Source organism: Cucurbita moschata, unplaced genomic scaffold (assembly GCF_002738365.1).
Source record: "Cucurbita moschata cultivar Rifu unplaced genomic scaffold, Cmos_1.0 Cmo_Scf00038, whole genome shotgun sequence".
In the NCBI taxonomy this organism is placed as follows: domain Eukaryota; kingdom Viridiplantae; phylum Streptophyta; class Magnoliopsida; order Cucurbitales; family Cucurbitaceae; genus Cucurbita; species Cucurbita moschata.
Genome location: NW_019268554.1, coordinates 1,396,730 through 1,461,938, shown reverse-complemented (window position 1 = coordinate 1,461,938; position 65,209 = coordinate 1,396,730). Strand labels below are relative to the sequence as shown.

General features: G+C 36.0%; 5 protein-coding genes and 1 long non-coding RNA gene across 8 annotated transcripts in view; 5 read left to right on the top strand and 1 right to left on the bottom strand.

Moving 5' to 3' along the window:
- Nucleotides 1–5,223: 5,223 nt before the first annotated feature.
- On the top strand, nt 5,224–12,337 carry LOC111432407 (serine/threonine-protein kinase Nek6-like). 2 transcript variants are annotated; one of them, XM_023069274.1, is made up of 14 exons: nt 5,224–5,456; nt 5,791–5,915; nt 6,086–6,152; nt 7,305–7,370; nt 8,395–8,441; nt 8,681–8,726; nt 8,802–8,882; nt 8,980–9,022; nt 9,144–9,160; nt 10,501–10,582; nt 10,663–10,712; nt 10,786–10,859; nt 10,943–10,994; nt 11,071–12,337. In XM_023069274.1, exons 2-14 carry the CDS (start codon nt 5,797–5,799, stop codon nt 12,190–12,192), a joined length of 1,866 nt encoding a protein of 621 aa, XP_022925042.1. In that variant the 5' UTR covers nt 5,224–5,456; nt 5,791–5,796; the 3' UTR covers nt 12,193–12,337. The 2 variants fall into 2 exon arrangements, with proteins under 2 accessions (XP_022925042.1, XP_022925041.1); XM_023069273.1 differs by having other exon boundaries at nt 9,111–9,160.
- A 3,821-nt stretch (nt 12,338–16,158) lies between these two features.
- LOC111432408 (carboxyl-terminal-processing peptidase 3, chloroplastic) lies at nt 16,159–25,481 on the bottom strand. Of its 2 annotated transcripts, XM_023069275.1 has the most exons (12): nt 25,031–25,481; nt 24,781–24,862; nt 23,722–23,852; nt 23,544–23,630; nt 22,833–22,911; nt 22,083–22,171; nt 21,550–21,582; nt 21,345–21,464; nt 21,153–21,239; nt 20,913–21,062; nt 18,065–18,172; nt 16,159–16,656 (listed from the first exon to the last, which is right to left on the bottom strand). In XM_023069275.1, the coding sequence occupies exons 1-12, from the start codon at nt 25,349–25,351 to the stop codon at nt 16,408–16,410; spliced, it is 1,536 nt and encodes a 511-aa protein (XP_022925043.1). In that variant the 5' UTR covers nt 25,352–25,481; the 3' UTR covers nt 16,159–16,407. The 2 variants fall into 2 exon arrangements, with proteins under 2 accessions (XP_022925043.1, XP_022925044.1); XM_023069276.1 differs by lacking the exon at nt 24,781–24,862 and having other exon boundaries at nt 16,214–16,656; nt 25,031–25,282.
- Nucleotides 25,482–28,001: 2,520 nt separating this feature from the next.
- LOC111432409 (zinc finger protein WIP2-like) lies at nt 28,002–30,534 on the top strand. The gene is made up of 2 exons (XM_023069277.1): nt 28,002–28,627; nt 29,915–30,534. Exons 1-2 carry the CDS (start codon nt 28,010–28,012, stop codon nt 30,359–30,361), a joined length of 1,065 nt encoding a protein of 354 aa, XP_022925045.1. The 5' UTR covers nt 28,002–28,009; the 3' UTR covers nt 30,362–30,534.
- A 16,781-nt stretch (nt 30,535–47,315) lies between these two features.
- On the top strand, nt 47,316–47,899 carry LOC111432463. The gene is made up of 2 exons (XR_002708644.1): nt 47,316–47,503; nt 47,550–47,899. It is a non-coding gene; the product is annotated as an uncharacterized LOC111432463 (long non-coding RNA).
- Nucleotides 47,900–51,531: 3,632 nt separating this feature from the next.
- Nucleotides 51,532–54,967, top strand: LOC111432426 (FT-interacting protein 1-like). Its single transcript, XM_023069303.1, has 3 exons — nt 51,532–51,681; nt 51,926–51,977; nt 52,287–54,967. Exon 3 carries the CDS (start codon nt 52,318–52,320, stop codon nt 54,646–54,648), a length of 2,331 nt encoding a protein of 776 aa, XP_022925071.1. The 5' UTR covers nt 51,532–51,681; nt 51,926–51,977; nt 52,287–52,317; the 3' UTR covers nt 54,649–54,967.
- A 6,627-nt stretch (nt 54,968–61,594) lies between these two features.
- LOC111432432 overlaps nt 61,595–65,209 on the top strand; it is a 13,473-nt gene continuing 9,858 nt past the window's right edge. The window contains exons 1-4 of the mRNA XM_023069310.1: nt 61,595–61,850; nt 61,942–62,130; nt 62,568–62,936; nt 63,021–63,280. Of these exons, the coding sequence (XP_022925078.1) occupies nt 62,008–62,130; nt 62,568–62,936; nt 63,021–63,280 (752 nt within the window). The 5' untranslated portion in view covers nt 61,595–61,850; nt 61,942–62,007. The remainder of the gene's footprint in view (nt 61,851–61,941; nt 62,131–62,567; nt 62,937–63,020; nt 63,281–65,209) is intronic.

Below are 65,209 nucleotides of genomic sequence, written 5' to 3'. Positions count from 1 at the left end.
TTTTTTTTTTTTTTTTTTTTTTTTATAATTTATTTATTTATTTATTTATTTATTTATTATTTTCGGGTTATTACATATACATGATCATGAGAATTACATATATGGAAGCACGATGCGTTTATACAAATAGTGAGTCCACTTATAGTTTTAAGCTCAATTGAATGCTTCTAAGTTTGTATTGGCCGAACATTTATAGGTCCAACTTCACTCCCGATATTTCATCCATTTAGAAAACCGAGCTTAGAAACTATTCATAATAATATAATATAACAATCAAAACCTACCTCTAGTAGATATTTTTCGTTTTTGTCCGTTATGTTTCGTTCTCATTTCCAACTACTCTCGTGTATAATGATTTGAAACACTCGAACTCTCTCAATCTTGAAATTAATTCAACGGGTTTTTGAATTCAAATCTTTTTTTTTTCTTTAAAAAACGTGTTTGAAGGTTGAAAAAAAAATTAAAAAAAGAAGAAAAACAACAGTGAAGCTGACAGATCGGAGCCACCGACGGAGTTGATGGGTTTTGTTGAAGATGTTCAACTTTTCAAAATTTTATTCTCTGATCTCTGTCCACGTCCAAATTCATCCACGTTTTATCCTTTTCAATCTATATATATATATATATATATATATATATATATATAACTATTTCATTAAAAAAAAAAAAAAAGTTTTACACCAAAATTTTACGAGATACTTTTAGGGTTGTTAGTGGGTTTAATAGAATTCCAACATTTTTTTTAGATCCAATCTAATTATTAGAGCGGTAATTTTTTCAATCTAAATATATTTTTTTAAAGTAATGAACCAAATTCAATCCAATCATAAAAATAAAATATTAGTTTAAGAAATATTTATTTATTTATTTTTAAATATTTAATTAAAATTTTCAACAAAAAAAAATTAAATGTATATATTTAAAGAGTTATTGGATAATAAATAAAATAAAAGAATTATGAAATTAAATAGAGTTTTAAAAAATAATTTTTTTTTTTTTTTTTTTTGTAAAAATAAGTTTTTTTTATTGGCTCTTCTTGATTCATAATATATACTTTCGTCAATTAAATTATATTTTTAGTGACGAAAGTTTGATTATAATTTAAAGATATTTGATACATTTTGTATATAAGAAATAACATTAAATGTTTAATCAGAGTGTTAATTTTATTTCTATGGATTAAATATATTTTTGTAAGAATAATAAAAAAAAATAGTAAATATAAAATGAATAAATAAATAAATAAATAAAAGAGAGAGGTATGAGACTGTCAGGGAATGTGAAAAAAGGTTAAGCACAGTAAATAAAAGTGACGAAACAGTAAAAAGGAAAAGAAACGGCCGGCAGTTCAGCTTTTGGGAACGTTGACCTTTTTAACTGCTGCAGTGATTGTAATTTTACTGCTACCATTGAGGTTAAAAGTAAAAACCTGCAGTTACCGGCGAAGATCTTGGTAAAAAGCTGTCTGCGTCGAGATTCCTTCCCTATCTCCCCACGTTCATTTAATCCATTTATTGCTCACTTTCAATTATTTTAATTTTAAATTTTGTATTTAATATTTCTCCCTATAATTTAATATTTCTTCTAGTTACAGTGGCTCGTAGATAACCGCCGTAATTAAGTTTGCTATATATATATGTACGAAGCATGAACACATGGAACACATCATGAACTTCGGAGCGAGTTAAATCAACTTATTTGAAATCATTGATCAATCTCAAGAAGTTCTTAAACGTTATTAAACTAATTTAAAACTTCGTTAAATTTGATGTTAGTTGAATTTGAAAGTTGTTCGGATCTTTTATAAGTTCATTTCGGATCTTTATAACTTTGGGCCTTAATTAAAGCCCACAATATTTCTCCCTATTGTGGGCTTTAATTAAGGCCCAAAGTTGAGAAAATAGAGAGCCTACTCTTTCTTGGAACTATTTGTCATTATCAAATATTTATAAATATATATTATTCTATTATTTTAATTACTTTAATTTTTTTAAAATTTTATTATTATTATTATTTATTTATTTTTCTCGATGAAGAGATTATATGTCATAAATGAAATAAGAGGTGAAGACGAAGATGAGGAAATGTTCTATCTAAGGTAACGTATAATATATTTATTAACAATAACAAATTTATAAAAATTATTTTCATCTGCTTACGTCCTCCAATGACTAACTATTTAATATCAATACTATCTCGTCTAATAAACGAGGAGTTAGCAGATGACATAGCATAACCCGAGGTATGAAAGTGTGAGATGAATCTTTATGTGAAACTCGAGGAAGGCTTAAAAGAGCTGCTAAGAAAATATCTACACAAAAATTACTTCATTGTATTCGGATTGATACCATTTATAATGGGTTGAAGAGAATATCAATTGATAGACGTGAGAAGTTTTATCATCTTTAAGTACCCAGATAACTTCGATGTCAAACATGCTGAAAATTATATCAGTTCGAAATATGAATCAGAATGCTGCAGTAGTAAATCAGGTTATAGTCTTGGCTAGACAATCCGGCTTTTATTACACTATTTAAAAAATAGATTTATTAATTATAAATATAGGTTTTTATTATATATTTAAAAGATTCTCGATTTTAAAATAATTTTTTATAATAGTTTGTAAATTAATCTAATTATTAAGTATTTTTTTTGTTAATTAAGATTAAAAAAAAATTAATTTTATTAAAAAAGCATTTTTTTTTTCTAGAATTATTCAGATTTATGCATTCCCTTTCTGCGCCTAATTTTTGTTTGGACGTGCCGCACTCTAACTTCCATTTACCAAAGTGGGCCCGATCGTGGGCCCGATCATGGGCCATAATAGTCTTTTCAGTTACCCAAATCTCGGCCCATATCTTCAATGGGCCCTTACAACTTCTTTTTCTCTTTTTTTTCCCTTTTCTTTTGAATTATCTATGAAAAATTGGAAAATGACAATAAATCTTTTTTTTTTTAATTACGATAAATAAAATAAATATCGAATAAGTGACCTCACTACCAGAATTCGAAAATGCAAGCACGTGCAATTATGTTGGAGGTTGAGATCTTTCTTTTGATGGACGTATCACCAAATGTGATCATACCGTCACAAATGTATAAGGGGCCATATTGCCACTCTGCCTCGTGACCATATTGTCAAGTTTTCAAAAGTCTAGTCATGGCCATATCGCCACTCTCCCTCGGTTGGAGAGAGAAACGAAACATTTCTTATAAGAGTGTGGATGCCTCTCCTTACTAAACGTGCTCTAAAACCGTGAGGCTGGTGATAATACGTAACTGGCCAAAGCAGACAATATCTACTAACAATGAGCTTAAGTTGTTACAAATGGTATTAGAGTCAGACACTGAACGGTGTGCGATCGAGGACACTAGCCCTTAGGTAGATTGTGATATCCCACATTAGTTAGAGAGAGAAACGAAACATTTCTTGTAAGAGTGTGGATGTCTCTCCCTAGTAGACCTGCTTTAAAATCGTGAGACTGAGAGTGATACGAGTCAAAACGGATATCTTAATGGTGGGCTTGAGTTGTTATAGCCTAAAAAAAGGCCAAATCCCAAAAAATAAGATCAATTACCTCAACACCGCTCACACAAATTTTAAGATTGATAGAAAGTACCCGCTTTCTTTTTTAAATATTTGAAACTACACATCTTGGCATTGACTATGTATCCCGATAATATCAACAGACCACGAGTTGCGACATCCCAACAGAGATATCGATGTCTATTAGCAACAGTCACGGTTTTGATAGGTGACGCTAGTAACCTATGAACAACGAACAACATTCACCCTACGATCGACACAAAAACTAAAGAATTTGTTTGTATTTATAAGGAAATAAGAACCAAAATTATGCCGACAATTTAAATATTTAAAAAAGGGAGAAACTTTCTTATTTCTCCTTTATTTAGACAGAAAAACAAGACCAAAATAAAAGCAAAATTTCATTTTTTTTTTTTTGCACATTGGCCCCACCATTTCTCTATATTTAAAATTTTGCCGACAATTTTATACTAATTGCTCGCACGAATGAAAGGCAAGACCTTAATTTAATTATTTTTAGGAATCTCTTTATTTATTTATTTATTTATTATTTTTGTTAATGAAAGCAACAATAAGTTGGCCCTTTCTCTTGTACCATATCAACCATGGGGTTGGGTTTTTTAATGCAAAAATCATACCACTTTTAATTATTTAAACAAATTAAATTCACTTTATATAAATTTAACAATTTATTTGGTAGATATTAGAAGTGTTCGTATGATCTGGAAGGTTGAATTTTTGAAAAATCGAAGATCCAGTTGGTTCTCGGGTTGATGTTTTTTTTTGTTAGGTCAACCCGACTAACTAAAAAATAGGATTACAACCTAACCCTACTTTTAAAATTATTATAAAAATGAAGAAAAATTGATATTTGTAACTGATGTTAGTGATGTGTTGTGACTCGTGAATGTTTGATATTTGAGTTTTATGAGATTTTAATTATTAAGATACGTGTATGGTGCATAAATATTTTTTTTTTAAATATTAAACCCAACCTACTCGAAATTAGGGTTTACGGTTTCAGGTTGGTTCAAAAGTTTTCCTAACCCAACTCAACCGTGTACACAATAGACACTTTTGATTTTGTTTTTTTCTAGAATATTTATGTAAAAGTATATTTGAAAAATGAGTTTTTGTTTCATTATTAGTTTTATCCCGATTTTGAATTTTGAATTTTAAAATTTAAAATGTACTCTATTTCATCACATCTGGAATGTGATATGGTTCTTAAATTAATATATTTCATCCTATAAATATGATTTAAATTTAACTTAGATATTTAATTTTTCAATTACAATTAATTTTATGATTATAAATATATCATAAAACACATTTGGAAATATTATTCATATTGGTATCTAATTTTCAAATTAATTTACGAACACCAATAAAACTTTCGGATATATATATCAAGAAATATGAATATTTTAATATTTGATTTTTTTTAGTTTTGGAAACTAAAAAACACTTGAAAATGAAAGAAGTTGAATTCTAAAGCACTTTTTAAAAAAAATAAAAAAAACCCAAAACCAATCTAAAGGAATGATTCAATAAAAAACTGAAAGGAACTCTTAAATAAACAAATATTTAACAGCCCAGAAAAGCCTTCATCTGTGCAATAATTACATTAAAAAACTGCAAACTCGATTCTTTTTCCTAATAAATTCATCAATTTTGATAGATAAAGACTAAGAGAGAGAGACCAAAACCAAATTTATTTATTATTTGAGAATGCCTTAACGTTTTAAACAAAGAGGAGAGAGAAAAACGGCTTCTTCTTCCCAAAACCTTGCTGCTGCTGAGAAGGGCAAAAACAAAGGGTTCATAATAGTTGAACGAGGCGTTCTTGAAGTGGGAATTTTGCGCCATCGCCAATTTCTTCCAAAATCTTCCAAAATCTTCCAAAAGGGTGAGGGTTTTGGGGTTTTTTTGTTGTTCTTTCAAGTGGGGTTGTTGATATCTCAACTTCTTCGTTGTAAAACGTTTTATTCTCTGAATTTGATGCTCTTATGAATCTGTAAATGGAAGCAAAGCTCTTGGGTTTGCCTTTCTTTTTCATCTTCCTAACTCTTTTTTCTCTTTATTAAGAAGCTTTTGTTTCTGTAGATTCTGGAACTTCTGTTCATAATTGTAAAAGGGTTTATAGTTTTTGGGGAAATTTTTGTTACCCTGTGAGAGTTTTGGAAAATGGTTTCAATTTCAGTTGATTTCTGGGCTTACAGTGTTGTTCTTGGCGTTTGAAGGTTGAAATGGAGAGTGATAATGGAGATATGAAGACCAAGATGGAAGATTATGAAGTAATTGAGCAGATTGGGAGGGGGGCGTTTGGATCGGCCTTTCTTGTTTACCACAAGATTGAGAAGAAGAAGTAAGAATTGTTTACTAATTTTGGTTCTTGAAGCAACTGTTTCTGAGTTCTGCAAATGAAATCCTTGATGTTCATACTTCCATTGATGCTTAGTTGCCTGTGAAATTGTGAGATCAGGGCTAGTTTGTGTTGTTCTCTCTCATTAATGGGAATTACTCTCTCTAAATTAGGTATGTGCTCAAGAAAATTCGCTTGGCAAAGCAAACGGAGAAGTTCAAGCGCACCGCCCACCAGGAGGTTAGTTTAACTCTCCACAATGATATGATATTGTCCACTTTGAGCATAAGCTCTCGTGGCTCTGCTTTTGGTTTTCCCAAAAAGCCTCGTACCAATGACGATGTATTCCTTACTTATAAATCCATGATGAATCCCTTAATTAGCCGAGGTGGGAATCCTTTCCCAACAATCCTCCCCTCGAACAAAGTACATCATAGAGCTCCCCTGAGGCCTATGGAGCCCTCGAACAGCCTCCCCTTAATCAAGGCTCGACTCCTTCTTTGGAGCCCCCTTAATTAGCTGATGTGGGAATCCTTTTCCAACCATCCTCCCCTCGAACAAAGTACATCATAGAGCCCCCCTGAGGCCTATGGAGCCCTCGAACAGCCTCCCCTTAATCAAGGCTCGACTCCTTCTTTGGAGCCCTCAAACATAGTACACCCTCTGTTCGACACTTGAGTCACTCTTGATTACACTTTCAAGGCTCACAACTACTTTGTTGGACATTTGAGGATTACATTGACATGGTTAAGTTAAGGGCGTGGCTCTGAATACCATGTTAGAAACCACGACTCTCCACAATGGTATGATATTGTCCCCTTTGAGCATAAGCTCTCATGACTTTGTTCTTGGTTTCCCCAAAAGGCCTCATACCAATGGAGATGTATTCCTTGCTTATAAACCCATGATCAACGCCTTAATTAGCCAATGTGGGACTCCTTTCCCAACAATCCTATGTTCGTAAGTGCTTACAATGGCTGATAAAAGTGATACTCTTCTTCCTTCATTATTCACCAACTACAAGTGAATAGTTAATAAGTAGAGGGCTGTTAACAGCCTGCGTCGCACTCAAGGGCAGTGCTTGGTGTTGGCACGACAGATCGTGTAGAAGTTGGAGTAAAGAAAAAGGATATTTAAGTCGAGAAATGAGCGTACGATGTGTTATGAGAGGAAGAACTTGTAGGACTCGATGTGTTCATTATAAATTGAGTCATGGTGAGCTTTTAGCTGGTTCGAACACTCAAAAAAACAAAACAAAAGAAAAACAATGGTGTCTTGTTATATTCTCGGCATGAGCTTGAATGTTTTCTTGCCTGATTTAAACGCAAAATAGTCTATGCGCGTAAATATTCTTGTTAGTGACAGTTACTGATGTTCCTATATCGATTTCAGATGAACTTGATTGCAAAACTAAATAATCCATACATTGTGGAGTACAAAGATTCATGGGTGGATAAGGTAAATTGTTGTTTCTTTTACCATTCTTCTTCTTTTTCCTCTTCCTTTTTATTTACTTTTATCTTGTTTGGGAGAGGATCTTTGTTCATAGAAAATGAATAATGGGTGAGGTTGGAAGCTTTTATACTTTTTAGTTAATTTTCCATCGCCTATGTTTTTGTGGTTTGATCACGATTTGGTAACAAAGTTGCTATTAGAATTTGGAGATAGGGGTGGGTGGGTTTTGGTTTCCTCTGTTCTGGTGAGATCCCACATCGGTTGGAGAGGGAAACGGAACATTCCTTACAAGGGTGTGGAAACCTCTCCCTAGTAGACGTGTTTTAAAACCGTGAAGTTGACGGTGATACGTAACGGGCTGAAATGGACAATATCTGCCAGCGGGGGCTTGGGCTGTTACAAATGGTAACAAAGCCAGACACTGGGCGATGTGCCAGCGAGGATGCTGGCCCCAAGAGGGGTGGATTGTGAGATCCTACATCAGTTGGGGAGGGAAACAAAGCATTCCTTGTTAGGGTGTGGAAACCTCTCCCTAGTAGATGCGTTTTAAAACCGTCAAGTTGATGACGATACGTAATGGGTCAAAGTGGACAATATTTGCTAATAGGGACTTGGGCTTTTACAAATGGTATCAAAGCCAGACATCGGGAGATGTGTCAGCGAGAGCGCAGGGCCGTAAGGCGGTGGATTGTGAGATCCCACATCGGTTGGAGAGGGAAACGAAACATTTCTTATAAGTGTGTGAGAATCTCTCCCTAGTAGACGTGTTTTATAACCGTGAGGTTGACGGCGATACGTTACGGGACAAAGCATACAATATCTACTAGCAGTAGGCTTGGGCTATTAGAATGAGTTTATGTATACCGTCTTTCTTTAGAAGGAAATGAATTGGTAGTTTGTGAGTGATTAGTTGAGGAAAGTGGATTTTGTATTTGGAAGGGTGTTTATATTTAGCTTTAAATATAGGGTTATACCTCTTGTTTTCCACTAGCTCTAAGTTGCATGTTTTGGGCATTCTATTTTGTAGGGTGATTGTATATGCATTGTAACGGGCTACTGTGAAGGCGGAGACATGTAAGTGTCGTTTATTTAAATTTTACAACCTTTCGGAGTTTGCTTCATTTATGACCTTCAATGCGGAAAATATGTAACCTTTATAACAATGCCTATCAATTTCCCCTCCAAAGAAACATAACTAAGTGAAGAACAAAAGTTATCTTGAATCGATAAACGAGTTTTCTTGATGTAGTGAAAGGGAGAAAGAGAAGAAAACTCGAGCCTAATCCGATGCCCTGTTTTCTTTTGTTGAGCAGGTCCGATTTGATAAAAAAGGCTAGAGGAACATACTTTCCTGAGGACGTAAGTTGTAACCGTGCTGGTTATATTTTCCTTTCGAATCTACGTCTGATTGTCAATTTTTTTTGTTTGTCTCAGAAACTTTGCAAATGGTTGGCACAGTTGTTGCTTGCTATAGATTATCTGCACTCAAATCGAGTGCTACATAGAGATCTTAAGGTATCTATATTGAGTATTAACCTACACAATCTTGTGATTATAAATCTCATTAATGGTTCTGATTTTTTTTGTTTTCTTAAATTTTCTTCGATTCCAGTGTTCGAATATTTTTCTTACGAAGAACAATGATATCCGACTTGGTACGATGACTTACAGTTTTATTAGGACGGGATTTTCTTTACTAGTTATTTCTTCTTGTAAGTGCTAATATCTTGAATTCCTGCCCAGGTGACTTTGGACTTGCAAAACTACTTAATACAGAAGATCTTGCTTCATCTGTAAGGATGCAACGTTTTCTTGTCATAATTTTGCAGTAGAAAGCTGATATAACTGAAGACTTAGGACGTTTCACTTCCACTATCCACCTATGATCTTATCGTTTTTGGTAAACAGTCGCCCGGGCCTGGTCAGTGTCCTACTTCTGTATAGATTGATCCCATTGGGCCCATGATATTGGCCACATAACTACTAACTGCCTGTATTTTTCCTCTTCAAATGTTGCATTGTGGCTGTTATGTAGCTCTGAACCAACTCTTGTAGCCTGGTTATTTCTACCTCTAGTTAGTCAAAGGCTTTCCGGTTGAAAAGGCGTCTTGGGAGCCACTGGATTCAGTAGGGGTTACGGTTTCCTTTGTTTCACTTTGAGGACTAGGTGGCTTTTGGGGACGGGGACGGGGACGGAGCTGTTGGTAGGAGAGGGAAGCACTTGATCTGTTTGGCATTCGCTTGGAAGAAGCTTTAACACCCTCCCCCCGACCCCCCGCCCCCACAAAAAATGGTGCCTATGTGATGTGAGCTTTAGATGTATGGAGATATCTTTTAAGGTCTTCGATCAAGCTCATAAATTGAAAACTTATTCACTTGAAACCCTCGTCCCAAAGCTCGGCATTGGTGGGAGCGGGCTATGGAATGACATCCCTAAAACATGGTTACGTTAAGGGGTCCTCCAATTCACTAACTATTATCGATTTATTCCTAATGGTAGTATCAGCCGTACTCTAACTGTAACAGCCCGTGCCCACCGTTAACAGACATTGTTCTTTTTGAGCTTTCCCTTTCGAGCTTCCCCTCAAGGTTTTTTAAAACGCGTCTGTTAGGGAGAGCTTCCCCTCAAATGTCAGATCTTACAATCCACCCCCTTCGAGACCCAACGTCCTCACTAACTCTCGTTCCCCTCTCCAGTCGATGTGGTATCTCACAATCCACCCCCTTCAGGGTCCAGCGTCTCGCTGGCACTCGTTCCTCTCTCCAATCAATATGGGATCTCACAATCCACCCCGCCTTTGAGGGCCAACGTCCTCGGGCTTTCCCTTTTGGACTTCCCCTAAAATTTTTAAAACGTGTCTATTAGGGAGATGTTTCCACACCCATAAAAAATGCTTCGTTCCCCTCTCCAATCGATGTGGGATCTCACTATCCACTCCCCTTCGAGGCCCAGCGTCCTCACTGACACTCGTTTCTATCTCCAATCGATGTGAGATCTCACACAAACCATCCAACTGACTGTAACTAATAAACCCTATCCCAATAGTCTATCACAAGATCATAGAGTTGAAGTTATAATTTAATAGTTACTGTTCAAAGTAGCCAAGTGTGGACGCTAATATATGTTTTGTAGGTTGTTGGCACTCCGAATTATATGTGTCCCGAGCTCCTTGCAGATATACCGTATGGATACAAGTCTGATATATGGTCACTTGGTAAGAGTTTGTGTGGAGGCACGATCATATTTTCGTGGTCGATATTCATGGACATCAATAATAAATCTTGCTTTTTCCAGGTTGCTGTATGTTCGAAATTTCTGCTCATCAACCAGCATTTCGGGCTCCGGTATGTTTAAGCTTCACCTCTTGAATTTCATTGTTTTTCTCGATATCGGATTGATTTACGCGTAATTCAACAGGACATGGCTGGCCTTATCAATAAAATTAACAGATCCTGCATTTCTCCTCTCCCAATTGTCTATTCCTCTACATTGTAAGCCTTTCTTCCAGTTCGGTCGAGTTTTCCGCTAAAATCAGCTGTTCTTAGACTTGAGACTGTTCGGTTTCCACTTGCAGGAAACAAATCATCAAGAGCATGCTAAGGAAGAATCCCGAACACAGACCAACGGTGAGTGATGCAATCGGTACTATTTCAGTTCGGATATTAAGATCCCTTCTAATTTGTAGCTTGGATTAACTATTAGGCTGCTGAACTGTTGAGGCATCCACATTTGCAACCATATGTCCTTCAATGCCGCAATGCTTCGGCTAATATACTACCGATATATCCCTTACCTATAAACTCGAAGGATAGAACACCGAGGAAATCGCCTTCTAGCAAATTGAATAGTGGACACGAGAGCCGGGCCAAACTGAGCGTAGCTTTCAACCTGCTGGAAAATATCGATATGGTTGGAGTAAGTTGTGACGTACAAACTAGCAACTCATCGACCACCGATGAAAATATGTTATTGACAGCTATTTCAGAAGACATACTCGAGACGAAGATGGTGGATCCTACATCCTTTCCTGATGAAATATCGACATCTGATCGTGTTGATAGTCAGGCTGATGGGCTAATGACGTCTGCATCGGCGACATCCATTTGCAATGGCAATAAACAGAATGGAGGGGAAGAATCTTCCATCAATACCTCGGAAAATAGTGTGAATTCTCTGGAGACAGAATCTCATTCGAAAAACTTTCAACGATTATCCGAGCTTGACGTCAAGACGGTGAACCTGGATGACCCGAAAACAAGTTGTAGCGGACAGGCTTCGAATGGAAATGGTATGAAGGCTGAATCTAGTGAAGGGAGCTTCATGGAATTATTGATGTCCTCTGGTGCTGAAAAATCTGGATCATCTGATGATCAATGCTTACTGAATGCTGTCGATCCACTGGATGTCGAACCAAGAAGCTTCATAAACCAGGAAAGCGTTGAAGGACATACAGAAGTTGCTTGTAGTGCTCGTATTGACTGTTTGACATCCGAGAAAGAAACTCCCGAAACAGAGCACATATCATCTGAGAAAGAAAGTGCACAAACCGATGGCATGTCATCGGAGAAAGGAACGCCACAGATCATTGCAAACGAAGACATTCATCTGCACAATAGTACCGAATCAGATTATCCAAGCCAACAAAGAGCCGATGCGCTCGAGTCCCTACTCGAGCTATGTGCACGGTTACTCAAACAAGACAAACTCGAAGAACTTGCTGGTGTGCTGAGTCCATTTGGAGAAGACGCCGTATCGTCAAGAGAAACAGCGATCTGGTTGACAAAGAGTCTGGTATCGTCGCAGAAATCTAACGGAGGATCATAGTATCCTTAACATTTCCAAAAATGTGTTCATAATTTACACAATAAATCTGTTGGTTCATTCTGGGTGGTTTTGTTTGATTAAGTATTATTTGAGGATACGAGCATATCAACATTGTTTGATCTTTGAACATATCATTTTCATTTCATTCAAACTGGAAAGGGATCAAATTTATTACAACAATGAATCAAAAAAACAAAACAAAAGAACATAATAAAGAATCATCACCCCACATTGGTTTATTTATAAGCCCCTTCCTCATACTGATAATCTCAGTTTACTGAAGGCAGTATGCAATGAGAGAGGCAGCAGATGCACCTAGCAACGTCCCGACGACAGGGAAGGTAGCAGAAGCGGCGCTGGACGGGCCGGGGGCCGGGGATGTTGCTGCTTCATTAGTAGCCAAAACGATGTTCAGGGAGGCAGCAACGGCAACGAAGGTGGCAACGGCGAACGTCTTCATTTCCATGGCGGAAGGGGAGAGGGGCAAAGGAGAGTTTAGAGAAAGACCTGCTTGAGGATGGGGAAAATCTTCCCTTATTTGATCTTATTTGGGATTTTTTTTGTTGTTTTTTGTGTTGGAAAGTAAAGATGGAATGCAGGTCTGAGGAAGATGAGGGGTGAAGGGAGAGATTTATAGGTTGAAATTTGGTCTATTTTTGGAAATAAAATAGTTAATAATAGACTATTATTAAATCAGTGGTTGAGCATGGTTTTAGGAACTTAACTAATTTCAATTTATTTAGAAAAAAAATTTGTGGCTGAATTATTATTTTTTATTTTTTTAATTTTGTGGGAAAAAAAACCCAATAATGTTTGTTATTTTTTATTTTGTATTTTGTATTTTAATTTTTCTAGGAAAATAATCTAATGATCAATGATTTTTTTTTTTTTTTAAAAATATATAAGTAGTTAAATATTTGATTTGAGAGAAGAATTAATTTTGTGGTTACAGGTATATTCCCAACTAGAGATGTTAGGAGCGGTAGGGGTCGAGAGTTTTTCCATTAATTTACTTTTGTGGGAATACGGACGGGTTTTTATGAGGACATGCCCGTCGCTCGCTATAATTGCTTGCTTCTTAGGTGGTGCAGTTGAGCCAGAGTGACTCAGTAGTCGACTTATGTTTCTGGGTGCATGCGTAAAAGCATGATTAGTTCCACAAATCTCCTGCACTGACTATAGTAAACTCCTCATTGTACCAAAGTAGAGAGGATTTGGTTTTACAATGAGATTTTTTTAGTTATTTATTTATTTTTTAAAATAATAATTTTTTTTTCAGAGAAACGCACCATCTCCATGGTACAATATATATTTTTTTTTAATGAAAAAACGTAATACAATGTTTACAAACAAAAATAAAAAATAACATGGTAATTTAAATATTAAAATTATAGATATTGTAATACAAAAGTAATAATATTTATAATATATAATAGAAAATTCAGTACTTATTTAACAGAGAAATCTCTTTTTACTCCTTCCATTTCCATTTCTAGTAAAGTATTTTTTAATTTGTTTTTAAAAATAAAATTTTGAAATCTCAATATTTGGAAAATACTTTTTAAAACAAAGTATTAAAATATTTTAATTTTTTTTTAAAGATGAATGGTATTTTAAAACTTTTTAATTAAAAAATATGAATTAAAATTAGAATTTTGTATTAATTAAATCTAAAATCTAAAATAATAGTACACCTAGACAATATTATTGTTTTTAAGAGGACTAATTTAGAAAATAAATACATTTAAGGAGGGTAAAATAGACAAAATCATAAGAACGAAAATAAGAAAAAAAAAAAAAAAAGTAAAAATATTTTTTAAAATATGAGAAAAAAAGATTTTGGGCACGTTGTCCGGTTCCATAATTCCGGCGGTACCGACAGACAAATCTGGATTGGTTGAACTAACCGAAAATGTGAACGCCGTCATCAACGTGACAAAATCTCCTACGCGCCGTCCGCACCCTGTTTCCCTACCACCGCCTTTCCACGTTCTACCTCTTTTCTTTATTGTTTTTAAACAAATTAAATTATTTAAATAATAATAATAATTCTTTACCATTTTTTAATATATTATAAAATATCTCTATTTTGCCTCTATTTTAAAATAAATAAAAATATATATATAAATAATGACGAGAGTTTTATGTTTAAGCGGGAAATGAGAAAAAGAGTGGAGAGAGATTTCTGTCCGTTAGATAAATAAGATCGAAAACGCCGCCTAATTTCTCGACACACTATATAAATATATTTTCAAAAGAATCCACTTAGATTAGATTAAATTTATATTTATTTATTATTATAGGAAAAATAATTTGATTAACAAATAATAATTAAAAAAAACTGATTCCACTCTAATTTCTAATTTATAATAATATGAATAAATTAACAATAATTAATAGTTTATATTATATATATATTTTAATCTTTGTTAGAATGACATAATTTTTTTTTTATAAAAATAATAAACAGGAAAAAGAAAAATCTTACCGTTATTATTATTCTTTTTTTTTTTAATAATGTTGAAAAACCACATTTAGCTGTAACGTAGCCGTTTCACCTTTTTGACTCGCTGTCGCCCCTTTTCTGTGGGGTCCACGCGCCGCTCCCTTCTCCTATATAACTCCCTTTCTCAGCCCCTCTCTCCGCCACTCCTGCATCTCCGATCAATCTCTCTCTCAATATCTCTCTGTCTTTTCTCTCAATTTTCTAATCCGTTCTTCTTCAATGGCCAGAGTTTTCATCTCCAACGCCTTCCTCGTCACCGTTTTGATCCTCGCGGTCTTCTCCGCCGGCAGCCTGGTTTCTGGGCTCGGAGAAGACTTCGCTCCGGCGCCTGCTCCGTCGCGTGAGGCTGGATCTGGGTTCTCTCTTCCCATCTCTGGCTCCGTCGTTGGTTTCTCTCTTCTCCTCTCTCTTTTTCACCTTCTCAGGCATTGATGAAGTTTCCGGCATCCGGCGGCCGGTCACCGGAATGTGGTTCTTGCGGCGATTTGTTCTAATTTGGGTTATTATATAAAAATTGATATACTTATAATGTGATGTAATTCTTGAGTGATTATTTGGGAGATTTTTTTTTTCTTATATGTGATGTGCCATTTTTTATATACCATCAAATAAAGATTTCCATCTTATTAAATTTATTAAATTTCTTTTTTTCCAACTAATAAAGTTAATATTCTTTTTTTTTTTTTTGGATTAAAACGTTTTTTTGGAATAATATGAAATTGAAAGATTAGTTTAAAATACATATCGAGTATTCGATCACAATTGATACGTGGATGGGCTCGAGTGACATTTCAACCCTAATCACGACACATTTGCTGATTCTTCAATGTCAATTAGTCCAGACCATTGCCTAGTTTCATCTTGGTCATGGATTGATCACGCAGGTTCCAATTCACTTTTGCTACGAGTGTTTGAGGGTTGAGTTGAGTCGGGTTGACAATTTTTAGACTCAAATCAATTTATTGGGTTGTAAATTTTTTCAACTCGAGTGGCATTTCAGCCCAAACCCACCTAACAGATATTGTTCTGTTTGAGATTTCTCTTCTCGACTTCCTCTCAAGATTTTTAGAACACTCCTACCGAAAAGTTTTCATACCTTTATAAAAAATAATTTGTTTCCCTCCTCAACTGACTGATGTATGATCTCACAATCCATTCCTTTCGAAGCCTAACGTTCTCGCTGGCACACGGCCCAGTGTCCACCCCCTTTAGGGCTCAGCGTGTTTGCTGGCACACTGTCTGGTGTCCGGCTCTGATACCATTTGTAATAGCCCAAACCCACCGCTAGTAGATATTGTCCTCTTTAGCCTTTCCCTTTCGGGCTTTCTCTCAATACTTTTAAAATACATTTACTAGGGAGAGTTTTTCCCACCATTATAAAGAATGATTTGTTCCCCTCTCCAACCGATTTGAGATCTCACACTTAAATTCAATGAACGAAACATTTTCAAAAGGAGTTGTGAGGAACACATTATTCATCTCACAATGTCGGAATAATGAGGGAGTACATGTCGATTACACCCACGAATCGACAAGCGATATAGGAATCGACAACTATATTGACCTGATATTTATAATCCGAGTAAATCCCAACGAACCTCGATCAAACGGTCGAGTTTCTATCATTCATCTATATACATATATGCCTTTCTAGTTACCATCCATATTTACATTCAAATTCTTATAAAAGTGAGACAATTCCTATCATTTCAGGAGGCAGTCCCTTTAGATTGTTGGATATCCAATTCATGCTCAGCTATCATGATACAAGAATCAGCTTCAAGGGGTGTGCGTGAGCTCCTGTCTTTACCTATAACTTCTCTTGGTGAGTTGAGCGCATCCGCTGTACATTGGATATCTGGCACGATGCCAACTTGATCGATCTCGTGACGTGCCGGGGATAAGTACTTTGCAACCGTGATGAATAAAGCTGAGCCATCATGAAGCTCTGTCACACTCTGCAACAAACAAGAGCATAGCTATTGGTGTTATGTATTGTACAGAATGGGGAGTTATGTATTGTACAGAATGGGGCATGATAGATGATGGTTTTAGGATTTAAAAGTATCCCTTTTAATGGGCATGACACTAAGAGCCCTCACATCGGTTGGGGAGGAGAACGAAACATTCTTTAAAGGGGTGCAGACGCATTTAAAAACCTTGATGGAAAGCCCGAAAGAGAGAGCTCAAAGAGGACAATATCTACTAGCGGCGAGTTTGAGCTGTTACAAATGGTATCAAAGCTAGATACTGGACTATGTGCTAGCGAGGAGGCTGAGCCCCAAAGGGGGTGGACATAAGGCGGTGTGCTAGCAAGGACGCGGGGTCCCGAAGATGGGTGGATTGGGGGGTCTTACATTGATTGGAGAAGGGAACGAGTGTCAGCGAGGACGTTGGGCCCCAAAGGGGATGGATTGTGAGATCCCACATCGGTTGGGAAGGAGAACGAAACCTCTTTATATTCTTTATAAAGGTGTGGAAACCTCTTTCTAGCCGACGCGTTTTAAAAACCTTGAAGGGAAGCCCGAAAGGAAAAGCCCAAAGAGGACAAGATCTACTAGTGGTGGGCTTGGGTTCTTACAAATGGTATCAGAGCCAGACACCGGACGATGTGCTAGCGAGGAGACTGAGCCCTGAAGGGGGTGGACACGAGGCGGTGTGCCAGCAAGGACGTTGGGCCCCGAAGGGGGTAGATTGATGGGTCCCACATCAATTGGAGAAGAGAACGAGTGCCAGCGAGACACTGGGCTCCGAAGGGGGTGGATTGTGAGATCCTACATCGGTTGGGTAGGAGAACTAAACATTCTTTATAAGAGTGTGGAAACCTCTCCCTAGCAAATGCATTTTAAAAACATTGAGAGGAAGCCTGAAAGGGAAAGCCCAAAAATGACAATATCTGCTAGCGGTGGGCTTGGACTGTTACAAATGGTATCAAAGCCAGACACCGGGCGATGTGCCAGAGAGGAGGCTGAGCCCCAAAGGGGGGTGGACACGAGGTGGTGTACCAGCAAGGACGCTGGGCCCTGAAGGCGGGTGGATTGAGGGGGTTCCACATTGATTGGACAAGGGAACGAGTACCAACGAGGATGCTGGGCCCCGAAGGGGGTGGATTGTGAGATCCCAATCGGTGGGGAGGAGAACGAAACATTCTTTCTAAAGGTGTGAAAACCTCTCCTTAGCAGATACGTTTTAAAAACTTTGAGAGGAACCCTGAAAGGAAAAATTCAAAAAAGACAATATTTGTAACGGCTAGCGGTGGGTTTGAGCCGTTACAAATAACCATCTAAGATTTGGAGAGAGAACACAGATAGGAAGCACAAAATGCTTTGTTGAAAGAACACATTGTTCTCTACTAGATAACAATACCTGAATTTTTCCTTTCCCGAACGTCTTGTGCCCCACGAGAGTAGCTCGACCGTTGTCGTGGAGTGCTCCCGCTAAAATCTCGCTTGCACTAGCACTACCCTCATTGACCTGTACTAAGAATATGCACAAAAGATTAAATATACATAACCCATAAAAAGAACATAAAGAGTATGGGTACTCTAAAAAGATCAGCCAAATAGAATATGACAAATTATTAGCTAATACACACAAAGGATCAGCCAAATACTACGAAACAACGAGTTGATCATCATCCATAAGAAAACAATAATAGATAGGACATCATGGAACAAACTGATCTTTGAAGTAATTTTAAATCTGCAAAAGCATCGATAACATCAGTCCCTGTGAGATCCCACATCGGTTGGAGAGGGGAACAAAGCATTCCTTTGAAGGGTGTGGAAAACTTTCCCTAGTAGACGTGTTTTAAAACCGTAAGGCGGATGGTGATATGTAACAGAAAAAAGCGGATAATATCTACTAACAATGGGCTTGGGCCGTTAGAAACAGTATTTAGAGCCAAACACCGGACGGTGTGCAAGCGAGGATGCTGGGCCCCCAAGGGGGTGGATTACGAGATCCCACATTGGTTGGAGAGGGAAACGAAGCATTCATTATAAGAGTGTGGAAACCTTTCCCTAGTAGACATGTTTTAAAACTGTGATGTGACGGCGATACGTAACGAGCCAAAACAGACAATATCTACTAGAGGTAGGCTTAGGCTGTTAGAAATGGTATCAAAGCTAGACACCTGACGGTGTGTCAGCGAGGACGTGGGCTCCCAAGGGGGGTGGATTGTGAGATCCCACATCAGTTGGAGAGGGGAACGAAACATTCCTTACAAGGGTGTGGAAACTTTTCCCTAGTAGACGCGTTTTAAAACCGTGAGGCTGACGACGATACGTAATAGCCAAAACGGACAATATATACTAGCGGTGAGCTTAGGCTGTTAAAAATGGTATCAGAGCTAGACACCGGGCGGTGTGCCAACGAGGACACTGGACTCCTTAGAGGGGTGGATTGTGAGATCCCACATTGGCTGGAGAGGGGAATGAAATATTCCTTATAAGGGTGTAGAAACCTTTCCCTAGTAGACGCGTTTAAAACCGTGAGACTGACAATAATACATAACGGGCTAAAGCAGACAATATCTACTAGCAGCAGACCTGGGCTATTACAGTACCCCTTCTGTCCAATTACCAATCCATCAAGGAAATTGTCCCTCATACACCAAGATGCAACAAAAGAAGTTTATCCTCATTTCTTGGTCCTCAATGATATCCCCATAAGCCATCCTAAACAAATGAGTTCTTTCCTCCAATTGCACTTCACTAGCATATGATGTAATAGGATTAATGATTAATTAGATATCTTGGTCAATTCTTTGGTTAATTTGGCAGGACTAATTTGTTTTCCACTTCTCAATTTGGTCTCGGTTTGAGTTTAGAGAAAGGAACCGAGCTGTTTCCGAGTCAAATAGAACCTTGATTGATTCCCTATTCAATAACTTTTTCACTTCTCATTTACATCCCATCTTTCATTCCAATTCAAGTATTTTTCTTCAAAGAATCTTTGGTTCCTTTGAAACCAAATGCGGCATTTAGCTTTATTCTTACTTTATATTGGGATGCCCCCAACACTTTCCACCAAACAAACAGTGAAAGAATATATGAGATAAGACTTCTCCTATTTAGAAACAAAGAACATAGACTAGAACAGACGAAGAACACAGATTGGAAGAAACAAACCCATTGCAAAACTCAAAATATATCCTAAGCTAGTTCGGACTCTGCTAGCAAGGAAACTCGAAGGATATTGAATTCTAAGTAGGTAGTTACCATGACTCAAACAGACGATCAACCCATATCCTAATTATGTGTTTCTCCTCTTAAAAGGGTGTGAGGTCCCAGTTTGGTTGGAGAGGGGAACGAAACATTTCTTATAAGAGTATGAAAAACTCTCCTTAGTAGACATGTTTTAAAACCGTGAGGTTGATGGTTGATGATGATACGTAACTGGCCAAAGCGGACAATATCTACTAGCAGTGAGTTTGGACTGTTACAAATGGTATCAGAGCCAGACACTGGGCGGTGTGCTAGCGAGGACGCTGGGCCACCAAGGAGGGTGGATTGTGAGATCCCACATCGGTTGGAGAGGAGAGCGAAACATTCCTTGTAAGGGTGTGAAAAACTCTCCCTAATAGACACGTTTTAAAACCGTGAGGTTGACGATGATACGTAACAGACCAAAGCGAACAATATCTGCTAGCGGTAAGTTTGGGCTGTTATAAATGGTATCAGAGCCAGACACCGGGCGGTGTGCCAGCGAGAACATTAGGCCCCCAAGGAGGGTGGATTGTGAGATCCCACCTTGGTTGAAGAAGGGAACAAGACATTCCTTACAAGGGTGTGGAAAACTCTCCCTATGGTAACAACCCAAGCTCAACGCTATCAGATATTGTCCTCTTTGAGCTTTTCTTTCTGAATTTCCCTCAAGATTTTAAAACACGTCTACTAGGGAGAGGTTTTCACACCCTTATAAGGAATGTTTCGTTCCCCTCTCCAACTGATGTAGGATCTCACACCTAGTTTGTCGGCCCCAAAAGTACATGCACACAACACTCCCCTTACTACAGTATAGCTAACCAAACAAATAGGAGGACTTTCATTGCAATCAGATTATGGATATCATTAGAGCCAGACTACCTCTAACCCATTCAGAAGATTGCACCTAGCACATTCTTCTTATTCTCCTTGCATAAGTCATTTATCCCATACTACTCAGACTTCTACCTAAAGAAACAGTGTATAAACTAAAAACAAGAACTTACAAGCACAACGAGCGGATCGTGTGTTATAGCGTGGCCATCAATCATATTAATAGGCAACATATTCCCGTCTCGATCGATTGTATTCACTAGAGTTTCATCCCCATCTAGCCATATTTGGGCAACTTCAAGTCCTGCTTTTACAAGCCCTCCCTGAAACGAGTAGCAATAACCAATTAGTGAACCCCACGTTGAGCTTTTACTTGAAAGAAAACAATCACTTTCAGCAAACTAGAGAATTACTGGGTTGTTCCGTAAGTCAAGAATGTAAGACTGCACACCCTGGCTTTCCATCTGATGAATTGTGCTTTCCATGTCAGAAGCTGCAGTCTGACAATATAAGACAAAAACAAAGCATGTCTTCAATAGTCATGATCCTAAGATACTATAACCAGACAAAAGCAACACACTTGAAAGATGTTGGTCAGCATTTACCTGGGAGAACGCTAACAACTTAACATAGCCAGTCTTGGACAATTGGCCATCTTGTGTTCTATGAGGAATAATTGCACTGGATACTGGAGAGAGTTTAATGTATTCCCTTGGTATTTTGACCTGCAAGAAATGTGAAATTGTCAAGGAAGTAGAAACTTTATAAACGTAGAAGAGGGTAGGCTTTTGCCATTGAGTGGTTTAGTACCTCTCTTATGCTTGAGTTGCTCATATCTTTAACCTGAAAAGTAAAATCGCTCAATGAATATGTAACCATTTATGCTCAAAGTGACAATATCATACTATTGTGGAGATCTGTGTTCCTAACATGGTATCAGAGGTATCAGAGCCATGCCCTTAACTTAGCCATGTTAATAGAATTCTCAAATGTCGAATAAAGAAGTTGCGAGGCTTGAATGTGTAGTCAAAAGTGACTCAAGTGTCGAACAAGGGTATACTTTGTTTGAGGGCTACAGAGAAGGAGTCGAGTCTCAATTAAGGGGAGGCTATTTGAGGGCTCCATATGTCTCAAGAGAGGCTCTATGGTGCACTTTGTTCGAGGGGAGGATTGTTGAGGATTGGTGGGAGGGAGTCCTACAATTGGCTAATTAAGGAGACGATCATGGGTTTATAAGTAATCAATACTATTTCCATTGGTACGAGGCCTTTTGGGGAAGCCAAAAGCAAAGCCACGAGAGCTTATGTTCAGAGTGAACATTTTAACAACAATTTAGTACTTACATCATGAACTTTCACGGTCACAATTGTTCCAACACGACCTCGGAGTTTTTGGGCTGCTGTTTCACTATCAACTCCATCAAGTCTTTCCCCTGAAGCCTCAAAAATAGTTAAGTTAGGTTGAACCATACACAATGAGATGGGAAAGAAAATTTTCTGCAGAAAAGAGGTGAGATCTAGATGAATTATGATAGTAGAAAAATGCAGACATTATTATCTGAAGTGAAGAACTTCATGAATGCTGAAACAGATTGGCTTGTATCTTGCCTTTAACCTTCTTTTGCAAACCATTGAACCACAGACGAGTTTTTCATTGAAAGTAATATGAAAGTCAGTGAAGTTGAATAGCTATCAAGAAGCCTGAATAATGATTTAGTAACAGGGGTTAACAAAAATACGTCTGGATTCATGGATACCATGGATACCCGTGCGTCTTGCACGCTAACCGTGAGATCTCACATCGACTGAAGAGAGGAACGAGTGCCAGCATCTCGTTGGCCACGAAGGGGGTGAATTGTGAGATCCCACATTGGTTGGTGAGGAAACAAAACATTCTTTATAAGGGTGTGAAAACCTCTCCCTAGCAGACGAGTTTTAAAAACTTTGAGGAGAAGCCCGAAAGGGATAGCCCAAAGAAGACAATATGTACTAGTGGTGGGCTTGGACCCGAAAGTTAGAACTTCATCTTTATATCTTAAAAGGATAGGATTAGATTCACAGACTGAAGAATAAACTGATGGAAAAAGAATTTACCATTAATTTCAACCAGCTCATCTCCTTCATGTATGCCAGCTCGTGCAGCAGGGCTACCATCTATCATGGATAAAACAATCTGCAATGTCAATGAATACAGGCAGGACCAAGAGGGAAAACGTTTAGTAAATTGGTGATTGGATAACAAATGCTGTCTTTTTCCTTGTTATATCCACTGAATATCCAAGAAAAATCTCTTTTACCATAGAACTAATATGCTTTTTGTTGTGCTAAAAATGTGGAGTGCTTCTCACACCGAACCACCATCGGTGAGATCTCACATTGGTTGGTTGGGGAGGAGAATGAAGCATTCCTTATAAATATGTGGAAACCTCTCCCTACCAGACACGTTTTAAAACTTTGAGGGGAAGCCTGAAAGGGAAAGTCCAAAGAGGACAATATCTGCTAGCGATGAGCTTTGGCTATTACAAAATGGTAACAGAGCTAGACATCGGGCGGAGTGCCAGCGAGGATGCTGGGCCCCCAAGGGGATGGATTGTGAAATCCCACCTTGGTTGGAGAGGGGAACAAAACATTCCTTATAAGGATGTGGAAACCTCTCCCTAGCAAAAGCATTGTAAAACTTTGAGGGAAAGCCTGGAAGGAAAAGCCTAAAGAGGACAATATCTGCTAGTGATAGATAAAATTTGAAGAAAGCAAGAAACATTTGGAATCATAATAAGAGATAAGATTACGAAGAACGTTTCGTACCAAATGGCCGGTTTTCGGTTCAACGTTTATGAACAGACCTACTCCCTGCAAGTTGCCATCGCTGCCTATTCGAAAACTTTGATACTCCTGACATACAAACCATCAGATAAGTGAGTAAGTTCTTTTGAAGATAAAGCCAAACAAGAATGTTTTCCAACTCAAAATAGCATACAAACACCTTTGGGTTTATTATACGAGTAAATGGATCTCCAAGTGTTGACAGCATTGCACTGACTTTCTTATATGCTGCATCCCCTGATTTCAAAGGAAACATTTCCACCATGGTTTGCTGTAATTTTAGGTCCCAATCTGCATAAGTGGAACAATTCTGTGTTAGAGTTAGATAATTTAACCACATTAGAATCACCATATGAACAAATCTATCTTATGGACCTTTTCATGGCTCATTTCACAGAGATTTAATCGGGTTAAGAATCACAATCCTCCACAATGATATGATACTGTCTACTTTAAGTATAAGCTCTCGTGGCTTTACTTTTGATTTTTCTAAAAGGCTTCCTACCAATAGAGATGTATTCCTTACTTATAAACCCATGATCGTCTCCTTAATTAGCTGATGTGGGATTCCCCACCAACAATAGTCCCCTCGAACAAAGTATACCATAGAGCCTCCCCTGAGACATATAGAGCTTTCGAACAGCCTTCCTTTAATAAAGGCTCAACTCCTTCTTTAGAGCCCTCGAACAAAATACACCCTTTGTTCGATACTTGAGTCACTTTTGACTAACATATTTGAGGCTCACAACTTCTTTGTTCAACATTTGAGGATTCTATTGACATGACTAAGTTAAGAGCATGAGTCTAATACCATGTTAGGAATAACAAACCTCCACAATAGTATGATATTGTCCACTTTGAGCATAAGCTCTCATATATTTGCTTTTGGTTTTTCCAAAAGGCCTCATATCAATGGAGGTTTATTCCTTGCTTATAAACCCATGATCATTCTCTTAATTAGCTGATGTGGGACTCCCACCAACAATCCTCAACAATCCTCCTCTCGAACAAAGTATACCATAGAGCCTCCTCTTAGACCTATAGAGCCCTCGAACAGCCTCCCCTTAATCGAGACTTGACTCCTTCTCTAGAGCCCTCGAACAAAGTACACCATTTATTCGATACTTGAGTCACTTTTGACTAACATTTTCGAGGCTTACAACTTCTTTATTCGACATTTGAAGATTCTATTGACAAGACTAAATTAGGAATCACGAACCTTGATGATTAAAAGTTGGGTCTACAAATGTTTCTCTGATCAATCCCCACGCCTCAATCAGAGTTCTTTGAACTGTATTCACCTAACAAAGATAACCATTTAGCAAAACCTATTTGATCACAAATGGGAAAAGCCAAAAGAAAGTTTCAAAACAATGAAACTTACAAGAAAATCAATTCATGGCTCTGATCATAACTACATATGGAGTAAATTAACGCAACAATCAAGAAGAAACGTGAAGAAATGTCACCTCAGGAGTGCGCGAAACTGGAAAAGCAACAGTAAGAGATTCAGCAAAAGCAGGGGAATCAAAGCAAACAGAGCTCAAAGTAGTGGCAGCAGCAGCAAAGCCGACAACCCATTTCCCAACAGGCCCAACAAGTCTCTGCCGAGCAGATTCACTTCCAAATTCGCTCGCGGCGGAAACCACTCTCCATTTCCGGCTTCCACGCCGGCCGGAGCTCGAGAACCGGCAGAAACCGATCTGAGACGAAATGGGTCTGGAGGGATCGAGTGAAAATGGAGAAATATGGGGTGGTTTCAGGTCGAGGCTCCGGATCAGAGCCTCCATGATTGGTGGGTGGGTTGTGAAGGTGAAGAAGGAAGGTTTGAAGAAGGAGCCCTGATACCTATTGTGGCTGGGGTTGCGGCCCCATGGGAATCTTAGTGCTAACTCTTGTGGCTCTGAGGCTCGCTACGTTGCGTGAGACAGCAAGCAGCTTCTTGGCTTGATCTCGTGGCGCCATTCATTTGCCTGAAAGAGATTGATTTTTTTTTTTCTTTGCATTGCGTGAACGAAGACCGTTGCCGTCTGAAATTTGCTTCCCACTTATTTGGAAACGTTTTTTTTTTTTTCTTTTTGTTTTTTTTTTTTAAAAAATTTTATCCATAGTTTATATATTTATTTGAAAAATATTATTCGTTAATATTTAAATATTCAGTAAGTGTCTCCATTGTTGAAGTCGAGAAATACAATCACATGCACATACTTAAACGAGCATGCAATGTTGAGTTCAATATTGAAGGAGTTGGAAAATAAACGATTTTCGTAAAAGGGATATAGGACTTCGTTGTTGACCTTAGACATTAGGCACGTTTGTAGAGTCAATTACTTGAGACTTCTAAGACAGTTGATATCGAGGTTGAATAGGCAATGAATCCGATTCATATTGTGCATCACTTTCATATATCGATGTAAATCGTTTTCATATACACCGATTCCAGATACATCACTTTCATATGCTTAAAGCCCATGAACATGCATCTTCATGCACAACAACATCAGTTGCTACTTATTTCCATTCTCATCATATAGCATCCATGACTTAATATTTTACAACTATCTCGTAAACATTCCGAATAACAAAAAACACCTAGCCTAGCTCATCGTGTTCCAACAATAATAAGCCACTTACCTTAGCTCGGAAAATAATTAGTAGCTACTGTTTAGAAGATTTTTAGTTGCCTTTAGACCTTAATTAGTAAGACCCTATTTTCCAAAATCGTATACTGATCCAGACTCTTTAATAGATGCACGCTTATGACATTTAAGGCAAAAAAATATGAAACATCGTCATGAGAAATGTTAAATATTTATGAATTTTGATCCATCTTTTAAGAAAAAAAAAAAACATGTCCCAAAATTTTTCTCCCGAGCATTTTTCCGTCATTTTTAAAGGGGTAACGTCATTTCTCAAAGGGGCGCCATTGACAAGTTCAAAGAAGTCCTTTTCGTGTTCTAATTTCCTAGTTTACTTCATCGAGATCGGACTAGACCTATAATTCTAACCATTTAAAATCTTTAGCCCCAAATATAAGACCTTAATGCCCACAAACTAGTAAGAAACTTTGAAAACACGGAACTATAGGCATGGACTAATGCTTCCTTATGTTCATCCTTAGTAAGCTAGTGTAACAGAGGGCTTTCTCGAAAGTAGTTTTATAATCGGGGGTGACACAACTTGTTTGCCTTTCTTCTTTCTTTTTTGTACGTTAGAGTTGTTCGGGCAGAAAATCGAAATGTGAAAGTTCGTCCTTCAGATCTTTCTTCTTTCTTTTCCGCACGTTAGGGCTATTATATATATATATATATAATTAATTAATTAATAATACTATAATTTCGATCTTCATAGCTTTATGAACTAAAAAAAAAAAAATTTATAATGGACTTAAATTTGAGCAATAAGGGTTGAGGGCATATATTATTTGAAAATAATTTTAAAAATTCAATAAAATATTTTAATGCTTTTATTTTATTTTTCTTTATATATCTTATTGCAAATATGATTAGTTGGGTCAAAATTCAAATATAGTCAGAAAATAAGGAATATAGTCAAGGATATAATGAAACTCTCATCATTAGGATAAAAAGGCCAATAACTGTATTTTTTTTAACCCTATGTTACATAGCCCATAGAAAAAGTTACTCCATGCATATCTATCTTATATTACTAAAGGGTCTACAAATTTAAAATATAAAATATTACAAATTCAAGTCGGCTTGCGAGTTGACATTTTTTTTAGTCGAGTCAACTCGACCAACTCGAAAATAGAGTTGAAACCTATCTCTACTTTACCATATATATATATTTTTTTTTTAAGATTATTATAAAAATTAAAAATATTTGACATTTCTAACTGATTTTAGTGATACGTTGTGACTTGTGAACGTTTGATATTTGAATTTTATGAGATTTTAGTTATTAACGTAACATGTATGGTGAATACATAGGATTTTTTTTAAATAATTAAAAGACCACCCAATAACCTAACTCAACCCAACTAAAAAATAGAGGATGGGATTATTTAGATCACCAATCCAACCGGTCTGAAATATCGAGTTACTTCAAAAGATTTCTCCAACCCAACCTAAAAATAGAACGCTGGATTGGGTTGGGTTGTGAACCCTATTCGGTTTGTTTGGGTTCACCAGTCCAACCAACCCGAAAATATTGAGTTGGTCTAAAAGATTTCTCCAGCCTAACTCGGGATGAGAATTTTGAATTATTGAGATTATAATTTTATATTCTTTTTTTGGGATGATTCTTGAATTATGATGACCATTTATAAAGAATATTAAAGGGTAAGATTAGACCATTGCCCTATGAAAATAAGTAGAGTTGCAAGTAAGTTAGCTTATTTTTTTTTTATTAAAAAAACATTAAAAAAAAAAAAAAAAAAACATAAAAACAAAAGCTAACCCAATTAGTACTCCCTTTTGGTGTGTTGTATGTGTGTTTATGTGTATGGTTCATTCTCTCTCCTCCAAAACTTCAACCTACCATTTTCTCTCTCTTCAATTCCCATTTCCATGGCTGACCCATATTCCAATTCATTAGCTAGTCTTCTAAAATTCAGCTCCCTCCATCACCATTTCCCACAATCACAACCTTCCCCATCTCCCTCACACCTCAATATGTCTCTCAATTGCCTTCCATATCCTTACTTGGGTTCGGGTTCGGGTTCAGGTTCAGGGTCCGGGTCAGGTTCGCCTCCGCCATCGTCGCCACCGCTCCGCGAGGCTCTACCGCTTCTCGGGTTGATATCTCCCCCCGAGCAACGGCAGGAGCAAGAGGAAGAAGACGATGGCGGAGACGACGAGGGCAACGATGAGTCGGTGACCGTGGCACTCCACATAGGGCTACCTAGCCCTAGCACAGTGGAGATGGGTTCATCTGAGATTGATCATAGTAATAATAATGATAATCTTGATGATTTTGGGCAGTCCACCAAAACCCTAATAAAGGGGCAGTACTGGATCCCTACTCCTACTCAAATCCTCATTGGTCCTACACAATTCTCTTGCCCTGTTTGCTTCAAAACCTTCAATAGATACAACAATATGCAGGTAAATTCAGTTCATAAGTTCATCAGTTCATCAAAAAATCATGTAAAGATTGAATTTTTCTTGATGGGTTTTTAGATTCTTAAGAAAATTTTTGATTTTGAACATGAATTTGATCTGATCTTGTGAGAATTTAGGTGTTATTTAGTGTTTATTAAGTTAAAAAAAAAATGTGTTCTATTCTTTCAAGGTTATTCTTTCAAGGTGATGACTTTGTTGCCTGATATGAATCTTCACTTTAGATATCCTTTTGTAATATTATAATACAAATTTGATAGCAATTTCATTGCATGGTCATATGATTTTGAATGTTTCTCTCTCTACATTTCTCTCTCCATCAGTGTCTTTTTTGTTTCTGATACAAACTGAGTGAAATGAACATCACTGACTATGTTCCTTCTGTCTTTTAAATCAGTTCATTGGAATCTGTGTTTTAAACACTCCAACTGTTTGTTTGTTTGTTTTTTTTTTTTTTTTATGAATCCTATGAATATTTGTATGTTTTTTTTTTGTCATGAAATTATCTCTACTTTCTAGTTTTTTGGACACAAAGTGGGGTTTTTTCATTGAAAATTCATCCCAAAAATGGAAATTTCAGAAGATTTGCACTTTCTCGAGTAATTTTTGGTAGTGTGTTCATAAGATCAGTATAAAAATTAGTAATTTCTCGAGCTAATAAGTTTGATTTGTTCATGATTTAGTTTTTGCACGATTTGTAGAGCATTTTTAAAAGAAAAATTGTTACGATTTATTCAGAAAAGTAACTTGATGCATAAAAATCCTTCTCTCAAGTTATCTAGTTGTTTATTTTGTTTCTTTCTGCTTCGATTTGGTACTGTGTTTATAAGAACGTACTGTGTTTATAAGAACAGTATACAAATTAGTAATTTCTCGTAGCTAACATAAGCTTGATTTGTTCGTGATTTATTTTTGCACGATTTATAGATCATTTCAAGGAGAAGATTGAGAAAAACCCTTTTCTCAAGTTATCCTGTTGTTTATTTTGTTTTTTTTTGCTTCAATTATTCGTTTGGGTGTGGTTTGATCGATCCAGAGTCAAAACCAATAATTTCATATCATTTTTTAAACATAGAAAGAAACCCAAAGAAGAAATCATGATCGAATAGGTTTTCGTACGTTCATTGGTTTTGAGAGAAAAAAAATTAGATTTTGAAACCAAGAACATTACCCAAATGAAAAATTACATTTTTTTTTTTGTTTGTATAAAGTTTGAGCTGTTTTTGTTGAATAATCTCACACTAATTTGTTGTTTTTATGTGCATTTTGCAGATGCACATGTGGGGGCACGGCTCTCAGTACAGAAAAGGCCCAGAATCCCTGCGAGGCACGCAGCCAACGGGCATGCTAAGGCTACCTTGCTACTGCTGCGCGCCAGGGTGCCGCAACAACATCGACCACCCTCGAGCCAAGCCACTCAAAGACTTTAGAACTCTCCAAACACACTACAAGCGCAAGCACGGGCTCAAGCCATTTACGTGCCGCAAGTGCGGTAAGGCATTCGCCGTGCGAGGAGACTGGCGAACTCATGAGAAGAATTGTGGAAAGCTTTGGTATTGCATTTGTGGCTCGGATTTCAAGCACAAGCGCTCGCTCAAGGACCATGTCAAGGCCTTCGGTAACGACCATGCCGCCTACGGTGTCGGCGGGGTCGACGGGTTCGGAGACGAGGAGGAGGACGACCCCGCTTCGGAAGTCGAGCAGGATAACAACGAGTGAAAGGATCGACACCGAGATGTTATAGTTATATATAATGAAACTTACTTACTTACTTACAAATGTTATTACATTATATGTGTAATTAATTAGGGAAGCTTTGTTGTTGGTTGGTTCTGATGTTATAAATCATGTTTGTTTTGATCCCAAATGGATCAAAATATTGAAATGAAAAAAGAAAATTTGAAGTATATAAATTAAAATATTTTCATTTTCAGCTGATTCAAACATGGATTCACTGTTGTGATAGTTAGGATATTTTAAGGTTTATGTCTGTGTCTGTGTGTTCTTTTACAGGAATTGTGTAATTACTTCACTAACTAGTTGCAGTAATTTATAGTTAATAACCAAATCAAGGTTAATTTTCTGAATATTTTACTTCAAACAAATAAATATTGGCATTAAAAAATAATATATACTATTTTTCCAAAAATTGAATTTTTTTAATTTTCAAAATTTTACTTGAATTTTAAAAATAATTTTTAAAATTATATTTTAAAACAAATATGGATGAAATTTAAAGTAATGTTTATAAGTTTAATTTTTTAAAAAATCGAAATTCTTTTTGTAAAACGAGATAGTTTTAGAAATTAAAAATAGAAACCCTAAAAGAGATCGTAAATTTAACATGATAGTATTAACGAAGAAAAGACGTTTTAATAGCTTTTTCTTAAGCGATAACTCAAAGAGGCAAAGCTCAAAAGTGATGATTTCGATAAGTTTCCCTTTTTCATTACTATATGTAAAGATTGAGGACTCAGATTACGTTACTTTAAAAACATATAATATAAAATAAATCTAAAAATCTCAAAGTCGGATCAATCCAATTCATCCGAGTCAGTATGGTTAAAATATATATTCAAATTAAGTGTAAAGCTCTAACAACTCAAACACCCTATTAGCCTCATAGTTTTAAAACGTGTCTACTAGGAACAGGTTTCTACACTTGTATAATGAATGATTCGTTCCTTTTTCCAACCAACGTGGGATCTCACAATCCACCTAATTGATGGCTAGCGTCCTCGCTGGCACATAACTTGGTGTCAGACTCTGATATCATTTGTAACAGCCCAAACCCATCACCGGTAGATATTGTCAGTTTAGTCTGTTACAATTGTTGTTAGCCTCACAGTTTTAAAACACGTCTACTAGAAAGAGATTTCTATACTCTTGTAAGAAATGCTTTATTCCCCTCTACAACAAATCGTGTGATCTCACAAATAAATAAGCATTCTACTTACTAACAATTTGCTTTTAAATAAAAATTTGAATAAACGGGTTGGGTTAGATTCATTGTTTTAAGTATAGTTAGAGTTGAGAAAATTTACAACGAGAACAATTAGGTTGAGTCTAAAACACATTCCAATCTTACTAAACTCAACCCAGAACCCGAACAATTAACTTGAGTCTAAAACACGTTTCAATATGACTAAACTCAACCTAGAACCTGAACAATTAGCTTGAGTCTAAAACACGTTCCAATCTGACTAAACTCAACCCAGAACCCGCACAATTTGGTTGAGTCTAAAACACATTTCAATCTGACTAAACTCAACCCAGAATCCAAACAATTAGGTTGAGTTTAAAACACGTTTCAATCTGACTAAACTCAACCCATAGCTCGAACAATTAGGTTGAGTCTAAAACACGTTCCCATCTGACTAAACTCAATCCAGAACCCGAACAATTAGGTTGAGTCTAAAACACATTCCCATCTGACTAAACTCAATCCACCTGAACAATTAACTTGAGTCTAAAAAATATTCTAATCTAACTAAATTTAATCTACGATCACTCCTAATAAAAACACGAGATTATCTTTTTTTTCTTTTTGGAGAGGGAGAGAGAGAGAGGAGTATGATTATTGTAAATTTTAATTTGTTGGGTTGGTTTAATGATGATGATAAGTGCATGCATAAGAAAACAATATTGTATTCAAATCAAACTGTTCTGTACACTCTACGAGGTGTATAAAAGGAGAGAGATTTGCAGTGTGGGAATGGACTTTAAAGCTTTGTTTTTTTGTTTAAAAAGAGAGATAGAAATGGGGAATGGGGGAAATTATGTCAGTTTCAGTCTTTCAAAAACCACACTTAGTGTCTGTGTGGAACCCATCTGCCACTGCCCTCTCCCCCAAGTTGCTGTCTTTGTTGCCTTAAATTGTGGCATTTTAATTAACTCTATGCCCGTCGATTATCGCTACTTCGCCCTCTATTCTCGATATATCTTTTCCAGTCTTTTTAGGGTTTTTTCTCTCTCATCTATTCAAATTATTCGATGGATGGGTCGGGTTCTCAAGATGTACAGTTAGATACTGAACCTGGGTTGAATAGTTATTAGAGGTAGCCGCTTTAACGCATTTTTATTAAGTGTATACTCGTTGATTCTCACTACTTTACCCTCTATCATCAATGTATCTTTTCCATTCTTTTTAGGGTTTCTTCTCTCTCCTCTATGCAAATTATTCGATGGATGGGCGAGGGAATTTAAAAGTTGGGTTTTGAAGATGTGCGATTAGAAGACGGATAGGTTTTGAACCAGGATTGAATAGTTATTAGAGGTAGTCACTTTAACGCCATTCCCTTACGTGTATACTCGTTAATTCTCACTACTTCACCATCTATCATCGATGGTTTCTTCTCTTTCCTTTATGCAAATTATTTGATGGATGGACGAGAGAATTTAAAAGTCGGGTTTTGAAGATGTACGATAAGAAGACGGATAGGTTTTGAATCTGGGTTGAACAGTTATTCGAGGTAGGTGCATTAACGCATTTTCATTAAGTGTATACTCGTTAATTCTCACTACTTTACTCTCTATCATCGATACATCTTTTCCATTCTTTTTAGTGTTTCTTCTCTCTCCTCTATGCAAATTATTCGAGGGATGGACGATAAAATTTAAAAGTCGGGTTTTGAACCTAGGTTGAATAGTTATTAGAGGTAGTTGTGTTAACACATTTTTATCAAGTGTAAACTCGTCAAATCTCACTACTTCACCCTTTTTCTATCGACACGTCCTTTCAATTCTTTTTTTCTCTGTTTCCTCCTTTCTATTTGCATGTGAGGATTTATCTTCTCACCTTTAGAAAAGTTGTTTAAGACATGAAAGAAATAAGTATAGTTGGGTGATTTAAAGTGGTTCGATATATGAGAGAATTAAAAAGTTGTACGATAAAGAGATATTATTTTGGACATGAATTGAACGATTATTAGGAGTATCGAGACATTTTAACTAACTCTATATAGCCATCAGTTCTCGCTTCTTTACCTTCAAAACCATTGATACATCAGTTCGACTCTTTTCTCTCTCTTTCCACTCCCACTTTTGATTCGCTTGTGAGAATCTATCATCTCTCCTCTAGAGAACTTATTCGAGGGATGAAACAATATACAACTAGCGATTTTAGACTGTTAGATGATTGAGAATTACGTTTAAAGAGTTATATTTCAACAATAATAATAAAAAAGACATGTTTGATTCATGGTGTAACATCTCAGGTCTAGACTTGCAAAACTTGTAAATGTGCGGAAGCAAAATACAAAAGGACAATAGACTTATGGCATTGCCAATGACCCTTCTCGCTACTCTCCCAATACGTCATTCGTAAAAAAAAATTAGAGAATGAATATTAAAAATACTCTGTAAGTAACTCGTTGTGAGTTAGATATGTATACACACGCAACAAAAATGTATCGTAAAATCGAGAGACCTAAAACTATTTAAAACTAGGTCACGTGTCTGTGACTTACCCTAGCTGTGGGATATCTATTTGAACGCTAAATAGAACAAAGACTCTGATCATCCAGTATGTAAGTCCGTGATTTGCTACGAGTAGCTTTTTTTTCAACCATATGTATTCTATTTCTTCGAATTTTTCTTATAAGTCTCATTCTTTATGTTAAGCATTTCTACCCAATTTTGCCAACGTCAAGATCACCATACCCAACAATAGATGTAATTGAATATGATTCCATTGGTGTCAACCAAGAACATGACAAACCCAAAGAAATATTAGATCGCACCTAGAAGTTCAAGCCCATGACCATCCACTAAGGTCCACAAGTATGGCAAACGTGCTGGTGACTTGATCCAAATCGTTTATGTAGATACATATTAGTGGGTGTATCGTATACAATGAATTTTTATAAAACTAAACTACTAGGTACTTGATCTCTCGTTATAAATTCGTTAATTAAGAAAATTAATGTTTCTGATCATATACGGCTCAGTCTTCCTCTCAAGTCAGTTATGAAGTATTGCCTATAAAGGCTTGTCCTTTAATTTGTATCGGTGAAAATGACTTTGATTTGTAAGATGGAATTCACTCATGCTCATATAAAGAAAGTAGATGAATAGTTCTCTTTAGTGTTGATTTCAAGACTTGAACAATGGTGTCTCACCCCCTCACTGGCTCAAGATAGACTTAGTTTATGGTTGAATCATAAACAAAATGTTCATTAAGGAATCAACTATCCTTAAGGTGAAAGATTTAATTGTAGGGTAAAATGAATTATTAACCCAACTATAGTTTCGAACAATTCTTTGTCATGGTTAACTTGTCTGTAATGATTACATCCATAGATACAACTAGATTAATTGACGGTATAAATATCTAGAGGTCGTCAACTAATTCAATGATGGAGATTCTAGAAGTCGTCAACTAAACTCTGGTAGTGAGGAGTCTATCATGATTAGCTCATCTACATATCTTAATTGGTTCAAGCACGGGGATGCTCTCTCATGTTTATTATTGTACATGTGCTTCTTCATATTAACAAATTATTAAGATGTAGCTATTTGATGGTCACCAACTAACCTCAAATAGCAAAAAGTCTCATATCTTAATTTGTTCAAACACAAGGTTGTTCTTCTCATGTTTATGATGTTATCAGGTTACTATGATAGGGATACTAGAGGGTCACCCGCTAATCTCTAGCGACGAGGATATGCAAGTCTTTATTCCACACGTCTTAGTAACGTTTTTTGATAGCCATGTATAAAAGACGGGTTTTTACAAACCTACCTCAAAATCAAGAACCAACTATTCCATAATTCTAAAATTTCAAAATTGTTATTAGATTAAAAAAAATTCTAAAATTTGAAAGACCTAAAAAATATAGGTATTTTTAAACTAAAAAAACATAAATTTAAATTTGAAAACACAAACCGAAATTTAGAATTCCAAGACAACAACTAGTTTGAATTGTTACGTTACCAAAATAGACATATCAAAGAAAATAAAGTTGTCTTTTTTAAAAAAAAACAAAAAAAACATTAAGAATTGTTCTTAGCAAATTACTAAAACTAAAAAGAAAACATCATATTCAGAACCGAAAGTAACGAAACATTAAAATGGTGGAAAAAGCTTCAAAGTTGTCGGGAAATTATTTAATGAATAATATATATATATATATATATATATATATATATATATATAGTACTATTTTGTCTCTTGATTTTGAACTTACTATCACGATTATAGGAGAGCAATCGTCATCTTATATAATTGATATCGTTTAGGGTAGGACCGTAGTAAGATCTTGTATAGCATGCATACAGAGAGTGACCTTGCATGCAAACTCGTATCGTTTGAAAACCACCCTAATAGATTCACCTCATATATAAGTAAGGAGTAACCTTGCAACAATTCAGCAAGACCCTATATTAATCAGATTATAGGCTCATAAGGAGTGACGTGACAACCATTAGGGTACTACCCTACAATAATCATATCATATATATGTAAGGAGTGATCTTGCAATAATTAGAGAACAACCGTATAATAGTCTATTTATATTTTTTAATTACCGGATATTACAAGAGAGTTCAACAATTGTGAGAAAGAAGATTTGTTAAGATGGCACCTATGATTTTAATTTGTACTTTTCTAGTAAATAGATTTTAAACTATATAAACCAAACAAAGATCAATTTTATTCAACTAAATTATTAATAAGCACAATAGTACTTTAGAGTCAAACGTGAGGCCTATTCTGCTGGTTCGGATTGGAAAAAAGCAAGTTACTATCCCTTCTTTCACCCGTTCTCGAATCTTTAATTTGTTTCTATCTTTTTCTGCTGTAAAGGCTGATGCATCTTCACCTTCAAACACGAGGTAAATAAGTTCATTCAGTAGCTCTTTTATTGAATTTACTTATGCTTGCTGCTTCAACGGCACCTATTCTCTTAATGGGCGCCAAACACACAGGAAGACGATTGATGAGAAAGCATAACTGTCAAAAGTGAGTGACGGTTCATTGAATCTGTTTCCGTTGGATATTGAGACATGAGATCCCACATCGATTAGAGAGGGAAACGAAACATATCTTAGGTGTGGAAACATCTCCCTAGTAAACGTGTTTTAAACCATGAGACAAACGATGATACGTAACATGCCAAAACAGGTAATATCTGCTAGTGGTGGGCTTGAGCCATTACAAATGGTGTTAGAGCCAGACACTAGGCGGTGTGTCAATGAAGACACTCGTTCTCCAAGGGATCATGAGGCTGATGGAGATAGTAACGGACAATATTTACTAGCGGTGAACTTGGACGGTTACAATTTGTTTCCTTTAAAAAAAATCTATTTTTTCCGTCCTTGTTTTCACAAATCTAAACGAAGGTTTGTTTATTCAAAGAACCCATCAAAATTCAAACTTTTCACAACAATTATTTATAAGAAGAAAAAAAAGAAATATAGAAAGAGATGAATTGTTGTGATGTCTACTTTAGGATTCAAATGCAAAGGAGAGATGGCCTTTGTTTTGTAGGGTCCCAACCCCGAAAGTAAAAGGGAATAATATTGACCAGAATCACTTTTAATTTGAAAGGAAAGAAAAAGAAAATAATTAAAGGAACAAAAGGAAACAAAATCCTTCTTTTTGGATATATACCCTATAGAGTGGAGGGCTATGGGGTTTGTAATAATTATGAATAAACATATCCATCCACTATGCTAAAGCCATTTTGCTTTATTAATGCTCTCCCTACCCTAGCTACACCATGCTTCCTGCCATGGGAGTCTCGATTCGAATCTATTATATTAGGGTTTCGAGTTTATAAACAGATCTTCACTGTTTTTCTATGAAAATGTATGAGTTTGCGACGTACATGTATATGATAATGAATTCGAGTCAGTTTAGGATTTTAGAACGTGACACACGAGTAAAGGAAGGATACATGAATGAATTGAGGCTACATTCGAATGAGAACTTAAAAGAATGGAAAGTTATAACTTATATCAATAAGGTGCACCTTCTTTTTCGGTGGCTCAGTCATAGGAACTTCAAAGTTAAACGTGGTTTACTTGGAGCAATTCTATGTTAGGTGACCTCTGTAAATTTTTCTAGAATGCATATGAGTGAGGGCAGAGCATACTGGAGAGATTCGTGTTGATCTCTGGGGATAGTTTTCATTTTTAGAAGCGAGAAGTAAGTAACGTGATCAGTGACATCAAGTGCTAATGTGAGTACATCTAATATTCTAGAATTGCTCCGAGTAAAATACGTTTAACAATAGAGGTCATTAGGTGTCGAATCCAAATTCTAAATCTAAATTACAATCAGAACATCGACGTAGATCGTTACATAGAAAGTCGAGTCGTTACGATAATTATTGTACGTATAATCCCTAAAAATTCCTTTCTACACTTTCTCTTAGGTCAAGGGCAAAACCCATCAAGAGCCTAGATTCCGACATTCTCTACATTATTCCCACTACATTCTCTTCAATGAAAATGCTTTTTTCTTTTGTTTCTTTTCCTTTTTTTTTTCAAATAAAAAAACTAGGGTTGTTTTGTATCTTCTCAATGAAAATTCTTAGGAATTAGGGTTCAATTAATCTATCGAGCTCCCATTGCAACACGGGGATTTGTTCTCAATTGCATTACGCTAGTCGTCTAGATATATGATTCTTTTGTTGTTTCAAAATTTACGCATCAATCCCTATAAAAATGTTCGTGATTTAAAATCTATCAAAATGTAAATGAAATAACGATGAAATGATGATGTCGACCAATTTATTTAAAAAGATTAACCAAACACAGCTCTTGGAACCACTCAGTTTTTGGCTCTTTGTTTCTACCTTTTAGGGTTTGGAGATTGACCCATTTAGTTTGACTGAAACTACTTGATTCGTTTTGATTAACCCCTCCTTCCTTCTCTCTCGGACCCACTTTACCCTAATTCGATTGATCTTATGGAATACCCATTTAGTCGAGAATACTTGGTTGTCGATGTAATTATAGGATTTAAGTATATTAAAAATGACATATTTGTCTTAGTCTATAATGTTTCGGACACTTTAAATATAGTTCAGATGGTTTAGACACGTATCTTCACCTAGAAAATAGATACTCAAAATCTCCAATTCGAGCTAAAATTATAGATATTGGGATGAAATCAGAAGTTTAAATACTATTACTTTAGGAACTAAAAGTATTTTTTAACCTAATACGCTTGTCATAGTTAATGCTATCGTTTTCAAATATTAGGTTGAAAAATATTAAATTATGTGCTACTTAACCCATCTTAGGGGTGTTTGTGGATTGCGTTATTTTTATTAAATAATGAATCCAATTCAATCGAACCATAAAATTTGTGGTTGGATTGGTTCGAATTGTTGAGGTCGTTTATTTAAATTTATTTATTTTTAATAATATATAATGTTAGTTCATAAAACATTAATTTATTTATTTCTAAATAATTAAAATTTACCAATCAATTAGAATATCTATTTTGAAAAATTAAGTTCCAAATGGTTAGAAATTATTTTTAACAACTATATAGTAAAAACATACCAAATTAAATAAAAAAATAGATTATATATATAATTTTATCATAAACAAAAATATATATATTTTTAAAATTAACAACAAATTCGAGTTAGTTCAGCTCACTCAATCTATTCCTCATAAAGATGTGGAAATCTCTCCTTACTAGACGCGTTTTAAAACCGTGAGTCTAATGGTAATACATAACTGACCAAAGCAAATAATATCTACTAACGGTGGGCTCAAGTTGTTATAAATGATATCATAACCAAGCACTGGACAATGTTCTACCGAGAACAATGAACCCCCAAGAGAGGTGGATTGTGAGATCCCACATTGGTTGGAGGGGGAACGAATCATCTCTCATAAGGGTGTGGAAACCTCTCCCCAGTAGATGCGTTTTAAAACCAAAAGGCTGACAACAATACATAACGAACCAACCCGAACAATATCTACTAGCGATGAGCTTAGACTCTTACACATAATATTCACCGAAATGAAATGATATAATAAAAAAGCTACTCTTGAAATTGTTGGCAGAAAAAAAAAGGCCTAAAGACAGACAAATTTCATATTACAAGGGCACTCTCTTTATTTATTTATTTTTTCTCTTATTCCAAAGTATTGGTGTCCCCAACTTCCCAAAATGGGTCATAATATTCCTTAAAAATTTATATGAGAGAATTTCAAAAGGGAGAAAAAGAGAAAGGAAATCTAAGTCCTACCTATGATTTTATAATGTAAAAAACAAGTAACCTAAAGCAAAATTTCATCATTGTGTCAAACCAAGCATGGAAAAGATGTTTCAAATGCATTATACACCATGAAAAAGTGTTCCTCTTCCTATTTTTCAACTTCAAAATTTTCTATTTTGATGTGATATTCGTTTAGGATTTGCTACTTATCTCACGAACATAGTTTTGTTTGGTCCATGATTCTATAACAAAGAGTGTAATCAAGTCAAAATCATACCTTTTCTTAATTTTTTGTGTTCATATTGCATTGGGTTGATGAATTTGAGGGTCATATTAGAATTTTTAAATTTGAAATTTGAAAACAATAATGAAAGTAGAATGAAAATGTAAATGGGTTATGTTGTTTTAATTATCTATAACCTTTTGAGTAAAAAAGGTTCGATTTTTCATTCACATATTTGTATTTTGGAGTCATGAAGTATGTAATCGTTTTGTATAGTCCTTTTTCTTTTTAATTCTACACTCTGTTATGGGTTGAACGGGTCCTAACAAATACTTCCAGATTACGAAAAAGTCGAAATGAAAAGAGCTTAATGTGAAACGGCTCGAGCCATACCGGCCCAAGAAGACCATCTGGGCCCCGTTTAACCTTTTTCGGTCCAATTCTAAATTGAATCAAAAAGAGAAATGACTAATTTCTCGATGGCACAACCGAAAGAAAATAGATAAATGTATTAGGGTTTCGTAAATCTGGCTAAAAGTTTTTTTTTTTTAGGACGAGCACACTTTGGTTAACGTTTACACTTTTAATCCATTTAAACGAATGATTAAAAAAGGGAGCGTATTAAGAAAGAGATATACGTGAAGGTGAAAAAAAAAATAACCTGCAAGCAAGAATAAAGGTAACTTGAAAACCGTTTATGAAATCAATAATGGTGATGATTAGAGATGAACACCTGATGAACACGACACACTATAAAGCTTTTAATATGCATTATAATCATAATAGATTTAAGTATGAGCATATTATAATCTACATGTCATCTTGATTAGCTTATCCGTGATTTTGAAAGTTCCCAAGTTTTTTTATCCGTTGAGTTTCCTAATTTTGACAATATCGAGATTGTATTAATCCACCTAGTCTGTGGCCCATAGTTTTGTATTGGTCTGGCAAAATCGGGACCCATACTGTGTCATGTTACTTCATAACACTGCTCATTAGAGCTCGTCTACCCATATGAGTTTTATGTGGGCCTCAGAGCTCTAATCTTTTCAGGATTTTTGTGGTGCTCACATAGGTCCGTTCTTTTAGTTTCTCGTGGTTGGCCCAATCGGGGCATCCTCTGATCGTGATATATCATCACTCGACTCATTTAAGCACATCAATCCATCAAATTCAGCATAGAATCCTAGGGTAAATTTGGAACCATTCTTTATTATTGTCTATTATAATCAGCACACGTGTCATGGTCTATGAGGCGCGACCTCATTCAAGTTCCAGCACTAAGACCGAGTTGATCGAATTTTTTGAAATAAATATTTTTAAATTTTGTAACCAAAATGAATATTTTAAACAAATTAGAAAATAATTAAATAGTCTAAATTAAACCATAAATAATTTAAATAATAATTAAGGTTAGATCAAATTTATAATTAAATCGATAATTAATTATAAGTATTAAATAAATAAATAAATGTGTGTCGTAATTGAAGTACGCTCCCCAATGGCATAAAAGGTCAAATTTTTTTTGGTGTCATTTCAAATGGATTCAATCATTAATGTACTTTAAATATATATATATATATATTATTTATTTTAACATTTATTATCAATTATTACTTTCAAATACTTTTCCCCTTTTTCTTTTCTTTTTATATATAATCACTATTTAATTTTAAAATAAAAGCTGCAAAACTTTATTTTTATTTTTTATTTTTCTTTCTAAATTTTAAATAAAAACTAATTGAAATATTAAACTTTAAAAAAAATGGCTAAATCACATCAATTTAATAATTATTTTATTTATTTCTCGTCATTTAAGCTCCTAATAATAATTAGACGTGGATTCAAGGATCTGCATGTTTGTAATAACAACTAGATACAAATTTAACTGTGTAGAATAGTAAGTCACATTAGAGGTGTTCGTGGGTTGGGTTTGATCGGATTGAGATATTTTTTTAGACTCAACCCAATGATTTGGATTGTAAATTTTTCAACCCGAGAGGTCTATGGAGCCCTTGAACAACCTCTCCTTAATCTGAGGCTCGACTCCTTTCTCTGGAGCCTTCAAATAAAGCACACCATTTTTTACTACATTTTCGAGGTTTGCAACTTCTTTGTTCGACAATTGAGGATTATATTGACATTCTACTGATACCATGTTAGAAATCACAAATCTCCACAATATTATGATATTATCCACTTTGAGCATAAACTCTCGTGGGTTTGCTTTTGGTTTCCTCAAAATGTCTCGTACCAATAGAGATGTATTCCTTACTTATAAACTCATGATCATTCCTTAAATTAGTCAACGTGGGACTCTCTCCCAACAATCCTGAACGGGACAAACCCACATACTTGTACAGCCCAAACCCACTACTAATAGATATTGTTCGCTTTAGCCTGTTACATATCGATGCACCCTCACAGTTTTAAAACGCGTCTACTAAGGAGAAGTCGATACGGAAGAATACAATGGAAGGATAACAAAGAAAACCACTTTGGTTTTTGTTGATGACTTGAAGTGAAGAATGAGAAAAGAAGTGCTTTTTTGGGTACTTTATGGTAACATAAACATAGCTTTCCCAAACCCTTTCTTCAACACTTTGTATAACTTTGGGAAACCCAATCAAAATTGAATCTTTATCTTTGATGAAGGAATTGTGACTCATCAAAATCTATACTTTATTGGCTGCATAAATGTTATCTTTTACAATCCCTTGGTAGTTACGGCCTTTCACAAACGACGCTGATGATAACAACGAACTCGGGTCTCATTCGACTTAGTGCCTCGTAATATTAAATGACAAACCTATTTTTTTTCTTAGGAATAAGACTGCTACTACATGCATTGCATGACGTTTTTGTGCAAAAAAAAAAAAAAAAAACCTAAAAACTATAACATTTATGTAGAAACTATCTATCGTGACTTCATTCCATAATCTCCGGCAATAACACCGGAGGAATCTACTTTCATGACTGTATCTTAACCTCTATTTTCTTTCTCGAATAGGGTTGAGTGCATAGTTGCAACAACCGAACCTCTCTCAGAGAGAAATGTTATTACTCATAAAAATAAATGAAGAAGAAATTAAGTTTTAAAAAAGACAAACATGATGAACAAAAATATTTAAAGATGGTTAAAGCTGAAATTCTCTAACACAATGAAAACTCTAACAAGTTTCGTAGTCAACCAACCAACTCCCTCACACCATCGTCAGCCAATACGTAAGTCTCATCCACGAGAAAGGAAATGTAGTACTATTAAGGAAATAGCTAACTTATTGTCAACGAGTAGGAATTTGACACAGTGTACTATGGTAGCACTAAAAAATACCCACACGATCGTGGTAGCACTAGTATCACTAGTATTGTGGTAGTACTAGTAAGTACCCACACGATCGTAGTAGCACTAGCATCACTAGTATTGTGGTAGTACTAGTATCGTGATGTATTATGGTAGCACCATTGTCGTAGCACTAGTAAGTAAATTGTGCAAGAAGTAGGTCTAACTATGAAACCTTGTGAAGAATATTGTGCAAGAAGTGGCAAGTGATGCTACAAGTTCATAATCCACGTGTTCCTTGGGCAATCAATTCAAATGTTCAAACACCTTCTAATTATGCCGGTTTAAGAACTACTACGATATCCCATATTGATTGGAGAGGAGAACAACGCATTCTTTTAAGGATGAAGAAACCTCTCCCTGACCAAAGCGTTTTAAAAATTTTAAGGAAAAGTCGAAATGGAAAGCGCAAAAAGGACAATATTGCTAGCGTGGACTTGAGCCGTTACAAATGGTATTAGAGCCAGACACCGAGCAATATGTCAGCGAGAAGGCTGAACTCCAAAGAGGTGAACACAAAGCGATGTGCCAATAAGGATGCTGGACCAGAAGGGGTGGATTGGATTCAGCCTCCAATTTCACCAAAAGCTGTCAGCATCTACTTCAAAGTAAGAAGATTTATTCCCTTGTTGGTTGCAGCTTGGGCCAACCTTAAAGCCCAAACAAAATGAGGGCTTGTATGATGATACGACTTATAAAAGTTAGCGTGCACCGTAAAAAGTGAGTTTCGTCCGTCTCTATAGCTATCGTTAGCAAATGTTGTTCGTTTTAGTCTATTACGTATTACCGTTAACTTTACGATTTTAAAACGCATCTATTAAAGAGAGGTTTCTACATCCTTATAAGGAATGTTTTGTTCCCCTCTCCAACCAATATAAAATCTTAGCTTCCGTTTAGAGTCCTTCAATTTTCGACAGTTTTACGAACACAAACATGAATGTTGTAACTCTTCTAATATTGATTTATTCCTTTGATTATGGTGTTAGATGGTGTGTCTTTATCCAGCTACCCATTAGGCTTACGACTCATACATAAACGTACAATCTTTTCCAAAAAATTATTTAAGAGTGGTTGTGACATGATTGCATCTCGTAATCTGAATTGGGATCACTTATTGTATATTTTGATACTCACCATTTTTCACAAAAAAAAAAAAAAACGAGTAAAGGCGAGGGCATCCTAAGCAGTTGACGATTTAATGTTAATTATATCCAAATTCACGTGGAAGCCTATTTTAATGTTAATTATATTCAAATTGATTAAATTTAGAACTGTTATTCATATCATGCATAGGGTAGCAATCTCAATCTAGTAATGTTTTAAAAGTTGAGTCGTCGTATTATCCTTTAATATGTAACGGTCAAGTCCACAAGTAGTAGATATTGTCCTTTTTGGACTTTTCCTTTCGAGATTCCCCTCAAAGTTTTTAAAACGCATCTGCCACGGGTGATGTTTCCACACCTTTATAAATGGTGTCGTTCTCCTCCCCAACCGATGTGGGATCTTGTAATCCACTCGCTTTTGGGGCCAAGCGTCCTTGCTAGCACTCGTTTATTTTTCTAATTGACGTGGAAACAGCACTAAATCCACCCCCTTTAAGGCCCAACGTCCTTACTGGTACAACGTCTCATGTCTACCTCCTTTGAGGCTCAACTTCCTCACCGACATATCGTCCGGTGTTTGGCTCTAATACCATTTGTAAAGGTCCAAGCCCACCGCTAACAGAAATTGTCATCTTTAAACTTTCACTTTCCGACTTTCCCTAATATTACAAGAGAATAAGCTAGTTGAATAAAATAAGAGTGGATAAGCTTAAGGAAACTAAAATAAATTTTAAAATCTTTACGTCACCATTAGGAAGTCACGTTGAATCTTTTTTCATTTTTTTTTTCCAAAATAACTATATAGCATATAAAAAAAAACGTGTCTATTTTAATTATTTTAATTTTTGTGAATACAACGTTAAAAAGCGTTTGGGGCAATAAATAAAGTTTTTTAGTTTATTTAATTTGTAAAATTAGTAATTTGTGTTTTAGGTGTTGAGTTGTTTAATATGTCCATTATTATTATTATTTGTACGATTTCAAGTGATTTTTAAATTACAACGAATTTTAAATTACTTTTATTGTTTATTATCATAAAGAAATTGAATGATATTTTTATATTAAAAAAAGTTTGGACTAAAATAGCGGATTTTATAGAATTTCAAAATAAATTACTTAGCATCAAATGTCAATGCCTAAAGAAATATTGAAGTATCAATTTAATGAAAATATGGACATTAATATCCATAATAAATTGAGATAGCTAGGTCTTCCAAAAATTTATAAATATACATATATATATATATATATATATATATATATATATATATATATTATATTAATAAATAAATATTTCTACTTTTCTCAAATATATTAAAATATCTATTATTATTATTAGATGAGTACCCCACTTCACTTAAATTATAAAGGCTGAATTAAGTTAGATTGGATTGGTCGACATTTTTTTAGTTGTAATTAATATTAGTGGTACATTTAAAAGATAGAATTACAACCAGCTTTACCCTATTTTTAAGATTATTACGAATATTAAGAATATTTAACGTTTGTAATTAATATTAGTGGTACATTTAAAATAGAGAATTGGGTCGTTGGGGGTACAACTAAGTTGCTCGAGTCACCAACCTAAACTAACCAATCTAGTTCGGGTAAGCTGGTGGACTAAGTCCAATTCATTGGAGAGTAAATTTGGAAGATATTTTTGTGAAGATATTTTTAGAAGGGTCATTAGGGGACATGTCATACCCTAAGTGATAAAGATGGGGATAATCCTTATCATTTTAAGGTTTGTCTCCAAATATGAATGTCACACTAACATAACATGTGGTTGCTTTTTTTCTTATTTTATTTCTCAAATATGTTCTTTTTTTATATCTAACTCACAGAATATCACAAATTATTATTTTTTATTTAAGTTTAAATCCTATTTTGTTTAATCTAATTCTAATTAGAGGTATCCATATGCATCCATAACCCGACCAACTTAGATTACCCAACCAAACTATAAATGTTATGTTCGGTTAGATGTTTTTTTTTTTTGGATTTAGATTGAATTGAATTTTTGAAAAATCAAAAAATTCAAATCCATTTGGAAGTTGACATTTTTATAATCAAGTCAATCCGACCCAACTCAACTCTTATTACCGACATTATGATGTATTTGATTCGTGAATGTTTTATATTTTAGTTCTATAAAATTTTAGTTATTAATGTAATGTTGCAGATAAAATAGAATTTTCTTATATAATTCTTTTAAAAAAATAACTCAACAACCAAATCATTGTACCTGTGTTGGATTGGATTGTGAACTTCACTGAGTTACTCAAGTCACCAACCCAATCAATCCGAAAATTTTAAGTTGGTCCAAAAGATTTTCTCAACCCAACTCAAACATTAAAAGTTAGAATATTAAAAATAACATTCTCCGTTTTTAGATCGAAAAGTTAAATATTCATTTTCTACTCTAAAAGAAAATAATATAATTAACCAAAATAGCTTTTCCAACTCATACAAACTAATTACACCGTGGAATAAAAAAAATGTTGTTTTTAAATAAATTCAAAAATAAAATATTAAAAGGTTTATCTTTAAAAAGTTTGAAACAAAAAGATATTTTTAAAATTTAGAAATAAAAAGGTAATAAATCATGAAGTTCAAAGTCGTGAAATTAAAAAAAAATATAAACATGTATATTTTTTATTAATAAATAAATAAATAAATAATGAATTAATTACCTATTTAAATATGCATAAGGAAAATGGTTTGACCTTTGTCTGTGTGCGTTTGTTTTAAAGAAAAATTATTAAAAAAAAAAGAATCGAAAGACTCAAAAAACCATAGATGAAATTCAACAAAATTTGCTCAAAAAATTGAATCCATTTCATTAATCTGCTCAACAGATCGCATTCAAATCACATACTTACACGAGAACAGAGAGGAAACAGAGAATTTGAAAATTCCAAAGCTCGAAACAGATCGGAAACAGAATCAGAGAAGAACGAAACGAAACGAAAATCCATCATCGCGAATGATTTCTAAACAAAATTCACAGTTCAATCTACAGGAGTGAAGAGAGATTCAACATTCAAGATTAAAGATCCTAATCCAACAGCAAGAATCAATCGAATCTCGAAATCAAACACCAGCAATCGGCGAAACAAAAAGCCTCAAGTAAGTCGCTCAGATTAAAAAAGAACCGAATCGAATCGAAACGAATCTACCTGGAATTAGAAACGCGGAAAATAGAGGCGAAGAGGCGAGAGAAGGCTTGGCGAAAACGAGGATAAACTCTGAGCGTATGAGCGGCGGAGTCACGGAGAAGTTCCTCTAGGGTTTCGACGAACAAATTGAGGCTCCGAATTGGCGGCACATAGAGCGTCAATGGCACTGCGGAGAAAGCGACGGCGAAGAACAGCTGAAGCATTGGAACTTGCTAGGATCCGGAATCCAAAACCGAGAAGAATTTGAGAGAATCAACTGAGGATCGAGAAGATGAAGGATTCGATTAAATATAAGGATTGCGCAAAGAAGGTAAGAGACGAGAGAAGTGTTTATCCAAATGGAAGAGGAGAATTGGAAGGAGAATTTGGTGGAAGGAAACTTATCATTTCAATTATTTTAAAATTTATTATCATTTCTTTATCTACAAGAAAACATTTTTGTGAGTCAAAGGTTTGATTCGTCTCGACTCAATACGTCCATTTAAACTAATAAATTGATTCAAACCAAATCAAAATCTACTAGTGACGGCCCAGTTGTAAGATGATAACATCTATTTAAATTTATTGTTTATTTTAGAGTATACATTTTTTAATAATTATTTTTGTTTATATATCCCGCGCTTATCCATTTCATAATGAGTAGCCTCTCGCAATAGTCGTGCACTGATCTTGCTTGCTCCTTTCCTACGAACACAATTTTATAAAAAAATTACTTCGTTCTTCTCACAATTTTATTTCATTATGGATACTTCCAATGTTCTCTGGTCAAGAGTAGCAGTAATTATCATACTTTTGAGAAGATCTTTATCTTCAATGTTCTTGATATTAGACAAAGGAGTTCTTAACATCTTTTATCTTCGATTCCCACTTCCATTCTAGCGTTGCCAACAATATTGATCGACTCTACGTTTCAATCGATGATTACAAGCCCCAGGGGAAAGAGTTCATAAACGACGAGCACTGGTTCAAATGTCGCTAAAAGATTGTGGTAACTTTTCCTCGAGATCAGCAATCTTTTCAGTGGCTTTGTTTGCAAACTTTGAAGACTGAAGTGTCTTTTTAAGACTCTAGGTACCAAACATGAATCACTCGTTGTTCAAGTTTTAATCTAATGAGTCTCTCTTAATATGTCGTTAGGATCCTTTAAAACGAGGTTAAGCTCTTGAGTTTTTCTTTATTAAGAGACGAATCCTAACTTTCACACATCCATGTCTGGAGCCCTTATTCACGACACTTTTGTTCACAAGTGACTCTAACTAATCATCGTAAAGGTAACTTATAATTAAATTCTATCTTAAACCACTCGTTATCAAGCAAAAATTCAAACAAACCAACAAATAATTTGTGATCGAGACGCTATCTTAAACCACTCGTTATCAAGCAAAAATTCAAACAAACCAACAAATAATTTGTGATCGAGACGTTTTAAAAGCTTACCGACATACTGAACACAAAATTTTATTTAGATAATTATTTTTTTTTTGTACAAATGTATTATTTTTCAGTATCAAATAAATTATTCCAACAGAATTCGTTAGTANAAAAGCCTCAAGTAAGTCGCTCAGATTAAAAAAGAACCGAATCGAATCGAAACGAATCTACCTGGAATTAGAAACGCGGAAAATAGAGGCGAAGAGGCGAGAGAAGGCTTGGCGAAAACGAGGATAAACTCTGAGCGTATGAGCGGCGGAGTCACGGAGAAGTTCCTCTAGGGTTTCGACGAACAAATTGAGGCTCCGAATTGGCGGCACATAGAGCGTCAATGGCACTGCGGAGAAAGCGACGGCGAAGAACAGCTGAAGCATTGGAACTTGCTAGGATCCGGAATCCAAAACCGAGAAGAATTTGAGAGAATCAACTGAGGATCGAGAAGATGAAGGATTCGATTAAATATAAGGATTGCGCAAAGAAGGTAAGAGACGAGAGAAGTGTTTATCCAAATGGAAGAGGAGAATTGGAAGGAGAATTTGGTGGAAGGAAACTTATCATTTCAATTATTTTAAAATTTATTATCATTTCTTTATCTACAAGAAAACATTTTTGTGAGTCAAAGGTTTGATTCGTCTCGACTCAATACGTCCATTTAAACTAATAAATTGATTCAAACCAAATCAAAATCTACTAGTGACGGCCCAGTTGTAAGATGATAACATCTATTTAAATTTATTGTTTATTTTAGAGTATACATTTTTTAATAATTATTTTTGTTTATATATCCCGCGCTTATCCATTTCATAATGAGTAGCCTCTCGCAATAGTCGTGCACTGATCTTGCTTGCTCCTTTCCTACGAACACAATTTTATAAAAAAATTACTTCGTTCTTCTCACAATTTTATTTCATTATGGATACTTCCAATGTTCTCTGGTCAAGAGTAGCAGTAATTATCATACTTTTGAGAAGATCTTTATCTTCAATGTTCTTGATATTAGACAAAGGAGTTCTTAACATCTTTTATCTTCGATTCCCACTTCCATTCTAGCGTTGCCAACAATATTGATCGACTCTACGTTTCAATCGATGATTACAAGCCCCAGGGGAAAGAGTTCATAAACGACGAGCACTGGTTCAAATGTCGCTAAAAGATTGTGGTAACTTTTCCTCGAGATCAGCAATCTTTTCAGTGGCTTTGTTTGCAAACTTTGAAGACTGAAGTGTCTTTTTAAGACTCTAGGTACCAAACATGAATCACTCGTTGTTCAAGTTTTAATCTAATGAGTCTCTCTTAATATGTCGTTAGGATCCTTTAAAACGAGGTTAAGCTCTTGAGTTTTTCTTTATTAAGAGACGAATCCTAACTTTCACACATCCATGTCTGGAGCCCTTATTCACGACACTTTTGTTCACAAGTGACTCTAACTAATCATCGTAAAGGTAACTTATAATTAAATTCTATCTTAAACCACTCGTTATCAAGCAAAAATTCAAACAAACCAACAAATAATTTGTGATCGAGACGTTTTAAAAGCTTACCGACATACTGAACACAAAATTTTATTTAGATAATTATTTTTTTTTTGTACAAATGTATTATTTTTCAGTATCAAATAAATTATTCCAACAGAATTCGTTAGTATTAAATATATATTATAAAAAATAATAATAGTATATTTTAATATCGACCGTTGGTCCAATAAAAACTAATAAAATAAATTAATTTAAAATTTTGAAAGATAACAGCAGCAGTATCGTACGTGCATACGCCGGCTCAAACCCCAAAATCACTTTCCACACGTGCAAATGCCAACACCGTTAAACGCACATGCCAATGAGTCCAATTTCCACGTCAAAAAACCACTTCCAACGCTCGCTCCTCATGCCTTGTCCTTAATTCTATCATGTGAAAAAGAGTATCTCAAATAATAATAATAATAATAATAAATAAATAAATAAATATTTTTTTTTGTAATTTTTGAGATAGGTTGAAAAAATCTTATGTACCAAAAATCTCGAGTTGATTAGCTTGGTGACACGAACCTACCCAGTTGGGTTAAATTGGGTCGAGTTATTATTATTATTTTTTTTTTTTGAAAAAAATCTTATATATGTATAATATATATCACATTAATAACTAAATCTCATACTTTCATAAAACTTAAATATCTAAGATTTACAAGTCACATCACTATTATTTATTTATATAAAAATTAATTATATTATTTATTTATATAAAAATTATATTATATTTTGAGACATTTTATTTTTAAATATTTTAAACAAAAGCTTAGATCAAAAGGTGGATTAGATCTAAAGAAAGATAAATAAATAAGTAATAATAATAATAATAATAATAATTAACAATTAATAAATAAAGAAAAAGAAATAGACAGTTCACTTCACTTTGTATATACTCGTCTTCACTCATCAGATTCTTTCACACCCAAAAACCCCACTCCCTAAAAACCGCTTTTCTCTCTCTCTTCAACCCCACCTGCATTTGGTTCTCTTCTGCAATGGGGTTTGGTTTGTGGTCCTCTCTTGAAGAATGCCATTGAAAGGGGTTTTCAAGGTTCATTTCTTGGTGTTTGTAGACATGGTTTTCATGTTTCATCTCTGTGTTTCTTGTTTTTGATCTGTTTGGTTCCCCGGAAAATGAAGGGAAATGAAGGGAAATTTGTTCTGTTGTTCTTGTTGTGACGTTTTTCTCAGCCGCCAAACAACATTGCTCTGTTTTTCTGTGTTTTTGTTCTGTTTTCTTTGGATCTGTGGGCGTTCATGAACTGACTTACCTTGCATTTTCATTTTCTCTTCAGGGTGTGAGAACGTTTCAGATCTGAAGCTTTTCAAGGTTTTTTGCTTTCTCAGGTGAACTTTCAGACCCCTTTTAACGTTTGGACACTTTGGGATTCTCTTTCTTAAGTTTTTAGTCATTTATAGATAACAGAAGTCTTCTGCCTATGAGGTGTTTGTTTAAATTCCAACGTTGTTTTTGGGTTCTGCAAACGGTAACATTCAGAGATTTTTGTTTTTGGGTGATTTTCTGTTGCCTATTTTTGTGGTAACGACTGGACTATGGCTCTGTTTTCCTATGTATGAGTTTTTTTAGGGCGAGATTTTGAATTTTTGTTGAGTGAAGTTCATTAAAATGGGGTTTGTTTTTGGGGTTTTTTTTAGGTGTGTTTGTGAAATCATTTGAACTGTGAAGATGATGCAAAAGCCTCCACCAGAAGATTTCTTACTGAAAGAGACCAATCCCCACCTTGGTGGGGGGAAGGTCACTGGTGACAAACTAGCAAGCACCTATGACCTCGTTGAGCAAATGTATTACCTCTATGTTCGGGTTGTCAAGGCGAAAGACTTGCCTGCGAAAGACGTCACCGGTAGCTGCGACCCGTATGTGGAGGTTAAGCTTGGAAATTACAAGGGTACGACTCGGCATTTCGAGAAGAAGTCGAATCCTGAATGGAGCCAAGTGTTTGCGTTTTCGAAGGATCGGATTCAGGCTTCGGTGCTTGAGGTGACTGTGAAGGATAAGGATTCTCTTAAGGATGATTTCATTGGGAGAGTTCTTTTTGACTTGAATGAGGTTCCGAGAAGGGTACCACCCGATAGTCCTTTGGCACCACAATGGTACCGGTTGGATGATAAGAAGGGAGAGAGGGCGAAAGGAGAGCTGATGTTGGCTGTTTGGATGGGAACACAAGCGGATGAAGCGTTTCCTGAGGCTTGGAATTCAGATGCTGCAACTGTGAGTGGAGCTGATGGGCTTGCAAATATGCGGTCTAAGGTCTATCTTTCTCCTAAGCTTTGGTATTTGAGGGTGAATATCATTGAAGCTCAGGATCTGCAGCCGAGTGATAAGGGTCGGTATCCAGAGGTTTTCGTTAAGGCTATACTTGGAAATCAGGCTTTGAGGACTAGAATTTCCCAGTCTCGAACTATCAATCCAATGTGGAATGAGGATTTGATGTTTGTTGCAGCTGAACCATTTGAGGAGCCTTTGATTCTAAGTGTGGAAGATCGGGTTGCACCAAACAAGGACGAGGTTCTAGGACGGTGTGCGATTCCGCTGCAGTATATAGACAGGAGATTGGACCATAGACCTGTGAACACAAGATGGTTCAACCTCGAGAAACACGTTGTTGTCGTTGAAGGGGAGAAGAAGAAGGAAATCAAGTTTTCGAGTAGGATTCACATGAGGATATGTTTGGAAGGTGGCTACCATGTTTTGGATGAATCAACACATTACAGTAGCGATCTTCGGCCGACGGCTAAACAGCTCTGGAAGAACAACATTGGGGTTTTAGAATTGGGTATTCTGAGTGCTCAGGGGTTAATGCCGATGAAGACGAAAGATGGACGTGGAACGACCGATGCATACTGTGTTGCTAAGTATGGGCAGAAGTGGGTTCGAACGAGGACGATCATCGACAGTTTCATACCCAGGTGGAATGAGCAGTACACTTGGGAGGTTTTCGATCCCTGTACTGTCATTACAATTGGGGTTTTTGACAACTGCCATTTGCACGGTGGGGATAAGGCTGGAGGATCAAAAGATGCACGGATAGGGAAGGTAAGAATTCGCCTTTCCACGCTCGAAACTGACCGAGTTTATACTCATTCGTATCCTCTGCTGGTTCTGCACCCAAATGGGGTGAAGAAGATGGGTGAGATTCATTTGGCTGTGAGGTTTACATGTTCTTCCTTGCTAAACATGTTACACATGTACTCACATCCCCTCCTCCCCAAAATGCACTATATTCACCCGTTAACAGTGAGCCAGCTCGATAGCCTTCGGCACCAAGCGACTCAGATTGTGTCGATGAGGCTGACCCGTGCTGAACCACCATTGAGAAAAGAGGTTGTCGAGTATATGCTCGATGTAGGCTCCCACATGTGGAGCATGAGAAGAAGCAAGGCTAATTTCTTCAGAATCATGGGAGTTTTCAGTGGCTTGATTGCAGTTGGAAAATGGTTTGATCAGATTTGCCATTGGAGAAACCCCATTACAACTGTTCTTATACACATTTTGTTCATCATCCTTGTGATGTACCCTGAGCTCATTCTTCCTACAATCTTCCTCTATCTGTTCCTTATTGGAGTTTGGCATTATAGATGGAGGCCAAGGCACCCGCCTCACATGGACACCCGCCTCTCCCATGCGGACTCCGCTCACCCCGACGAACTGAACGAGGAGTTCGACACCTTCCCAACTTCCTCCCCTCCTGACGTCGTGAGGATGAGATACGATCGGCTGAGGAGCATTGCTGGGAGGATCCAGACAGTAGTCGGGGACTTGGCTACACAGGGCGAGAGGCTGCAATCTCTACTCAGTTGGCGCGACCCGAGAGCTTCAGCATTGTTTGTGCTCTTCTGCCTGGTTTCTGCTATAGTTCTGTACGTTACACCATTCCAAGTCGTGGCATTCCTTTCGGGGATTTACGTGCTAAGACATCCAAGGTTTCGGTACAAGCTCCCGTCCGTTCCGCTCAACTTCTTCCGGAGGCTGCCAGCCAGAACAGACTGCATGCTATGATGAATGAACTTTTCTTTCTTGCTCTATTGGTAAAATGAAGGGGAAAGCATCATGAAAGAAAAGCCTTTGTTGTTTGCTGTGTTATATTCTTGTTTAGGGGCATTTTTTGGGCATTCCCCAGAAGATGATGGTAGATCTTATTTATGGATTTGTGTTATGTTCAGTATCATTTCAATAGAATTTCTTGGCATTAAGTGTTCGTGAGCTGTTCTTCACTTTAGATCATGATTAGAACTCCATTTTGCTTTTGAATCAATCTATTATGTACATAATGGATCTTTGTATCATATGAATGACTAGACCTTATTATGTGTACTAATAGCATATAGTCGAAATGGAGATTGTCAATTCGAGTATCAATCATTGATTTTGATACCCTTTACATCCATAAGGGTTGCCAATTTGAGTATTAATTGTCTATTTGGGTATCGTTTATCATCCATAAGAGTTGTCAAGTTGATTTGGGTATTGTTTACTATCCTATCCATAAAAGTTGCCAATTTGAGTATTAATCGTTGTTTACTATCCATAAGGATTGCCAATTTGAGTGTTGTTTACTATCCATAAGGATTGCCAATTTGAGTATTAACCATTGATTTGAGGATCGTTTACTATCCAAAAGGGTTACCAGTTGCCAATTTGAGTATTAACTATTGATTTAGGTTTAATTTTGGTATCGTTTAACTATCCATAGGGGTTGCAATTTGAGTATTAACCGTCGATTTGGGTATCGTTTAACTTTTTAAGACGTTACATTTTTATCCGATCATAGGTTTGAACTTCATTCGAGTTAGGTTAAATATAACAAATTTTAAGTATTTAAAAATAGGAAGGAATATTTGGTATATTTGTCAAAAAGAAAAAGGGAAAAGAAATGGAAAGAAGAGTCCAATTTGCATTAAAAGAAAAAAAAAAAAAAAAAAAGTAGAATATAAATATTTTATTTTTCCAACACACCGACCAAATTCTGTGCTGTCAATTACTAAAAAACAGACTCTATTACTTCAGTAAAAAGGACCGACCTTCCATTCTCTTTTAACCTATGCATTTTTTACCCTTGCACTAATAAAAAACCGTTTTCACCCCTAGAACTTAAATGGTAAATGACCTGGCATCTTTGTCCGAATAATAATAAAGTACGTTTATTTAATCGACAGGATTAGACTCTACAAAAATAGGGACAAAGTGGTGAGAAATTTCATGGAGCAGAGTACAGACAATTTTAACCTATGGAGCTAAGCTCCACGAAAATAAGGAGGGGGTAGAGAGAAATTTAACCTACGAAGCTAAGCTCCATGAAAATGGAGAGGGATCGGAGAGAAATTTAACCTACAAGTCTAGGATCTACGAGAACTCGGAGGAAGTAGAGAGAAATTTAACATGCGAGGCTAAGCTGCACCAGAATTGGGAGGGAGTGGAGAGAAATTTAACACGCGAGGCTAAGCTACACGAGAATTGGGAGGAAGTTGAGAGAAAGTTAACCTACGAATCTAAGGTCTACGAGAATAGGGAGGAAGTGAAGAGAAATTTACACCTGTTAGCTAAATTGAGTCGAGTAATATGGTGTCTAGTTAATGGATTTTGCGTCCGCGTATAAAGGACCAGCAGCAAGCAGCTCCATCATCCACATCTCATATGCTAGGGGGTCCCATTCATCATGTGCGAGAATAGAGAGGAAGTGAAGAGAAATTTACACCTCTTAGCTAAATTGAGTCGAGAGAAATTATATTTCTTGTCCCTACCCAAAAATTTGTATGTCTCATTCTTTATATATGAATATAAATATACTTTATATATATATATATATATATATATATATATATATATATATATATATATATTAAACTTAACATATATTTATATTAAAAAATAAAAAAAAATAAAAAAATAGAAATTATATATTAAAAGTTAATAAAATGAATATATATATTTTTATATATAAATGAAAATGGGAGACATATTTGTCTTTCATATACTTTTATTTTTTATTTTTTTTTATGTTTGTTTGAAAATTTTAACACAAATTTGATCTCATTGATATAAAATTATGACTATATTGTCAAAAAAATAAAAATAAAAATAAAAATAAATAATATTTAGCTTAGTCCCATCCTCTTGCATTAAATAATCATTTTTTTTAACGTCGTGAATATATAAAATAGGGGATTTTTAATAATTGAAGTATTAAAAAGACAAAAATTGGTTCAATTAACTCAAATAATGAATGATTGTGTTCCCATTGAAAGGAATAATTATGGGTCCACTCTTTCACTTTATCTTTATAAATATTGGAATTTTGTAGTTTTAATTTATTGGAAGTATTTTAAATATTGGAAATCCAATCTTGTTCGGCCACACATATTGTCTGTACATGCATGTTCAATCATCTACGACTCAGTTCGACTTGTTTTTACACTAGACCAAGTTATTCGACTCGATCTTGTCTCTACTTAGAACTAAAGTCTCTCACATGCAATGTCGCATCTCATCATGTCATCTCGGTTCTCAATCAACATGACCCATATATCTTGATGTCATCCTAAGTATTGGGATGCCCATCGAAAACGGGCTCATGTGTCGTTCATAACATAAGAACATCCCAAATATCTATCAATTTGGATTCTATCAAGGCATTGGACCTTTCGTTTTCTATGTCATATCATTTACGGAATTCGTACTGAATAACGAGTGCATATAAGAACCTCCGACACATGGGTTGGGGTGTCATGCTAGCGCACCTGTGGCATCTAACAGTGTCCTTGAAAGACCCATTTTAAAGGAAGTCACTCGGGACACTTGTCTTGCAATACTTGCCCTCATTATGACACATGCATGTGTCACAATGTAGCTGGCTTAGGCCATAGGGTCCAAGGTGATGGAGAGTTGACATCATGCGTCCCCCCAAGGTGCATTTGAACAAATATGAAAATTGTGCACTAGTTATGAGCTATCCCATTGACGGACCTTCCCTTGGTCTCCGAGATTCACAACATAAGCATGACAAAATAATGTCCAATGGTTGTGGGCTATTTTATCTGGGGCCTCCTCCCCCCTTCTCTCAGACTCCATCTAACACTCACCAGATAAACCATGACAAACTAACTACCTGCAGCATATCCTCGCCTAAGGTAGGGAGAGTGTGACCCAAGATGGCTACCTTGCCCTCAACACTCGTATTCTCTGAGTTGCACACAACAGTGCACCCCTCAGGGTGACACTCGTAAGCCAACCAAGACATTTGCTCATTGTGGTACCAACCCATCCGGTAAAAAAGTTTGAAAGCTTGTAACATAGCCCCACGTTGGCGCTGCACTTCAACCAACTTCTCAATTGGCCACCTTCACGTGACAATCACTGCCTTGACACTTCTTTGATCTTACTGCAACTTCACTTTCTATGCCCACGTTTAGTGTGATGCTCTCTTATCGAGCAGATGCTAGTCTTGACAACTCTTGTGAAACCATCCACCTTAGGCATGAGCGCGATGACTCAAAAAATACACAGGTGCTCGCTTCTTGGAGCACTCCCACGGGGTGAGCAACCCATTCGTTTGGGCCCTCCCCTATTGAACTCAGTTGCCTCTTTGCAGCAATGTCGTCCCCCCATAAAGACTTCCGTCGTACTCAATTTGGCACTTGGCCGATGTTTATATCACGGTTTCGGCTTCTATTCTTACGACCATTGACATTATTCATCTCATGCGAATAACTCCTTGGAAGACATTGACCTACTGTGCCATCTGATTCATCTCTTGCCCACATCGGAACCCCAAGCCCTTAGCAAATGAGTTTGGCTCTTAGTTTTGACCGGTAGAACTCCCCTTGTTGATGTGTCACATCCAACACTCTTGAGCTTGGGAGAGTCTTGGCTTCAATCCACAACTGTCTTTGATCTTGAAAAAACAGTTGTTCGGTCGATATTGATATTCTTGACGCATTTGTGATGTCTTCTTTCAACCCTAGAGTTCATTTCTTTGATTATCTTGTCTGACTAGACACACAAAGTGTGGCTCTGATATCAACTGTCATGGTTGTATATTTTCAATCGTGCAGTGTCATGATTTTGACACGCTCTTCACAAGTCTTAAGGAAAACTCAAACCCCATATACATTATCACCCATTTTTTTGATTTCGTATTCACCAATCGAACATAACTTGTTCGGAATCCAAGCTTGTTTGGCCACACACCCGGCTGTGCATATTTTTTCAATCATTTGCAACTCAATCCAACTTGCCTCTACACTAGGCCAAGTCATCTGACTCGACCTTGCCTCTACTTGGGGCCAAGGTCTCTCACATGCAATATCGAATTTCATCATGTCATCTCAACTTCTAATCAACATGGCGCACATGTCCTGAAACCATCCCAAGTCCTGAGATGTCATAAGCCATCACAGCTCCCTCGTTCATGCCCATCGAGAACGAGCCTATGTGTCATTCATACATCGGAACATCTTGAACATCCATCGATCTGGGTTCTATCGAGGCAACTGACCCTCCTGTGTCTATGCCATATCATTTACGGACTCTGTACCAGATAGTGGATGCATATACCAATCTCCGATACATGAGTTGGGGCGCAATGCCGGCACACCTGTGCCGTCAGACACTATCCTTAAAAGACCTATTTCAAAAGAAGTCATCCGAGACACTCATTGCGCAAAACTCCCCCTCACTGTGACACATGTTAGCTCATTTAGGCCACAAGGCCTAGAGATGGTGGAGAGTTTGGCAAACGGTTATACGGTGTCATGGAGCGTCCGTTCATTGTTCGTTTGACACCAAACTTGACGAGCTTTCATATTTTATATGGATGAACTTGACTCCAGAGCTGCATGCCTAAGTTTAAGGCTCAAGGCCCTACTTGGCCTTTTATCAAGTTTATCTTTGTCCCTCATGTCGACATCATTGCCTCCTTGATTATGCCTCAGTTTGGCTTTAATGTACATCTCTTTAGTGTGTTAGATATTGTATTTTCCTCCTCGGTCACATCAAGACACTCATCTACCTTGGCCGTTGTGTGATCGGATGGGCACCACTTGAGGGTCACAACCTACTTTCTTCCTAATATGGTTTTGACATTCTCCTTCACTTAAACTAGTCATCATCCCCCATAACTTTCTCAAGGACAAAATCACTCCGTGGATTGTGACACTAGGGACTAGACTAACCAAGTATTATGACCAAAGATCGATGACTTCAGACCAAGGTCCTTAGAACAGAAATCGTGTAAAGCCTTTGGTCAGGTTATGGAGTATAGTACCTTAGCATTCACCATGAACACAATTAAGAGCAAAGTAGGTTACTTACTAAGTTTCATACTCACTTTAGTTCTTACACGTTTTTTTTTTCAGGTGATAACTAGAAGCTTGTTGATGAAGAAAGTAGATTTGGAACAAGTGCAACGACGTCTCTAGTTTTTGTGTCGATTTTGTTAGTTGCTTTGAATTTCGTTTCCTATCGGATTTAAACTTAAAATAAATAAGTTAAAGAGAATTTAAAACATAAAGCAAAGTATGCACAACAACACCGGTAGAGCATCTATGCTTCAACGCAAGTCATTTCCTTCATTGTGCATGAACTTTTCTCAAACACATATGATTCATAGTGTGCAGACAGCTCTCTGTCGATGGGCTCTCGTTCTATCGAAGGTTCGTACGATTTCAGGATCGTGTAAATGATCAAAGACGCAATAAAATTAAGCATGTTTGACTCAATATCTGTCTATTTTACTTAATTTTATGATTCAGGATTATATACTAGTTTCTTCTCAAATAAACTTATGTTCTCCCTTATTCTAAGTCCGTGGATAAAAAGTGTAAAGTACAATAAATTCCTATATATCTATACAAAGTTCATTAAGGTCAATCCAGACCTAATCATGACCTTCAAATGAGTTTTTTTTTAATGTCCAAAATACCCTAGAAATTGATACTCTCGCCCTTTTCAAAATAGTCACCTTATTTTTTTAAAATGATTTTCAGGTAAAGGTAAGGTTGTGATGCGAGAGTGACGAATAGGGTTAAGAAACATGCTATAAGACGATTTCAATATTTTGTGTTATGAAACTCGTGGTATATGAAAACTAGAAAGGTTTTGAGTCGACTATACTCTTTTTGTTATATTGTTAGGAGTGTACATCGAACTCAAAAACTTGAAAAAAACTCAATCAACCCAACCTGAATAACCAGGGTTGAGCTTGGTTGGGTTAATTTTCTAGAACCAAACTAGTTCAAATTTCAAGTTCATTAGCCAAAGGTTTAGGTCAACTTACCGACCTGGTCCTATATATATATATATAAAACAAAGCATGCCCACACACACATGCATGCAACTCCTCGCCCTCATCAACAAGACACATCTCATCACCTCGCCTTTGCCCACGCTAACAGCCACACTCTTCGCCCTCGCCATCGTCGCCATATGCAAATAAGATACCCCTCATAGACGCAACTCCTTACCATCACTACTAGACGCAAACACACTTTGCAAATGCATCTCCTCTCCTCATCCGCAACCATAAACCTAACCTAACCCAAAAATAGAGGGTTGGTTGAGTTGGGTTGGGCCGGGCTAGGTTGTGAAACAAATTTTGAGTTATTTGGGTTTCCAATCCAACCAATCTAAAAATTCTCGACTCCTCAAATCAAGCCCGTGTATACTCCCTACATATTGATTAAAAAATTCTCGACTCAACCCAACTCAACTCCTATATTCTCCCTATATATTACTATACAGATATATTAACCTATAACAATACACATCAACATTAAATTTACTTGAACAACTTATTAAAAGTTAAATTAAAATTAGTATTAAATTTTTTTAAAAGTTAATAAATTAAATATATAATTTTTTTTTGTAGAGTTGGGTTAAGTTTAACAAAAAAAAAAAATATATATATATATAATTGGGCTAATTAGTGATATAACAGTTTCTTTCTTATTTCTACACAGGCCTCATTTTTTTTTTTTTTCTTGTTCCTGCAATATAATCGTAGCACCCAAATCCATCGTCATCAACCAGAAACCCCTACATCGGTTTTCTCTTCTTGAATCTTGATGTCCCTTCAATTCCGTTTATATTATGCTATTTCATTCCAGTCCAATCGAATCCAATCCTATTCGATATAATCAATCCTCTCCTACTCTTCACCAGATTTGCTTCAGGAGGACGGCGTTATTTCGATCCGCCGACGATCTGTTAGTATTTGTTTTTTTCTTCTAATTACCTATTGCGATTGTAATTCTTAGCTGCTATTCCATCTTGGCTTACTTTTTTCCTCCCGATCAGATTGGGTTGATTTCGGGTTGTGAGACAATGGAAGAATTGAGAAATGTAACTATGAGAGTTTGAAAGATGCCTGGGTTAACGCAAAAAAATGACCATTTAAATGGTGGGTCATCGGCTGTATACTCGCTCTCCGCCAATGGGTTTTGGTCCCAGCATGGCGACGATGTTAGCTACGTTCAGCTCCAGAAGGTATTCATTTCTTTCGTTGCCAGAAGATTTAATTCGAGTTTTCGTTTCATCATTTTTTTATAGGAATAATTGGCACTAGATTAGATCACTTTCCTGCTCTGTATTTTTTCCCGAATTATACTAAATATTACTCTGGATTTACTACTTCTGACGATGTAATCTAGGCAAGGAGTGTCTAGCATTTTAGATGTGCGAGTTAAACACTTCAGACCTTTCATCTTTTACTCAAAATACAGTTACCGAATTTTCGTATTTTTCCTCTACATGTTGCTCTCTGTGACCGGCAAATCTGCTTTGTAGGGAACTAAAGTATCACATTGTTTAATTATGACATTGTGTCGTTAGTTGGAATAAGTATGATCTAATTCCCGCATTACTTAGAACTTATGTCATGAACTGACCATTGACTGATAAAGATGTGTTTACTCTCAATGTAGTTTTGGAGTGAACTGCTGCCCCAAGCTAGGCAGAAACTCCTGAGAATTGACAAGCAAACTCTCTTTGAGCAAGCTCGTAAGAATATGTACTGCTCTCGATGTAATGGTTTGCTGCTTGAAGGATTTTTGCAGATTGTCATGTATGGGAAATCTTTACAACAAGGAAACACATGTGTGAATCATACTTGCAACAGATTAGGGGTTTCAAAAAGTCAAACTTGCGATGGGTCATTGGCAGTTAATGGGTTTCATGATGAAATTCAAGACCCATCTGTCCATCCTTGGGGTGGTTTGACCACAACGCGTGAGGGGTTGCTGACACTTTTGGGCTGCTATTTGTATTCAAAGTCTTTCCTGGGTCTCCAAAATGTAAGTGCTTATTTTTAGTTTTCTTAGCTGTTAAGCACTCCATATTAAGTCATTATTTAATGGTTAAGGTTTTCTTTGGAACAGGTATTTGACAGTGCACGAGCTAGGGAGCGAGAGCGTGAATTGCTTTATCCTGATGCTTGTGGTGGGGGAGGTCGAGGCTGGATAAGTCAAGGAACAGTGGGCTATGGCAGGGGACATGGTACAAGGGAAACATGCGCCCTGCACACTGCTAGGCTTTCTTGTGATACACTGGTGGATTTCTGGTCAGCATTAGGAGAAGAAACTCGACAATCTCTTCTAAGGATGAAAGAAGAAGATTTTATTGAGAGACTAATGTACAGGTCTCTAGCAAATGCTCATCCCTTGTTTCATGCATTGCATTTAAATAAATGGAAGGAAAATGTGATAGTTGAGGCTTGATGGAGATTTGAGAAGATAATGTGACCTTTAGAGATATGAAGTATCATGAACACATTTTGGAGTAAACTAACATAAACAAATAAAAGGTTGATTTCTTGGTAAGGATGAATCTGATTTTTGTCTGCATCTTTTTTAGTAATCTTTTATCTGCATTTTGAAGATTCAAGCTAGTCTAGAATTCTGCTGTCTAGATTTGTTGAATAGATATAATTTTCAGTTAGAGAACCTATAGCTCAAGTAAATTATATGGTTTACAAGCCAAGCAACATCCAGGTTGTGTATTGTGCTCTCATTGGTTAAAAACTCCTTGCAACCTAAGATATTAAAAATCTTAAGTTTTCTAACTATCAAGAATCGTAGATTTTATGCCAACCTAAACATAGTTCAACTGGTTAAGACATTAATACATTTTTCCTAAAGGTCACATGCTTGAATCTCCACCCCTTGATGACCTCAAAAGAAAATTGTAGAGTTAGATGCCAAGAGGGTAGACTTGGGAGATTCTTGGACATAAAAGAATAACATAGCTTCTAATATGCTCCTCGATGGACAGAAGAAAGGTCTTTATTTGAGCAAGGATATTGCTTGAGAGAATTAAAAGGTACGAATCCACAATAAGTTTGGATTTGGACTAAAAGCAATTGGATTCTTTTTTGCAAGTATTGAATGTTATAATTTGGAGGTTCGAGCAACCTACAAAGAATTGTACAAATTTGAGTACTTCTAACTTATAGCTGACTGTTTGTATTTTAACTTACCCATGGTTATGGAACCAAATCCATTAATATAGAACATTTGCATTTCACTGTGAAAAAGTGCTTTATTGTAGTGGAATAAGATGCTTTTGTACATTGATGTATATATTTAATTTATTTGGAGCTATTTGAGCGGAATCCACTTTTTGGAGAATTTGGATCAATCAATAACTTCTTGTTACTTATTGACCCTTATTTGAATACTAAGGCCATTCTAATTTGGGTCAATGTGGTGAAAGCTATTTTTTTGGGAATCATGGATGGAAAGAATCAAAGAATTTTCCGTGGCAAGAATCTTTCTTGGTTCGAAAGATTGATTATGCTCATCTCGAGAACTGTTGGAGTTCTTTATCAAAGATTTTTGTTGGTTTTTCGCTTAGGATATTTGCCTCGATTGGCATGCCTTTGTATATCCTTTTTAGGTTATTTTGCTTACTTGTTTGTTTCCTTTTATTCCTTTTTTATTTTATTTTATTTTATTTTATTTATTGTTTTCTTATTCACTCCTTAGCCTAGTGGAGTTTGTATCTTTGAGAATTAGTCTCTTTTCATTCCCTTAATGATTAGTTTCATTTCTTGTTAAGAAAAACAATAATAAAAATATTTCTAGTGGAACATCTTTCACAATCCCTAGGAGATAGTTCATTAGTAATAATTGTTGTATGGTTCACTGAGCATGTCTTAAACTAGTTATTTCTTCAAGTGATGAGGATAAGAATCTCGTAGGGGTTTTGTATAGAAAGGGGAGAACATTCCTAACTCATTTGCAGTTTGTTGATAATACATTTTTTTTTAGGTGAGGATGATCGAAGTGTGATTGACAATCTCTTTAAAAGTGGTTAAGACTTTTGAGATGGCATTAGGATTGAAGGTGAATCTAGAATAAAGAACCATGGGTTATGTAATTAATATGGGCTAGTGACTGGAGTGAAGTCGTAACAAGGTAGCCGTACTGGAAGGTGCGGCTGGATCACCTCCTTTTCAGGGAGAGCTAATGCTTGTTGGGTATTTTGGTTTGACCCTGCTTCACACCCAAAAAGAAGCAAGCTACGTCTGAGTTAAACTTGAAGATGGAAGTCTTCTTTCGTTTCTCGA

Bases quoted from the DNA above. Each gene is read 5' to 3' on its own strand.
- LOC111432407 (XM_023069273.1), top strand. From the start codon at position 5,797: ATGGAGAGTGATAATGGAGATATGAAGACCAAGATGGAAGATTATGAA. The intron at 9,023-9,110 runs GTACGATGACTT...ATTCCTGCCCAG, and splicing joins GAACAATGATATCCGACTTG to GTGACTTTGGACTTGCAAAA. The intron at 10,995-11,070 runs GTGAGTGATGCA...ATTAACTATTAG, and splicing joins ATCCCGAACACAGACCAACG to GCTGCTGAACTGTTGAGGCA.
- LOC111432426 (XM_023069303.1), top strand. From the start codon at position 52,318: ATGATGCAAAAGCCTCCACCAGAAGATTTCTTACTGAAAGAGACCAAT.
- LOC111432408 (XM_023069275.1), bottom strand. From the start codon at position 25,351: ATGGAGGCTCTGATCCGGAGCCTCGACCTGAAACCACCCCATATTTCT. The intron at 23,853-24,780 runs GTTCGTGATTCC...CCACTTATGCAG, and splicing joins CCCAACTTTTAATCATCAAG to ATTGGGACCTAAAATTACAG. The intron at 21,465-21,549 runs GTACTAAACCAC...CATTTCTTGCAG, and splicing joins GCAACTCAAGCATAAGAGAG to GTCAAAATACCAAGGGAATA.
- LOC111432409 (XM_023069277.1), top strand. From the start codon at position 28,010: ATGTGTGTTTATGTGTATGGTTCATTCTCTCTCCTCCAAAACTTCAAC. The intron at 28,628-29,914 runs GTAAATTCAGTT...TGCATTTTGCAG, and splicing joins ATAGATACAACAATATGCAG to ATGCACATGTGGGGGCACGG.